Source organism: Carettochelys insculpta, chromosome 2, assembly GCF_033958435.1.
Source record: "Carettochelys insculpta isolate YL-2023 chromosome 2, ASM3395843v1, whole genome shotgun sequence".
In the NCBI taxonomy this organism is placed as follows: Eukaryota; Metazoa; Chordata; order Testudines; family Carettochelyidae; genus Carettochelys; species Carettochelys insculpta.
The window spans coordinates 125,325,591-125,397,679 of NC_134138.1; the positions used below are offsets into that span (position 1 = coordinate 125,325,591).

Below are 72,089 nucleotides of genomic sequence, written 5' to 3' on the forward strand. Positions count from 1 at the left end.
CTTCTTCCAGTCATCCAGTATCTCCCCTGATCTCTAAGAGTCTTCAAAGATAATGGCCACAGGTTCAGCAATGACCTCAGCCAATTCCCTCAGTACCCTAGGGTGCATTAAATCCAGACCCATAGATTTGTGTACATCTAGTTTTTCTAGATAGCTCAGAACTTGTTCCTTCCCCACAGATGGCTGCCCTCCACCTTCGCATACTGTATTGTCTAGGACTGTGATGTGGAAGTTTGTCCGTGAAGATTGAGGCAAAAAAAAGCATTGAGTACTTCAGCTTTTCCTGCACAGTTGCACAAAGGGCTGTACAAATACTTAATAAGAGATGATCTCTGTGCCAATAAGTTCACTGTCCAAGTCTCTGATACTGCAATTATTTGTTCCTGGGTGGACTACTGTGTCCATAAGGAGCCTCTCAGACCTCAGTCAGTGAAGACCTACATAGCTCATACTTTCATGCACAAACTGTTGCAGAATTAGGGCCTAAACAGATAAGTCATAGAACGATAAAATTATCTACTTCATTTTACAGATAAGGAATGGCAAAGCAGAGGTGACTTGCCCAAAATCACACAGAGTCTGTGGAAAAGCCAGTGATTAAACCAAGATCTCCTGAATTATTGTCTGCCATCCTAAAGACAAGATCATCCTACCTTTCCAGTCATTGCCATTAGGCTAAATCAAGTTTCCTGGAGACCTCTCATTAAAACATCTCTGAGGATATATTATATATAAATGATTGTAGAATATGTTGAAATACTGTTTTAATTTGTAAATAAAAACACCACTTCTTATCCTGAAGGACTTTAGTTGTAAAATGCCCTCAGTATAATACAATGTCAGTTTCTGGAGTAGAGAGAAACAGGTCAAACACAAATAGGACACTGAAGCACTTGGGAGGTGATATGTGCAATATCATGTGCGCAACCACTTAGTTAAAGTTAAAACCGTGAACTCCAAGTGGGGCATAGGTCATCCACAAGACTCCTCTATCTGGTTCTATCTTGGGCAATGGCTTCAATCTGGCCCCATGAATATCCCAGTTCTTGTGCTTCCATGACTGTAGATCTCCTCCATGTTATTTGGGGTCTTCCTCGGCTGCATTTCCCCTGAGGATTCCATTTTAGGGCATGTCGAACAATGCTGGATGGGGATTTCCTCAAAGTATGTCCCAGCCATCCCCATTTTCTCCTTTTTATTTGGATTCCCACTGGCTCTTGGCCTGTTCGTGTCCACAGATGTTCATTCGTGACTTTGTCTTGCCATCTTATTTGTAATATGTACCTCAGGCATCTATTCAAAAATGTCTGCAGTTTGTGTGTTGAGGACTTTGTGGTGCACCATGATTCACAGGCACACAGCAGGACGGACTTTACATTTGAATTGAAGATTCTCAGCTTTGTTTCAACAGAGATGTTGTGTGATCTCCATACTGGCCACAGGGTTTGAAATGCTGCTGTGGCTTTGCCAATCCTGGATTTGATGTCTAGGTCAGTACCACCATTTTTATTCACAACACTACCGAGATAAGCAAATTGTTCGACGTCTTCGAGGGTCTCTCCCCGTAAAGTGATGTTGTCTTGTTTAGTGTGGTTGACCCTCATAGTTCTAGTTTTACATCTACTGATTTTCACGCCTGCCTTTCAGGCAGCGCTATCCAGTGCTGCAACTTTGCTGTCCATATGCTCATGCCGATGTGCCAGGAGAGCAATGTCATCAGCAAAATCAATATCCTCTAATTGACGAGAGAAGGTCCACTGAATACCTCTTTGGTGTTCGCTTGTTGTTTTTAGCATAATCCAATCCATAACTATAAGGAAAAGGAACGGTGAGAGTAGACATCCCTGTCTCACACCTGTTCGGACAGTGAAAGATTCCATCAGAAGTGCCATTATGTACAACCTGGCAAGTGGAAGGTTCGTAATTGGCTCGAATGAGATTAATGATCTTCTGGGGAATGCCATGATACTGCAACAGTCTCCACAGTGTATTTCTGTCTACACTATCAAAGGCCTGTTCAAGGTCTATGAAAGTTATATATATTCAAACTTCCTTTCTTAGTTGTACAAAACTCAGTTGTACAAAATCCATCATGAGTTCTCCAGTGTCTCCACACATTCAATTTAGCTCAAACTGTTAAAGCCCAGTCTGATAATTCCACACAAAAAGACCCAGGGATCTGAGTATCAGAGGGGTAGCCGAGTTAGTCGGTATCTTCAAAAACAACAAGAAGTCCTGTGGCACCTTATGGACTAACATATTTTGGAGCATAAGTTTTCGTGGGCAAAGGCTCACTTCATCAGATGTATGACAAAGGATCCCAGCTGATCTTTCAGGAGGATAGAGGGATGAGCCGACCTTACATAGTTTTTAACCTGTGGCACGTAGAAGAGTATTTTTCAGACATGCCTTGGCAATCTCTCACAGCTGAGGCTGAAAGTGCCAATAGTATTATTCTTTTCTTGTTGTCTTTCAAAATCAGCAATTCTCTCTTCCTTGTCTTGCTGTCTTCCCCATCCCAACTCCCTTTCCTCTACTTGCGTGTTCTGAGAACCACACCATTTTGACCTCTGAGGAAAGCAACAATTCTAGGCTACAACCAGAAAGGGTTCACTTCCCCTCATTCTAGTGGTGCTCACTGCTGTTCCACACTGTAGAGGGTATTCAATAACTGTTCACACATCCAGCCTTTTCTTTTCAAAGCACTTTGCTAATAATCTTCACAGGTGCTCAGCAAGTTATGTAAGTAAAATAATAATACACGTGAACCTCTTCAGTCCAGCAGCCCTGGGAAACAGGTTGTGACAGATGAAGGAATTTTTCAGACCACGGAGGAAGTGAAGGTACGTGGGGGGAGTGAGGGTGGGGCACTTACCTGGTGTCTCACTCCTGGGGGCACATGTGGCTCAACACCCCCTGCCCAATACTCCAATCACCACCCTCCAACACTATGAGAGTGGTGGGGAGAAGCCTACAGATAAGCGCATCACTGCACTGCCATTTCCCAAGCTGGGAGAAGAGTGGGAGCAAGAGGGCACAGAGCCACATCCCCCACCCCCTGCCAATGACCCTACCATGGATGTTCCTGAGTGAGGGTCACCCAAAGAACTGAGGTTCAAGTGTACCTTCATTTCAACTTGGAGGCTAAGTGACTTGCTCAACCTCATACAGGCTATAAATATCCAGCCCAAGACACAAACCGACAGCCCAATGACTAGCCCACTACAGGTTGAACCTCTCCAATCCAGGATCTAATGCAGGAACCCCCATGGCTGGGTTCAGGGATGGCCAGGGGTCCAGTTGTGGGGGAGGGTGAGGGCCAGGGCAGGAACATAGTCAGGCTGGAGGCAGAAGGACCAGCAACAGGAAGCCCAGCTGGGGCCAGAAGCAGAGTCAGCAGCCAGAAGGGGAGGCTGACTCTGGGAGAGGCCCTGGGAGAGCCTGTTGGCCAGCAGCAGATGAGCCAGCATTGACTTCTACTGGTCTGGCAAACTCCCTAGTTTGGCTCCTGAGGATGCCAGACCAGGAAGGTCCAACCTGTTCTACCTCCAAGGAAAGAAATCATTTTACCCATATTTCAGTTTTCTTGCCTATAATACGGACTTCAGAATATTTCACACTCTTCTATCAATAGATCTCAATGCTATTGACAAAAGTGGAAATAAACGAGGAGCCCCACATTTCATGAGAAATAACAAGTTGCACAGATATGCAATGACATAAGAAGTTACCCTCTAACGTGAAATTGTGAAGATGCTATTTTCAACCCAGGATAACTACATGGCTACATCTGCCCTACAGAGATTCTTCAAAAGAAGTTCTTCCAGAAGATCTCTTCTGAAAAAGTTTCTTTTGAAAAAGTGCATCCACACACAAAAAGAGCAGATCCAAAAAAATCAATCTGCTCTTTCAATAGAGAACATCCACAGAGCCCCCACTCTTTCAAAAGAATGGGCCAGGAATCAAAACGTCTGGTGCCATGAGGACTGCTCTTTCATAAAAAGGGTTCCCAGGGTGTCTGTGCATGGTTTTTTCTGAAAGAATCTTTAAGAGAAAGGTGCTCTTCCTCACCTGGGACACAAAGAGGACTGCCAGAAAAAACGTTGCATTTTTCTGATTTAATATCGAAAGAACGCATTTTATGTGTAGACACTCCATGGACTTTTTCGAAACAGCCCCAGCTTCTTTGAAAAAAAACTCACTAGTGTAGACTTAGCCCATGAGTATTACTTTATCGTTATTTAGATATGTGCTGATCCTTTAAGTATACATGTATCCTCAGCATCAGCAAGCCCCTGAGCCCCAGTCAAAAGATGTGGGAAAACACGACTGTGCTAACAATAGCTGTTTAGAAACCCATCACAGTCTCTAGGCTTCAGAGCACAAGTTGCATCCTGAATCACTATATCTACCTAGCTATATTTTGGACTATAGCATGAACCACAACCCATTGAGCTCTGCTTGGAGACTTACTGCTTCAGGCTGTTTTGGCAAACCCTTAAAGTCTGCCTATCACAGCATTGTTCAACAGCTGTCCACATCCTCAGAGTTAGCAGGCTGGTAGTTCCCATATCCTTAGCTGATAATTTGATAATTAGGATGTTGTCTAAGAACCCACAACATGAGATTTACATGTGAAATACAGAATAAATGAAACTGCCTGAACACATAAACCAGGTGATACATATCAAGATTCAGCGCTTCTCAACTTCCTTTACATGAAATAACTCTTAGTTTCAACACATTTTTAACCCTTCTTTGTCTTCCTCTCTCCCTGACCTTCAGGTTATAAAGAGCTGCATTCTTCTTTCTATTGCTAATAATTATGTAGCATAGCTCACTTTGTCTAACCTATCATTCTACAATATCCTTAAGAAATAGATCACTATTGCACCTAAACACCTTGTCTGGAAAGTAACAGAGAGGGAGCTGTGCTAGTTATACACTCTCAAAACAAAAAGCAGTCAAGCAGCACTTTACAGACGAGCAAATAGTTTATTAGGTGAGTTTTCGTGGGACAGACCCACTTCTTCAGACCACTTCTTCTTCAGTGGTCTGAAGAAGTGGGTCTGTCGCACGAAAGCTCACCTAATAAACTATTTTGCTAGTCTTTAAAGTGCTGCTTGACTGCTTTTTGTTTTGTCTGGAAAGTGAGTGAGTAGTCACTTGTCCAGTGCTTCCCGAAGTAGTTTCTTAAAAGAGATACCCTGCCATGCAGGATCTCCACTCATAGGTCTACTATTCAGAAGGTGCTGAAGTGCATTTGTGTATTTAAGGCCTAAACACTGAAGAACATATTAGGACTAACATTTAAGGATTTTGAATTCATGTCTCTTTCTGTGTCTCTGTTATTGAGACTCAGAGAAGTGAATTGTTATCAGGGATTTACAAAGAAATAAAATACTAACCGTATATATAGATGTGTCCAAACTGACCTGTTACTGATAATATGCAATTAAGGACACAAAGCAGGGGCTAACAAAAGGTAAGCTCAGGCATTCGTCTAGCCCCTAGTAGATTCCTAAATAATCAGAGAAACCTAGCCAATTGTCTTCTCCACATTATCTGTACAGCAACCCCATTAAAGGACTGGGCTAGCCTCACTGAAACTTCTTTTACTCAATCAATGACCTTGTTGCCATGGCAGACTAACACGAGGTGCCACTGATGATGACTTGATTTCCTTTCGCATCTGAAGTGGAAAAGGAGAAGACAGACTAAATGAAATCCCATCCATCTTAATGAAATACAATTATATTCTCCTTATTAATCATTTAAAAATCAATACATCTCTTCTTGGCGAACCTGGCCAGAATTTGTCATGCTGTGCCAGGTCTCAATACGTCTCGTCCTGTAGTGATTTTTATAAGTTCAGTCACCTGTGTCCCAGGGTAAATAACTATGTTTCTTTGTGCTGCCATGAGAGGACAAGGAATGGGAATGTCAAGGGAGATCAACAGAGATGGCATATGAATTTTAACCAGTCAAAGGGAATATTTCCTTCTTCCATATCATTTGAAAATTCACTGTATCTAAGAAGTAGCACTGTGAAAAATGGATTAGAGACAGCAATATAGATCACTGTACAATATGAAGTACACTATCATCTGGGGTGTTATTTATTAACCCATTTCCAGCAATAGTACTGTACAGTAGAGATATATATATATCTTTAAAAAGTAGTCATATAACTAATCTGCCAAGGCAATGAATAGAAATTGTCAACACACTCAGTCTTGAAAATTCAAGGCTCAAAACGGAAGCACAAGGTAGAATTTTTCTACCTCAGTTCTGGTCCCCTTTCACATGCACCACTTCTCACACCATTTACAAAGGCACCTGCAAAGAGATAGAATCCGAAATGTTAGGGTGGAGGGAACTGAAGTATATAATAGAGCTGAAAGAAAAATTTCTAATTCCAAAATGTTAACAGAGACAATCTTTTAACAAAAATGTTCATAAAAAATTATCCCATTTTTAAACCAGCTGTGGTCTTACACCTAACAGTGCTTAAAAGTTATTCACGCAGATGCTGAATGAGCGAGCCATTAGAAATTGCCTTCTTTGTGGGGAAAAGAATGAATCTATCACAAGTAGGGAAACCTCAAGCCTACTGAAGATAATAACAAACCTTCCCTCAGCTTCACTAGCTAGAAGAAGGTCTGTCCCATGAAAGCTCACCTAATAAATTGTTTTGTTAGTCTTTAAAGTGCTACTTTACTGCTTTTTTGTTTTGATAGCTAGGATGTTGTGTAACAAAGAAAAAGGGAACTAGGAGTAAGTCTATCATGCTAATAAAGCTTGGGAGAAAATACCTCATGAGCAAGTTGATTTGCCAAAAAAAGGGAGGGAAAAAGCTTGTCCTTTCAAGGTTCATCATACTACAAAAAGTTTAACTTGTCTAACATCAAAATATGTGCTGCCATTATCCCATGCAAAGCTAAACTAAACATACAGCAATGTAATGTATCACTTTCACAGCTGATTTAGTTTTTCTCTCCTTTCTCCTTCAAGCCCTTCTTTTCGGCTACTTGTACACTAGCATTCTTCTTTCAAAAGAGGAGTGCAAATGAGGGAAAATCAAAATGCAAAGGAGGTGCAGATTTACATATCAGGCACCTCATTTGCATACTCTTCTTTCGAAATAGCTTCTTTCAGAAGAAGAAAAGCAGTGTAGATGCGGCTCTTTCAAAAGTAATGACTTTTTTTTAAAAGAAGGGTTCTTTCGAAGATGGGCATTACTTTCGAAAGAGCCCCGTCTATACTGTTTTTTTCTTTCAAAAGAAGATCTTTTGAAAGAAGAATTTGCAAATGAGAAGCCAGATATATAAATCTGCACCTCATTTGCATTTTCTGTTTCCCTCATTTGCACGCCTCTTTCAAAAGTGGAATGCTAGTCTAGACACAGTCTTCCTATTCTAAATCATATAAAGTAAGTTTAATTAAAAGCTTAGTATTCACTTTCCTGGACACCTAACAGAGCTTTACAGACTTATCGTATTCTGGACAAGAGGTCCCACATCACCTAGGCAAGGCACATACTAAATTTCTAAAACAGACCATTTTAGCAGAGGAACATAGTAATTGCCACACAGACTAGATCAGACCCAAGGGCCTTCTCGTCCATTTGTTCTCTCCCATGCTGGCCAGCACTAGGCACTTCGAAAGAAGGTGCAAGAGCCCTGAAGCAGCAGGTGAAGTTGGCCCAGTATTTGGAGTGGTTAACAACTGTGGGTGCCTACCTCAGGGCAGACTGCCAGAAAGCAGGATAGACAACCCAAGCAGACGATGTGTTCTATAATTACATTTCATCAAATCAGTGACAAAAGTGAACTCTTGAATCACTATACCAGTCTTATCATTGTGTCACAGAGAGCCCCTTTGGACTCTCCACCCAGTGGCATGGGGCTTTGTGAGAAAAGGTCACCTGCACTGAATAATCACACCAAATCAGCTTGTTCCCAGTCCCAACAAACTAGTCATTTAACCCAAATCAACTGGTACTTCAGATCTTACACCAAAGGACAATAAGCAATGATGTAACACAATACACTATCTGGGACTCTGCAAGTCCTCGTCTTTGTCAGCAAACTGAAGAAAAGAATTAAGACCATACCTCTGCTTCTGACAGTTACCTCCTCTTGGTATATTGCTAAAACACCCCCGGCAAAAATGACTTCTTCCTGTGAAACAAAGGCCATTTTCTGTATTTTGCTTTTGGAATAAACGAGCTGCAGCCAAATAGGGATCTTATAAATTTTCACCAATACCTCAAACCCTAAATCCAGCTTCAAACTAGACAGATTGAACACCCTTGGGTACTTACACTACATTTCATTTTCAGAAGCACAGTAATATTACTTCCAGCAAATGAATGAAGCACAGATTTGTCCAACAAGTCATATTGCAGGGGATGAGCAATAAGCAGCCTGTGGGCCAGGTGCAGTTCACCAGGATTAGCCCTGAGGGGGAGGGATGCTGGCACTTTATTTACCTGCGTGTCCACAGATACATCTACTTGCAGCTCCCATTGGCCACAGATTGCTGTTCCCGGAGAATAGGTGTGGCGGGAAGTGGCTTAGACTGGGACACCACTTCCTGCAGCTTCACTTGGCCTGGAATGGCAACCTGCAGCCAACAGAGGCTGCAAGCGGACGTATCTGTGGACACACAGGTAAATAAAGTGCTGGTAGACCATGAGGAGCTAACGCTGAAGAACCACATCTTGCTTATTGCCCACCCCTGTCATTCGGTTTCCTTAATTAATATGATTTGAGAAAGGAATTTTCTTTAAAATTGAAAGAAACAGATGGATGTCCTAATCCTTCTTGCTTCCGCATTGTAAGGCTATAAGCCTCTAGAATGTATGTTGTTTGTCTTAGGCTCAAAGATAAGATATGGGGTTAGATGAACTACTGGTCTGACCCAGTATGGCTGTTCTTTTGTTCTTAAGAAACAGACCGACAATATGCTTTCCAAATAATACATTACCAGCTGACACTTCACTTCAGTTGGCCTGCTGTAATATCCACTTCCCTACCATGTTCTGAATATTTCATAGTACTGAATATCACTCCTCACAACAAAGAACATTGTGACGTGCACACACACAAAATCAGATAGCCACCAATCCTGCAATTTATGCACACAACAGTGTTGCTAGCTCAAAGTTTTATCATGGGTCTCCAAATAATTGATATTTTTTCTTAAAGCCTGAGCTCCTTAAGTCATGTGATTATGGGAGAACCTCAGTTTTCTTTACATTTCTAGTTTTGATGGTAGCTGAGAAAAACTGGAAGATATGAACCCTTAAATGTTCAAAAAACAAACATCAAATAAAAATGATGTTTATTTTAAAAACTGATGATTTTTAATCAGTTCCATACACTTTCATTTTGATGCTTTGATGAGAGCATGTGAACAGACATATTGGATCAGATTTGTTTTCCAATCTATGCTTTGAATAGATTGGAATGTGAAGGGATTTCAACTTGTCTTCATCAACTTCACTTTTGTGTTTGTCACCCCTCCCACACATTGGGACAAACAGTCGGTATAACTGGCCATTCAGAAGATTGGCATATGCAAAATCGAGGTTCTACTCAGTTATAACTATGGATGCCCTAGATAAAACTTTTAAAAATACCTGAGGTAACTGAAATGAGTCCATAAAATGCCCAAATCAGCCTGTATCAAAGTTATGTGCAGAAGCGTATCTCATATGCTCCTGCTTTCCCTAATTTAGAGGACTTCATTGCTTTTCCTAAAGTCCAGTGTGCCAAAAGATGGAGCCAATTTGCCTTTGCAAAAATCCTTAATTCAAACTGTTTTACTAGCCTCTCTTCTCTTTTTGCCCCTTAATCCCATGCTCTAGCTCATCTGCAACAACCGCCTTCTTATTTTTCCTCCCTTCTTGTCCAAACTCCTGATTGGTGGAAAGAAAGCTAACATATTTGGGGTCAAAATTAAGACATTTTTCAAATGCCAAGAAAAAAGAGAGCAGCTTTAGTACACTTTGATGTTAATACCATGTTTTTTGTTGTTTTCTTGTTAGTTTGTTCTCATCTTTCCTCACTGTCACCAGTACACTGGCTTTTATAGGCAGTTTAACACAGAACAGATGCTGATTAAAAGCAATGTGGTTTTGAGTGCAACATTTAAAAAAATATCACTCACTCTTGTCTAAATGCTATACTCCTAATGAGTTTTATTTTTATTAACTGCTGCATGAGACTACAATGAGCATATATTTTAATTGGACCAGAAGGTTTTACAACTAACTTGATGGACTGTAACTAGGCAGTTACAATTGGCCAGAGTGCTTCTGCTGTCTGCCCTGAGGGTTGAAATCCATGGGTGAGCAAGCAGGGCATTCTCTGTCATGCCACCAGAGCAGGCTTAGTGTGACCATTAACTTACGCAAACACTCTTGTCTCTACTGTTCTCCAGGCCCTTTATCTCCCACATCCTTGGCCTATTTACCCACATGCTGCATAATGCCAAAATCCCACACTGTAAGTTCTACAGAGCAGAGACCACCTCCTTATTTGTAATTGATGGAACAGGATGCTTTATCCCTGATTGTGAGTCTTGGACACGATGGCTGGATCAACATTGTCCCCTCCTTTTTGAAAGGGGGATGCAAACATAGATAACCAAAATGCAAATGAGGCACTAATCTGCGTATGCAGTGCCTCATTTGCATAATGATGGCCACTCACCATTCCAGAGGAGGTGCTTTCAAAATGCAAAACAGCCTTGCAGATGGTGCTCCTACAAAAGGAAGCCCCGCTTTCGAAAGCACCCTTCTTCCTGAAAAAAATTAGGATTAGCATTTCAAAAGCAGATCCTCCAGAATGGTGAGTGGCCACCATCATGCAAATGAGGTGCTGAATATGCAGATTAGCACCTCATTTGCATTTTTGATCCACCGTGTTTGCATGCCCATTTTGAAAGGGAGGGGCCCATGCAGACATAGCCTCCTTCAGTAGAAATTAAAAATAAATAGTTATTAGTATTTATGTTTATCATAGTGGAAACTATAGACCCCACTCCACTGTACGCAGTAATGAATGGCCCCTGCCCCCAAGTTGTTTCCAATCTAAAGCAATAACAGAAAAAAGTAGGAGAAAGGGGTAGAATTTACAAAAGATATGACATATATGACATAACTAATAATAATAAAAACGCTAAAGCGTGGTGATTTACATGGCTCATCAAAAGATGTATTGGTTCACTCTGGCTTTGAATTAGGTCAGATCTTGGGCCAAGGAAGTACTTATTTCACCTGGGATTTAAGTGAAAGAGACCAAGGGAGATTTGATCTGACCTCAGCATTTCATGTTTTGGGCCTGTCAAGCCCCAATGACAGGCATGTTATTTAGTTCCAAAGTTTCAGACTTCAAAGTCACAGCTGAAAACAGGTGGCTACAGGCCAAATCCTGGTGCCCTGGAAATCAATGCAAAAACGACTGTCGAATTACGATGGACCAGGATTTACTCCTTCTGCTTTAGATCCTCTCAATGCGTTCATTTGTCCAAGTTTCTGAACTTTGGCATATTATTTTTTTCATTTCACAAGCATCTTACCCTGTACTTTATATTATAACTACTGGCAAAGATGGGTCATGTTTTAAAGTTGTCTGAGTCCAACATTTAATGTTGTCCAAAGTAAACTGAAGACACAAGTGATATAATTCAGGTGTTTAACTGCTAGATTTTATGAGCAAAAATCATTTAAGTAGCATTTGCCTTACATATTCATACATAGAAAATTGATTGTTTTACTTTTTGGAACACCACTGTGTGATGGATGGGCAGGGTAATAACCTTTACGGGACTCTTCAGCCATTCAGTTATGCACAGTCTTTTCACAGTGGTTAATGCTTGAGACCTAACCCTAACTGTCTTGTTTGTAAGGGTTAAAATCATAGGCAGCAGGTCCTAGAGAATCACCAAGAATGCTTGGAAAGCAAGAAGTGAGTTGGCAGGAAACCAGGAGAACCAAGGAAAAGAGAATGTGAGCTTTTGAATTGGAAGCAGTAGCCTTCTTGTTCCTGTTATTGTGCAGCCAGAAGTGAGCAGGACAAACATGAATTGAGCCAGGAAGACAAGCATGGAGAATCCAGAGACATCCATGCCAAGGGAAGGACTAAATTGTGAAACTACAGACATGTAAGTAAAACAGGGAATGTTTAATCAGATGGATGAGGTTATTCTCTTTGTTTTTAAATTTGTTGGACTTCTCTGGGTTGAGCACACAAAATCTCACCCACCGCTACACTGTCACTCTTCTAAACTGAATTCCAGGGAAACAATTTTCTGTGTTTACATCCTTTTCTAGTTGCTCTGTAACATCTAGCAACCAAGTAATGTTTCATCAAGTATATTTTCTTTGTTCTGTTAATAAAAAAAAAACATTTTTTAAGACCGTGATCTGATTCCTGTGTCCCAGAAGGCAGAAGGGTCTGTGTGAACATGCCTAAAACTGCAAAGCCAACCTATTAAAAGAAGTTACAGTTTTCAAGCTGCCTCCAGAAGGAGGAGTAAAAGATTGTAAGGATACCCCACAAGAAGGAATTCCTAATATGCCCTTCTGGGTTCTCAAAAGGGGTTTTTGCATTTTGGTGGTGGCAACAGTACCAATCCAAGGCCAGGGAATCTGTGACCTTGGGGAGCTTTAACAAACCTTTTAGTGGCAAGGGTTTTTTTTTAAAGATTTCTTGCATGCTCCCACCTTCTGTACTTTGAGTGCCAGAGTGGAGAAAAGCCTTGACACCAGGAAATAAGGTAATCCCCATACTAAATGACAGGGGAACAAAGACTCAGAAATTAAGTCATTTGACCAGTGTCACACTAACAGGCTGATTTGTACCCAGAATTTGAAACGAGCTCTCCTGATGCCTAGCCCAGTCTCTTTTAATTGTAAGACCATCCTTCTTGTAAGGATGGTGAGTGTGTGTGAGATTACAGGTGGGTTCTGTGTGCGAATGCACCCCTTCATGCACAGCTTGCATGTTATAATAATTTTGAAGCAAAATATGCTTTGTGAAATATCATTTGAAAACTCATAGGCTGCTGGTCAACGATATCATGGTGAAATGTGTGTAGCAACAATATATGGAAAGTTATGAACATAAACTGAAATTACGACTGAAATGTATCAAAAAGGGTAAACCTGTTCCTTAAAGACAAAGGGAAGAGAATCATGCTTCTAGCTGACTGTCCCTAAAGCTGATTGTCAATCACTGACTAAGTGGCCATTCTTTGGAAAGTGGGGAAGAACAACAGATTGATGCATTTAACAAGCTACAACATGGACTTTCTCTCACCAGGAGGACTCGTATTTCAGTCCACACAATGGTAAGGAACTTTATCTACAGGTATGAGTTTCAAAGGGTGGTTGGAGAGGAAAGCACCCCAGATACTCTGTCGTTCCTTCTCACCCTCTCTCTCTTCCTCTCACACATGTATGAAGATAAAGAAACCAATCTTTGGACTTTCAGAGAGGTTCTGACATGATCATTTGTTCAGCCCTGTTGCCAGAAACATGTACTAAGGATTTTACCTTGAGCCAAGCACAGTTAAGTCTTAGATACCAAAAAAAAAACCAAAAAAAAAACCCTCTGTGTCTCTTATAACCTTTTCTAACTTTAAAACCCTGTACTCCCTTAAAACCTCTCACTCTTTGTAAATAAGCTTCTTTTATTCTTTAATAAGAACTAATTTAATGTTGTATTTAAACTGAACTGTTTCAGTAATTGCAATTAAAGTAGCAATCTGCTGGATACTGACGCTTTATTGAGGCAATGAATCTATGATATCTGAACTGTCCAGGAGAGGGCACCGCACATTTGGATCAAAATTCAGGACTGGGCGAGTGTAGGGGTCCCCCTTCAAGTGGCAATTAAAGCTGGTGGAAGCCACAGTGTGGCCGGAGCATGGATGGCAGGCTGATGTTACACCCAAATGATCAGGGTACAACTTGCACAGTGCTTGGTGGTTTGCAAGGGCCCAGATTAGAAGCTACAAGTATCACAATGATACTGAAATATAGAGGCGAGCAAAACTATCAAGCAGACCTCCACAAAGGTGGAATGGTAAGTGAGAGAATCAGCTATCACCCAAAGATCTAGACCAGGAGAAGTGTCTACATGCCTCTGAAGAAGCTGGCAGAGAAAGAAGGCAACAGTGCCAAAAGGTTAGCGGTAAACTGGGAGACCAGGGCTGCTGGGACAGGAGAGATCCAGTAACTTTGGTGAGGTTTAGACTTGTGTGGGTGTGTATGTTTCACTCCCCCAGAATGCAAATTTCATAATTCCTCTGCAGTGCTCTTTCTTCTTAAGCAAACCCCCATGCCAGCTATTCTCGCTTTCATTTTGGAGAGAGGAGCAAAGAATTCTGGAACCTACAGCTTTTGATCCACAGATGACAGTGAAGGCTCAAACCAAGCCCTGGGCCTGGATCTTACCAGTTTTTCTCAGAATCCTCCTTTACCATCCTCCCACCTCACAACTCTCCAAACTTCAAATCCATCCAACACCATAATTTTTCATGTCCTTTTCATTGACTAGACCCACCTCACTCCCATTGATCAGCAATAAGAGGAGCAATAACATAGTGTTCCAGTCCTACCCCTGCACGTGGGATGGGCAGAATGACCTTCAGAAATGGATGATATTCAGATTTGGTGGTGTTGTCATTGGCAACACATTAACCTCCATCAATACAAATACCGATCAAATTTCATGTTAAGTATTCACGCTTCATTACCAACTACAACACATGTAGCATATGACTTGTGTGCACATGAAGCAACCAATGCATACAAAAGCTCAGCATGTGTTGATTTTCATTCTGTGTCACCTTACAGCATACACAGAGGTATTTCACAAGCAAAGTGACCTAAAGATAATACAAGAATCTGCAGACATAGATAGGCACAATTCTGAAGGACATTCAAGAGAAACACTCACCATATCAGGCCTTATGCAGTGGTGCATGACTTAGACTTGCAGCTGTATGTCAAAAAGAAAACAAAGAGTGAGTTACTATCCATGCATTGATGCTCAGCAAGCCTGTTCCATATCAGGATGTAATTCATATGAGTTTTGCTACTACTGACAATTTATGTTTAGCCTTCAGTAACCATCTCACCCTTGCCATGGTGCTAAATGGGGGAAGCATCCCAGTTACATGGAACGGGAGCCCAACGAGTGGAGGACCAGTGTGGGAAGGACTAAGAAGGTAAGAAAATGACAGGGGATCCTGTGTCTCCTGCAAACCCTTAATTAAAACATCACTGCCAATCACATTGTGTAAACTTCTCCTTATAACATCAAACATACCCTATATATTTGCAAAGGAGGGGTTCATTTGGATATAGTAACTATCCAGCCAAATGAATAACAATAGTCACATGGAGATACCTGAGCTTGTCCTTAGCTTGTGTGAATAATTAAACTTCTGTTGACTTCTATGAGGCTACATCAGCTTCCACCAGTTGAGGGTCTGGCCTATAAGGTACAAGGTACAGATACATGAGGCGATAATTACAGTGAAAGTACCAGTACAGAACAGTGATAAAATGTTGCAAGTCTGCATGCGCATAGCCAAGCTTGTCGAAAAAATGTATTATGTTTTTTCAGACTTTTTCAGAAAAATGTGATATTTCAAGTAAAATAAGAGGCCTGATTCAGATTACAATGGAGTTAGTTTAAAATGTAAAACTTTTTACATAAGTTAAAAACAGAGTAATGCACAGGTAGAATTAGGCTCTGTACCTTAAAAATATATGCACAAATGGGCAGAGTTACAGCTATATCTATAAACTTAAATTTGTTTCCTGCCTTTTGAACATTTAGATTCACAACTTACTAACTTATGAATAGTGTTAATTTTGTAACTTTCTATGGAATATTAGCTTTTTACTTATCAATAGAATTTGTCATTTTTTTTGACAGTTGATGTAATTAACATGTATACACAAACTGATTCCTTTTTGCAGGGTCTGCCTTCATTCAACATACTTATTATTCCTTTACCTGCTCTACAGAGCTTTCTGTTACCAGTAAAGAGAGTGCTGACTACCAAACTTTAGTGGAGGGGAGGAAAGGAAAGAGGGGTTCAGAATCCAAACCCATATCCAGATCCAAAATGGATGTGGTTTCTCTCTTTGTAACATACCAACCAAAAGCCATAGTCTTTGGGAACTTCTGTGCCAACAAAAAAAAAAAAAATCGAAAATGTTGCCACAATTCTGTGCCACAAAAAAATTGTCACAAAAATTAAAAATTCTGTGCACAGCACTTTAAAATTCTGCAAATTTCTGCACCTTTTATTTGTCAACATAACACAAGATAAACAGACCATTTTCAATTATTTTTGGTCAATTATTTCAAAATAATTATCAGCAAGTACGTCTGTAACAACACCAAAAACAAAAATATTCAGAAAATGTTTTTGACAGAGTCCATATTAATACTGAACTCTGAGTAATAATTCATCTCAACTATAATACAGACCCATATTTCCCATACCCCTTAGAAGAAGTGCAAAGGCTTGGGAGAGTGGCAGTAATGGAGGAGCTGAAGGATAGGAAATTAATTGCTGGAAATGAGCCTGGATGTGAACTTAGTACGGGAGGGAAAAGTATGGAACATGGGTGGGGTTTTATTTGGTGGTGGGAAGGAACTATTAAGGAGCTTCCCCCATGCAGACCCTGCCTGACTTCTAGCCTGTCACATTAGTAAGGCACATCTGCCTCTGTTCCCGTGTAGCTCTGTACACCAATATGCCCTTGCACCTCTTGTCCCACACCCTCTCAGACACACATTCCTCCTATCCCACATGATCCTGCACCTCCTTCTCCTGTCCCCATAGGCTACGTCTACACGTGAAGCCTACATCGAAGTAGCCTATTTCAATGTGGAGACATCGAAATAGGCTATTTCGATGAATAACGTCTACACGTCCTCCAGGGCTGGCAACGTCGATGTTCAACATCGACGTTGCGCAGCACCACATCGAAATAGGCGCAGCGAGGGAACGTCTACACGCCACAGTAGCACACATCGAAATAAGGGTGCCAGGCACAGCTGCAGACAGGGTCACACGGCGGACTCAACAGCCAGCTGCTCCCTTAAAGGGCCCCTCCCAGACACACTTGCACTAAACACCACAAGATCCACAGAGCCGACAACGAGTTGCAGACCCTGTGCATGCAGCATGAATCCCCCGCTGCAGCAGCAGCAGCCAGAAGCCCTGGGCTAAGGGCTGCTGCACACGGTGACCATAGAGCCCCACACGGGCTGGAGAGACAGCGTCTCTCAACCCCCCAGCTGATGGCTGCCATGGAGGACCCCACAATTTCGATGTTGCGGGACGCGGATCGTCTACACGGTCCCTACTTCGACGTTGAACGTCGAAGTAGGGCGCTATTCCGATCCCCTCATGAGGTTAGCGACTTCGACGTCTCGCCGCCTAACGTCGAAGTTAACTTCGAAATAGCGCCCGACGCGTGTAGCCGCGACGGGCGCTATTTCGAAGTTAGTGCCGCTACTGCGAAGTAGCATGCACGTGTAGACACAGCTATAGTGTCTCTGTGTCCCCTACTCAGTCCACCCCCTCCATCTGGTAGCTCTGAACCCCCTCCCACTCTGCCCGTGTGGCCCTGCACTTCCCTACATCCTGTAGTCCTGCACCTCCACTCCCATTCAACCCCTGCCCCAGTCAGTCATCCCCCATAACCCTGAGGTGTCCCTTTCTGACCTGCCAGCTGCCCCAGCCATCTGTCTCCCTATTCCCAGTTCCCTGAGCTGGTCTAACCAGTTCAGCGAAGAAGGCTCTGCAGGCTACCTCTAGCTGGCTGGGCGTGGCTGTAGTGTACCAGTACTACAGTGCCCTCTAGTGAGAAGGTGCAGCAATATTCCAACAGCTTTTTTTCTGTGCAAAAAATTAAGAATGTGCACAGTTCATTAATTATGTGCAGAAGTAGTGGTGCAGACTTCACCCTGGAATAAAGGCTGGATCTAAACAAATTCAAACTTCTTGTTGTTTTAAACCTAGATACAAAATTTATGGAACAGGCATCTCTATTATAACAAAAGCAGCCATTATGTGACTGGGTTTAGATTTTGTTACAAACCTAAAATGCATCTGTTCATCCAGAGCTGGAACAATATTCAGCAACGGTAGTCCAGAGCTTTTTTGTATTAACATAGGCTGAATTTCAAGTGAGCACATACCAGCTGCATTTACACTAGCAATTTCTTTTCAAAGATTTTTCAGAAGAAGGGGGCTCTTTCGAAAGAGCCCATGGAGCGTCTATATACAAAAAGGCTGTTTCTAAACAGGATGCAACTTCCCTGTGCCTCATTAGCATAATGTCATGTGATTTGGAGTCCAGAAGACCGTTCTTCCGGACTCCAAAATGCCATGTAGAAGCGTGGCCCCGGGATGAGGGCTTCCGGAAGGAAGTCCTTCTTCCAGAGGCCCCATCCTCCCGAAAATTCTTCTACACAGCGTTCTGGAGTCTGGAAGAACAGTCTTCCAGACTCCAAATCACGTGATGTTATGCTAATAAGTCACGGAGAATTTGCATCCAGGATTCATTAGCATCTTCTGCTCTGTGAATTAGCAATGCCACTTCCAAAGGAAGTGGCCTGTGTAGAAACAGCCAAAGTGTTCTTTTGAAAGTAAATTGAAAGAATATGGATCTCCTTTCGAAATCACTCTTCCTTTCCTATTTCAGGATGCGTGCCCCTTTTGAAAGCTTCTTTGAAAAGAAAACGTGTAGACGCTCCGCAGCACCCTTCTTTTGAAAGAACGGTCTTCATTTTTTATCTCTGGCCCATTCTTTTGAAAGAGCTGGGGCTGTGTAGATGCTCTCTTTCAAAAGACAGATCACTCTTTTGATCCACTTTTTTGTGTGTGGAAGCACCCTTTCGAAAGAAGAGGTCTTCCAGAAGAGCTTCTTTTGAAAGATCTCTGAGGGTAGATGCAGCCATCAATATTTGGATGAGCCATTTTCACTCTCCAGGTTTCAGGAACAGATTTGAGAATTTATTTCTAACCTACTTAGCCTGTATGCTCTCTGGGGGCAGAGCTCATTTTTGTTATATTCCTATAGAGCCTTGTGCAATGAGGTCCTGGTCCATGTCTCAGCCCTCAGAGGTTGCAATGCAAATAATCTGAAAGTCACAGAAAAGAACTGTATAATATGATTTTGATGCTAAGATATGGGTTGAATTTCATTTAATCCCCAAACTCAAAAGGAAAATGTATATTAAATGAACAAAATTCAAATAAAACAAAAACCAATGACGGTAAATCTGTCAGGAACTGGATTTTTCCCCCCAGATTAACCACTAAATTTTCTGAGATATGTATAAAACATTGAAACCAAGAAATGTACCAAAATTAGATATATAGTGATTTCTACAAGGAGACGGAGAGGCATGGTATTTTTTCATTAAATATGGCAAATGTCTGGCAATGCACACAGGACATATCAGGGTGGAACAGAGCTCCAAGAATATAATCAGCTATCTTCAGCATTGATCTTATTGTGCTTCTCTTTGCTTCCTTCTATTGCATTGCATCGCCTTGCGTTAATTTTTTCCTCAGTCATGGATTATCACTATCAAGGCAATACAAAAGCTCTAACACCAAGCCAGTTTATTGTTTCCAATATTTTCATTTAAGCACTTCAATCAATATCTGCCAAGACAATTAAAGCGCTCAAACAGTTTGCCAGAGGACTTTTCCTTCAGAGTCTTTGTTTATTTTGTATTTATTCTACTATTTACTTTTTAACTGAAAAAAAAAAGTTAACACAATTTCCCCAAATTCATACACTATTCTGATTCTTGTTTTATAAAGGAAATGAAATTTGTCATGCTGCCATACATCATTTACACTGCAGTACAATGTCCCATCTGTGTGTCAAGTACAAAACAAAAGCATTTTGTGAAAAATTGCTAAAGTAGTAATGATTTTTGTCCTCAACTCTTTGTTTTGCCTTTCAATAAAGAAGGCGACATGTGCCACAAATGATATATTATTGTTTAAGTACAACCCTAGTAACAGTGCATAACCAAAACCATGTTTCACAGCAGAGAAACTATGGTTTACTGCCCCTATGGCTCTGATGAGAATATAATGTTCCACAGTTTATAAATGCTTTGAGGTCAATACATGATTTACTTCAGCTTGTTCATCCAATGAGCAGGAGGTCCAAAAATATATCAAGCTGTTAGACAGCCTATTGGTAGCGTGGCTGAGGCTGCTAGTGATGGAAAGCATTCCATGGAACCCTCTCTGTCAAGTAGAGATGAGATAATTAGATCCAGGTAATACATTGAAGCCCCATCAGGGAACAGGACAGCAAACATGTCATCTTTATGAGTCTTTCTTGTCCTTCCCAGCAACACTGGACTGAGATAGTAAAAATTGTGAAGGATTCTTTAGTGCCCTGAAACAAACACAGCAGCAGGATATTCAACCTATCATCCCTCCATCATGCTCATTATCTAGAGACCTGATGTTCCTTTGTAAACAACCAACCATCCAAAAAACAGACTAAGGAGTTGGATCAGTTAGGCTATGGCCACACAGCAAATTTATTTAGAGATAACAGCCATTATTTCGAAATAACTTTGCTAGCATTCACACTATGCACACGATATTTCAAAATAAAAGTGAAATAGTGGGTGCGTTATGTTGAAATTGATAACCATCATTGTAGGAGGAATAAGGTCTATTTCAAAACAACTATTTCAAAATAGGTGCTGTTAGGACATGGAATAGCACTATTTTGAAATAAATCATAATGGTGTCCAATGGCACTATTTTGAAATAGGCTCTGTGTGTCAGGACATGCTATTTCAAAATGCATTCTTGTGTGTAGCTGTGCAATTTTAAAATGAGCTATTTTGGAATAGCTACTATGGAATAGATTATTTCCGAATAACACGGATGTGTGGAAGGAGCATTAATTATAGCTTTGCTTTTTAGTTTTAGTGTAATATGAGACAAAACAGATGAACTTGAATCTTGTCATGTCTGCAGCAGCTTCAGAATCAGTATATCAGTCTTAAAAATGACTCAGACTTTCTATTAACTTTCTACTAGAAGGAAAACAAAGCAGGGGTAAGGTATGGTGCCCAGCCTTTTGTCGAAGGCGGGAGATGAATGGCAGGAGACAAATCGCTTGATCATTGGCTTCGGTTCACCTCCTCTGGGGCACCTGGCACTGGCTACTGTCATTAGACAGGATACTGGGCTAGATGGACCTTTGGTCAGACCCAGTATGGCCGTTCTTATGTTCTTAACCCTGAATCCAAAAAACGCTACACTGTCAACATTCTACATCCATCTCTGATGTAAACAATTCAGAATTGAATTTTGCCCACCTTTCCACGTGCACACACTGGATGATGTGAGGATTGGAAGCTGTAACGTGGAACCAGAATTTGAATTTGTGGCTCACTTCTCTATGCCTGGGTGCGTCTACACTTGCATTCCTCTTTCGAAAGAGGTATGCAAATGAGGTAAATTGAAGATGCAAATGAGTTATAAATTTGCATATTTGGCACCTCAATTGCATATTCTAATTTTGAAAGAGCTTCTTTCGAAAGAAGAAAGCCAGTGTAGATGCTGCTCTTGCAAAAGTAAACCCCATCTTCAAAAGAATCCTTCTTCCCCCAGTTTTACTCAATGAAAAATATCATCACCTTAATTTCTCTGGGAATGACCTCTGATGTTGCAATAGCAGCAATAATCCCATTAAAAACCCTTCGCAGTCTAACTGATAAAAGGTATAAGGTGTCTCTTTCCTGTTCTGTACCAGGTATTTGTGCCATGAAGTCAGGGTGGTGTTGAGAACAGCTTATGCAGGACCACTACGTCTATATGAATAGTCAGGGAGTGGGAGGAATATTGAATTCGCCTCTATCAACGTATTGGAAGCAACATCAAGGAAAAAATAATCTGTATTAGGTAGAGGGCTCACACTGTATCTCTCAACTGAAGGAAATGGACACAAATAACCATACTGTGCCTCTCAGCTGAAGTATAAACCCATATCTGAATCTGGGGCAATACAAGTATGTCCTGACATATACATAAGCTTCATGGAAAAGACGCAAATGAGACCTTTGATTGTAAAAATCAAAATTCAAGTTCTGCAAAAAATATTCATGGACCAAATGTCTCTCAAGAAATCTCATCAAACGGTTTGCTGGACAGACCTTTGGATATTGGACAAGCTATGGAAATGGCAGATTTAGAGTTGCCCAAGAATGGAAACAGCCTACATCCTGTGGGTATGCTAAAGTCAGACACAAGGTAATAGCCCCTAATAGGCCAAGTGTCAAGAATTTAAATTGGTTTTCAAAATATTTGCAAATGTCTTGGCCTTTATCTCCACCAAGGAGAATACTCAGTTTAACCAGCAATACAGAAAATGTGTTTTCTTTTCCCTAGTTATGACTTTGTGGCATAATGACTATCTAAGGTGGCAGATTCAAACACAATTCAGGACAAAGGAAATCCATTTATATGGACAAGGCAGGTGTACAAACAAAATGCAAGAAATTCCAAAGCTGGCCAGGGAGATGAAGTTGAAGCACAGTTTCATGATTCAGTGACAATTTATTACTTGTCACAACTGCATTGCCTGGAAAGCAGGACTTGAAGTAAGAGAGAGATATCTAAAGCTTCACCGGCAGCACTATATCAAGTATGTGCCAACTTTTCCCGCATGTGAAACAAAAATGCTACGAAGAAACTGTGAGACAAAGTGAAGAAACTGGACGATTGCAACAAAGAGAAGCAAGACTTCAGGCAATTGCAGACTACAGAGGAAGTGACTGAAAAAAAAACCTCCAGAAGGTAAAGAAAGAAATACATAGATTTATAAGAAGGGTATAAATGCTTTAATATATGTTGACTCAAAATGCAGGTGGAATTCTGATGTCAAAGAATATGTTCTGATGAAAATTAAGAGTGCACGTTGGATGGACATTGACAGTACCCCAGAGAAAAGGCAGCAATAAGAAGACAAGTGCATCCTGCCATATGTTCTGGGTCATTGTGATGCACCAGAAAGGAAATCAGGCAAGCTCTTCCTGAATAAAAGCTCCCCAGAATAATCAGAAACAGTCTGCAGCTTCATGCCCAGAAGCTTTCAAATGCTGTCTAGTAACTAGTTTCTGCTGGATCTCCTACTAGAAGCCAGGGAATTCACTACTACTTCAATTTCTATGATGAGTAAGGAAACAGATCTGTGAGGTCACACCACTTTACTGGAATCTGTCCTACATATGGGGTTCAATAACACTACACTGCACAAATTGTTGTAGGTTCATAGATTGTTGAGTGCTCAATTCTCTGATGTCCTGTGAGCTCCCACTTAAGAGAGCCAGAGGCATTCAGCATCTACACAAGTGGATACATGATGACTATAAGCCTAAATATTGTGTCTTAACCATTAGAAAGAAGAAAGACACCTCCTGAATTATAAGTTCTGCCTCCTGCAACACTTATTGTCTCTTTGGAGGTCTCCCAGCCCAGCCCAGCCCAAAAATGTTTTGATCTTATAAGATCCCAGTGCAATGTTCCAGCTACATGTACACAGCTGTGTGCAACCATACATTTTATTATATTTTTACTAAACTATAATGAGTAAGTCTTTAACATGCGACAGTTTAGAGTCATCTGCAGCCATCTGAAAACACGTAAAGCTCAGACTTTCAAAAAAAACTGACAAATTTCAGTCAAACATATTGCTAAAGATCAGAACATTTTAGCTCTGCTTCTTACTTGCGTGTCATCCTGTATGAAGCGATCTCAAGTAAATATGACAAAGTGTAGCGTGCGTTGGGGGGTTCAGGAACAAAAAAGAGACACACCAGTGAGATGATGCAATGTAAACAAAAAATGCATTGTCACCCTTCTTTGGCGAAGTGCTGTATAAAAGAATCCACTTCATATAAAAAAAAAACACTTAGAAATTAGAATGTTGTAAGATATACTGCCCATAAATACAGCCAGAAAGTATGAAGTGGTACTACATTATCCATCAGTACTATGAGGTAGCTTAACAAAGGTATATAGTAATATCATAAAAACGCTACCTGCTGTTGGGTGTATCTGATCCTGTCATAAATAAAATATATCATTAAATGACAATAAAAATTCTAAATCCTTGTGTTCAGAATTACATCTTGTTTTTAAAGAAGGGCTGGATTTCAATATACTACAAAAATGTGATGCTGATGATCCACTTGTACCTATTATTCTGGAAAAAACTGAAAGGTCAGGGTTAAAAAAAACGTCATTCAAACTTATTGCTGAAGATCAGAGCATGTTAACACTACTTCTTAGTTGTACATCATCCTGTATGAAGGTATCTCAACTAAATATGACGAAGTATAAATGATTTTTAAATGATTAATCTAATATTAAGATTAATTGCCCAATAACCTAGTATAAAACAAATTTGAATTAAATTATAATTTCTCAAACTCAAAGAGAAAATGTTATTGTTTGTTCTGTTAGCGTAGACTAATGAATATACATTTTCCTATGTGAGATCCTGAAAGCAGAGTATTGAGTAAAGGTTATTAAGATGGCACAAATAATTTACTCTGAAGATATTTATTTCCTCTGTGCGGTAAAACAATGAAGTGTAATGATAAGTGCAGTGTTATACTATCATCTAGCAATCAGGAGGCCAAATCAGCTGAATAAAGATGGTTGACTAAAACAGGAGTTTGCACTCATGTTATAAATTTCACATTGTAAATATTTCATATGTGAAAATGTAAAGAAATAGTCCAGAACAGCATAAAGATTTACCATGAAAGAAAGCATCAGAAAACTGGAGAAGCTAAAGGAGTTCAAATATCTGAGTGCAATAAATAAAATATAAATCTGAAAAAGTACAAAGCTTAATATTTCTGCACTTGTTCAGGAGACTACAACCAGGGAATGTACAATGGTCTCATATGAAGTGCCTTTTAAACAAATGGTTTTTGTCAAAATATGTAAGAACAATTACAAAATAGTTATTATGGTTTTGGACTATGTGAGAAATGCTCACCGTAAAATGCAAAGTAGACATCTGATTAGTTTTCTGTAATTCTCTGAATAAACTCCAAAAATCTAAGAACAACTTATAGATTGGCATACACTTTGTGATATGGCTGAAAGGGGATCATAAATAATTAGGCAAAATGAAAATTATGGCAAAGGTAAAACCAATGCACTGACTTCTGCCACTTACTTGCACGTGCACATTGGGCATCTCCAATGAACAGAATGGACTGCTTACCCTAGTGTTCTTTCAGCTTCCTCTGCAGAATTTGGTACAGGCCATTGTCAAAGAAAGGACACTGGGTTAGCTGCGGTTCTCAGGTATGATCCACGATGTCAATTCCAATTGTCCTATGTACTACATCTACATCTGGCAGATTGATTCTATTACTCTTTAGTGGCTGTCCTAAAAAGATGCTGCTGCATCTCTTTTTCCTAGCAAAGTTTCTCAACTTATACAATGACCTTTTGTATGGCTTTGTACCTAAAGATTCTGAGCCACAGACTTCTATCTGTGTGCCTTTCATCAAAATTCAACAGTGTGGTATATAGGTAATAACACAATTACCAATATAGTTTAAAATTTAAAATTAAAGAAAATAACCTGATCCATCTGATTAAACATTTCCTATTTTACTTATATGTCTGTAGTTTCAAGATTTAGCCCTTCCCTTGGCAAGGATGTCTCTGGATTCTCCACGCTCGGTTTCCTGGCTTAATTCAAGTCTGTCCTGCTCACTTGTGGTTGCACAATAACAAGAAAAAGAGGGCCACTGCTTCCAATTCAAAAGCTCACACTCTCTTTCCTCTGGTTCTCCTGGTCTCCTGCCACCTCACTTCTTGCTTTCCAAGCAGTCTGCACACTTACCTCACAATACGCATCTGAGATAAGGCATTAAACACGCTATTTTGTATGTGGGAAAATTGAAGAATAAAAGGAAAGTGATTTGTCTAAAGCCAGCAAAAGATGGGGTCAGTTTCTGAGCAAGTGGGTAGAGATCACAAGTTTATATTTTCTAACCTCTGCTTGGAGAAACTGATCGTGTCTATCATTGTTGAACTAAGTTTTATGCAACATTATATACATGGTTAGCAAATGACTGTAAATATACAGCAATCACTTTAAAGTATGTAGACACCTACAGCAAGAGGAAATAAACATTCTAGGGATGTCACAGTCAGTCCAAAAGACAATCTTGCATCCTGTTAGCAGTGTGATGCATTGCCATGACAAATGATGGTTGGCCAGGGTTCCTGAAACTTGATATTGGATCACAACCCCATTTGGACAACAGATATTATAACGTAACTCCTAGTCTGAGGCTGCCCAAGCCCCACTGCTCCAGGTGAGGGGGTCAAAGTCAAAAGCTCTGCACAGGAGGCCTGTAGTTTGCACTCTGCCACACAGGGATGTGATGAAGCCTGAGTCCCAGGTGGCAGGGTTCAGGCTTCGGTCTTAGTGGAGCTAGGATTTTGGCTTTGGCTCCCAAGTCTTGGCCAAACATGGTGGCCCCCATTATAATGGACTCCTGACCCACAATTTGAGAACTGCTGTGGTAGGCTATACTGAACTTCCTTGCATCAACATCAAAGTTACTTTCCAGACATATACCCTCCGTAGCATACGCCACTTACGTCCCTCATCAATTGTGCCTTGACCACCTTTCCACTGATCAAACAGTCAATCATAAATGCACCAAAAACTTGCCATCTAATGCTATATGCAGCAGTATGCTGAGTCCTAGCATGCTCTAAGCTACCTTATTTCAAGCTATGAAAGCCTTTCCCCCCCGCCCCCAGCAGCACATATCTTCTAGCATGCTGGTCTGAAAGTTAGGCCATAGGTGCATGAAAGTTTGTCCTTAAAGGACAAAGTACACAGTTGTTCATCATCATCATTGTCCTTTACACCTCATGGTGTGTAGGGCAGCAACCAAGGCCCTCTACATCCTTCTGTCACTGACCAGCCTCTCAATAGTGCCCAAGCATGATTCATGCTCTTCATTTGTACTTCAACAGTCTGGTGCCATGTTGTCTTGGGTCATCCTCATTGCTGCTCATTTTCAGGAGTCCAGTGCATAGCAGTGTTTGTGATGGAGCTTCCATCTTTCCTAAGCACATGCCCAATCCATCTCCAGCATCTTCCTAATGATGGTGGCCATGTCATCTTGCTTGCACCATGGAAGCAGCTTCTGATTTGAAATTATTCTTAGCCAAAAAATATGGAGGATCCTCCAAAGGGTTCTGGTATGAAAGGTCAACAATTTATCGAGGTCATACTCTGTCATCCACCAGCATTCTGATCCATATAATAATGCTAATAAGACACAGCTCTGGTAAAACTTCAGTTTCGTATGGATGCTGTGCCGTGATGACTACCATACAGCATTCAGACTCATGGAGACATTTCTGGCTTTACTGAGTCTGCTCTGAATATCACTTCTGACACCTCTGTCTTGTCTGATGATACTACCCAAATATGTAAAGCTCTCTGTGACAAGTAGGTCATGCCCATTGTTCTTGACTGATGCTGGTGCCTCAGTATTTAAGGTCATGACTTCTGTCTTCTTCTAGCTAACTCTTAGTCTGACCTGTTTTCCAACAGTGCAGGGTCAACTTGTTTTCTTTTGCATATGAAGACATGTATGGGAGAGCAACATGAGGTCATCAGCAAAATCAAGGTCCTCTAGTGTGGAGAAGATGGATCATGTGATGCCTCTTCTCTCATCTCTTGTTGTATGCCACATAACCCAGGCTATGACTAAGTTAAAGATCATTGGAGATTTGATGAATCCCTGCCTTACTCTAGTCTTAACTTTGAAGAGCAGATCATTGCTTCCCACACTGCATGTGAAATGGTTATAAAGACTCTTGATGAGCTGTACGACTTGTTGTGGTATTCCATATGCTCTCAAAATATGCCAAAGACTACCCCTATGAATGCTGTCGAAGGCTTTTTCAAAATCAATAAAGTTGATGAACAAAGGCTTCTGCCATTCAATGCGTTGCTCAATGATGTTACTCAGTACAAAAATTTGATCTACACACCCCTTCCTTTGTGAAAGCCAGCTTGTTCTTTCCTCAGTGATTTGTCAGTAGCATGTGAAATCTGCTGAATAGTGACCTTAGCAAGGATCTTGCTTGGCACTGAGAGGAGAGTGATGCTGCGCCAGTTGTTACAGTCATTAAGAGCTCCCTTCTTGGGTATCTTAACAATAATTCCATTTGTCCAGTCCTCTGGTGCCTGCTGCCCTGCCCATATTGCAGCTGGAGAATAGTGGTTGCAAGTTCTAAGTCTGCCTTGAACAATTCAGCATTGAGGTGGTCGTGCTCGGGAGCTTTCCCATTCTTTAAGGATCTTATTGCCATGTTAATTTCTTCCATTTTTGGTGGAGCGGTATGTATGTTGTGGTTTGTTGCCACTTCTAGAATATCTGGTAACACAGTTGTTACTGAACTAAAAATAATCTTTGAAGTCAATTGGAGTTTTTCTTGAAGGAGAACTTCTGTATTTTGCTCCACTGTGTACCCAGATTGCTTAAGAGAAGTGCTTCATTAAAGAAAAGTTATTCAAGGATTGTGATTTCATGACATAATACCAGGAAACAATTCCATCATTCGTCCATGGAGCAGTCAGCATCCAGCTCAATGACATCTGCTCTTCTTTCCTCTATTATTTATTAATTGTAATGCAGTACTTCTTAGTGGCCCCCAACAGCTTGGAGACCCTTGTGTTATATGCAACAGATGTCAATCCCTGCCCCAGGAAGCTCATAAAATAGGATTATGGCAGATGAAGAAAGAATCAGAGGCAGACTAAATGAGGGGTTGCGAGGATAAGATGTTCTATCAGGCAATCTGTACTCTAGAGGGTTTTGTCAACAAAACCCATGTCCAGATTCCCCATGCATTCTGTCGACAGACTGCAGCACTTTTGTTGACAGTCTTCTCCCACTCCCCATATGGAATAATGCCTCTGTTGACAGAAATCGGTCAACAGAAAGCCAGTCTGGATGTCCAGGGGCCCTTCTGTCAACAGAAAAGGCCTCCAAGGAATTGCTCAGGTGCCCTGGGGGACACCCCGTCCACAGCAATCAGTGATCTATGGTGCCTGCCTCCAGCCCTTCTTAAAGGCACAGGGAGCCTGGGATACCCTGTGGCAGGAAGCTGAAAGCATGGAAGCAGCAGAGCTACAGACTGCAGGCCTCCACACCCCCGCAGCCACTCTCTGAGATTGAGCCTTCCAAGATGGCTGACAGCCAGGACCCCGGAGGCCTCAAGGGAGCAACTTGAGGGGGTCACAGGACCCATGCTGGGGCTCCACATGCCAGGCCCAGTCCTGGACAGTGCCCAAGGTGCCTCCTTGACCCTATGGCTAAGCAGCACAATGCCTACGTCTCTACACCCAACACATGGAGTAGGTATGGGCAAAAGTTAAGGAGCTCCAGCATGGCTATGCCCAAGCCTGTGACACCAGGCAACGCCCCGGGACAGGACCAAGCACTTGCCCCTGCTACAGGGAGCTGCACCGGAAACTGGGGGCAGGGGGTGACACATCACCTCTGCTGAGCCCCATCAAGACGACACCAAAGGCCCCCACTCCACCCCCCGCAGCCAGAGGCCCCAGAGGAGGAGAACCAGCAGCACTCTATGACCCAACCCCTGCCAGAGACAGAGATGGAGCAGCAGCACCCACCAGTGAGGCCACGTCCAGGGTGTCCTCAGAGCTGCGGGGCGGGTCCCTCCAGTAAGTAGCCCACGTGTCATGCACCACAGAGCACGGAAGGCACAGGCACAGTTCTGCAAGCACCGCCTGGCCAGCTCGGGCGGGACCCCAAGGTGTGGGCCCGGCCCGAGGAACCATGTGCAAGGAAGCGTGTGCCACCTGGATTCAGCAGGCAGCCTGCTGGCATGGGCGCCATCCTGCTGCCAACCTCAAAGGAGGCCAGACAAGCCTGAGACACCAGGGCGGGGCCCTCTTAGCACCTGCCACAGCTGGAAGGAGGCTAGCCACAAGGGCGATGGCCAGACCTCAGACAAATGGAGGAGCGAGGTTCCTGGCACATGGGCATGCCCACAGGCGAGAGGCAGCACCCATTCCCGCGGACAGTACTGTGAGCTGCAGGGTGTGTGGGGGCCCTGGGGAGGGCCAGGCTGCTGCCAGCTCACCTGCCACCCATGAGGGGAGCCCACTGTGGCCAGACACCCTCCCTTGGCCTCTGTCCTATTCCCCAGGGGAGGGGCAGGCAGCAGGCAGCACAGTCCTAGAGGCACCAAAGTCCCCATGTGGCAGGGCCCATTGTGCAGACCACACATGGCTTTGCTCCTGGAACATTCCAGTTCCGTGGCTCAGGGGGTATTGGTTGCTGCTCACGGTGGGGAGCAGGGCCTCAGGGCTCGTGTTGCATGAATGACTCACCATCTCTCCTCCTTGTCTTCCTTACAGCTGGACCTGCATCATGTGCCCGGCCCAACCATCCAACATAAACGTCTATGAAGTGTCCACAGAGGTCGATCAAGGCCTGCAACACCAAGAATAAGTACCCTGTTAATATACTTGGCTGCATTGTGGCCTGGGACTGGGATGTCGGTCTCACTGATAGCCCTGAAGCAGTTCAGGAGCCCCAGGGCAATGAATCAGGCCACGACTGTGCCCATGTCTGCCAGGTGGTTGACCCTCTGCAGCAGGATGGTGTTGGTGGCCATCATCTTCAAAGTGATGGAGCCAAACACACACGTCAGGGACTGAAGGAGGGAGTTCCTGGGCGCTCAGGGGGGTCCCCATCCCCTTCCCTCCTCCTGAGCTTTCTAGAACCACTGCTCCCATGAGGCCACCTCTCCCCATCAGCAGGGCTGCGTGACGGAGGCAAAGCATGGTCCCCTTAGAAAGGGGCTTCCCCCCCAATTACTCCCCTCGCACCCCTACCCCGCTTCCCGAGTTTTCCCCTTTCATGGGACATATCCCCCCAATGCAGGGCCTGCAGCCCTGGAGTGCCCTACCTCTCTGAGGAGGGCCCCGATGGTGGACTTCCCCACACCAAACTGGTTTCCCACAGAGCAGTAGCTGTCGGGGGTAGCGAGCCTCCAGAGGATGACTGTGACCAGCTTCTCCACTGGGATGGTGAGCCACAGCTGGGTGTCCTGTCTCCAGAGGGTGGGGACAAGCCAGGCACAGAGCTCCAGGAAGGTGGCCTTCCACATGCAGAAGTTCTGGAGACACTGCTTGTTGTCCCACTGCCCCATGATGATCCGTCGCACCAGTCAGAACTGGTGCGGTGCCTCCAGATCTGCCTGTGCCCTGGGGTGGGGCAAGCACAAGTGGCACCATGCAGCAGTGAGTTCCTCAAAGCTGGTATCTGGCCCGCTCTCCCAGAGGAAGAGGTGGACAGCTCTCAGGAGGTATAGCTGGTGCTGAAGCACCTCTGGATGGGACCAGTGCAAGCCTGGGGGCTGTTCTGGCACCATGGCTAGCTGGGGGAAAGTGCTGTGTCTCTCATCAAGCACTGAAGCCCTGCTCTAACAATTGTACTGTTTCTCATAGAGGTAGGCATGCCTCGGCCTGGGCAGGGAACAGACCTCTGGGGAGGGGACCTTTAAGAGCTCATCTTACTGGGGCTCCTGGAAGGGATTGCTGGCCATGTGACCCTGTCTGACGGTGTTCCAGGTGGCCATTCCGTCAAGAGAGCAGTCGGGCTGGCTGGCCACTCTCTGTCAACACATCAGCTCAGAAAAGCAATCTGCTTTGCCGTCTAGCCACGATCTGTCGACAGAAGTTTTGTTGGAAGATATTTTCTGACAAAAACTTCTGCTGACTGACTGCTCTAATCTAGACCTGGCCACACTGTCATTGGCTTCACTTTTACATAGGCATTACTGTAGTGTTAAGTTTCCAATGTATAGGAGTATAAAAAAAGTCAAACTAATTCCAATGGAGTCAGCTAAATATAGATTAATTTCTTGATATTGTAACACATGGTACAATGTATTTATTCCTTGTATTTGATGCCTTCAGACTGTTCATGGATAGCACCATTAGAGAATAATTACTGAGCTAGTCCTTCACCAACAACAATAGGAGTATGTATGATGTTCAGCACTTTACAAGATCGGGTCTGGAGAGCCTAATCCTGCAATGTGCAGAGTGGCAACAGCTCCCATTGACAGTAAGGTTAAAAAACTTCTCTAGAAATATAGGTCCAAATTTGCCCTGACCTATACCCATCCAACTTCACTGAAGTCAGTGGCAGTCTCAGAGGTTGAAAGTTCAGATGCACCTTCTGTATTAACTTTACATATGCATGGTCATATGTGTACCATACCAAAAAAGATTTAAAATTAAATATTAAATTTTTATTACACAATAACAATACAGTGAATATCTATTTTCTAAAGATGGAGTTAGATCTTTCCACTAAGGGCTGTAAGATACTTATCTCTGGTGCATATACACATTCCAATTTTCAGGCTCTAGACCCCTGGACTGTGGAATAACAAAAATAAGCAAGGTTGGTTTTACTAATCATATAATGGTAAAATATGAAGTGTCACTTACAGTGGGCACCATTCAGAAGCCATCACTCTTCTGGAGATACCACAAGAATAACTGGAAAAATTGTAACTTTTAGAAGGAAAACCCACCACATTAAGGTCATTAACATTTTTCAAATCCTTGCTTTTCATTAGAATCCATATAATCGAAATTTTCTGAATCAAGACTGCAGGGTTCGCCTCAAAATGGGAAGTCTGAATTTCATGTATAGCTGGGGGATAAGTTTCAGATAAAAGAAGCATGAACTTACAACCAAATTAAGAGAAACATATAATTATGTGTGTGCAAAATAATCTGAATATTTTTAAAGTGACACATAGCTTGGAGGCAATCATAGTTTGGTGGATACAGCTGCTTATGTTAAAGCTCAACCACTTTGCTGAACAGGAGAAAGGGGTGGGGGTGGAATTTTAACTATATTCTTTAAATTAAATATTTGATTTTAAAGGGGCATTAAAGAATGCAGAATATATGAATGTGACTTTGCATTTCTCATTACAGCCATAGTTATGGGTCTGTTAGGTTTTCCATTGCGAGCATTATTTTTCAATGTTTTATAACCAGCCATAAAATTTCACTCTAGGATGGAAATTGACAATATAAGGTCTCAGCCTGGAAGCAAAATAGAGTTTTGTTGTTTGCTTGTTTTTAATTTGAAATGGTTCAAAAATAAGTTAGGCCATGAATAAGCAAGAGGACAAAAATTAAAAGTTTATCTGTTCCATATGCATGTTGCTGCTGTGTAACTAATAAAGACTATATGGGTCTGAATTTCCTCTCACTTCACACCAATTTTCTGTTGGAGAAAGTCCAGTGACTTCAGCAGAGTTGCTCCTTACTTTTACCAATGTGACAGGAGAGTCAAGACCTGTTTTTTACAAAATAAAATACTGTGCTAACTAAAATTCTTATACAACATACGGTGCTATCTTAGAAGCTAACTTAACAATCCCTCTCTTGCTAGCTGTGGAACAGAAGTTAACTAACAAACACCAGGCTGAAATGTTTCATTTTCCTGACAATAGTGAGAAACACTTGTATTCTGATATGAAACCAGCAAAACAAATAAAACATCTCAAGCCACATTGACACACATTGATGATGTATTGATTTTTCAGGAATGAGGTGAAGGCAGAAGAGTCCTATTTTGCAAAAGAATAGGAAAACAAAGTAAAAGAGAAAAATTACCAAGATTCTAAGAATAACAAAATAACCTAAACACTCATAAGTGTCTTGTTAAAACAAAAGAAGCCAGAAAACTCTGGTAAGGCTCAGTGAGGTTATCATTAATAGATTTAAAGTTCGGCCCAAACCAATTGTTGCCAAAGCATTCCTTCTCTTTAGCAAAAGCAATGTTGTGAAATCCTCTCATTATGTTAAAGTACAGGAAAATACAAAACTGTGAAGGTTTTAATTCTCATTGCATTTCATCAGAGGTATCTGAGGTAACCGCAGAGATCTCAGTGCAGTATGTTATTAGGTACGTCGTTCTTGCTGTATATGACTAGGCTTACTAAGGTTATTTGCACGCTTCAAGTTAAGCATGCACATAAGCCTTTTCAGGAAGGATATAGTTATTCCAAACATACATTTGTGTAAAACTCCATTAGAACTCCATCAATGCTAAGATATCAGAAAATCTGACTTATTTTATGTATACTGCTTCATAGACACAAATGAACACTTGTTCTTCACACAACCTGCATTCTCTCCTGCATGTGTTGAGTGCAGGCAGTAAAAATTAAATTTAAGACTTCTGCTCCTTGAAGCTTCAAAGAACAGTGCTGCTGTGATATCAGGAGGTACTGTAGGTACTGGTCAGAATAAAGCGGACACATGTTTTGGGGGAAAGCCATTATCCTTTCACATCTCTGCCACTCACACACAAACTGAATTCACGAACAAATAAAGGCTATCAAGTATTTCCGGACTCTAAATCTAGGATAAAACTGTAGCTAGATCAAAGCTAAATTACTACATCTATGTTTGCTGGTCACACTTCCCATTGCAGTACAGTCATACCTTACAATATGCTGAAACTCAATAAAGGCTGGGTTGGTTGTTTTATTTTATTTTTGTAAACAGCATGAAAACTCTACCTTGTTTCACTCATTCATGTTGTGGTCAAAACTGCTCAGCCTTTTTACAAGTTAACAGAGCACTCTGTCACAGTATTTGCCAACAGGCAGGAAATGGTTTGGATACTGTCCCCAACCATTCTATTCTTAATTTTATGAGACCTAGAGAAAAAAATCTCAAGCAATGCCCCATTGGCATAGTTAATTGTGAAACAGTACAGAACCAGTGATATGTATACAGAACCCGTACTTTCCATCTGCCTACCAAGATTAAGATTTGAAGATTCTAAATACTCATCATATGAAAGTCATGGAATAAAGCTGACAATGCTAAAAGCATAAATCCCAAGCATACATAAGAACTGTACATTATTGTGACTCTAACCAACCAGAGAAGTATTGGTAGTTTTATCTTCAGAACAAATCTTGAAGTGCTGTATGTCAAACAAAGAAAGCCAGTAATGGAGATCTGGAAATCTAGCCAGTTAAAAGATGTCAAATTGATAAAACCAAAATACTTTTCTTATGCACTCACAAGCCAGTGATGTATGATCACAACAATGGATTTTACCTGAAAGTCTCAGATAATTACACCCACAACCCACAAGTTACTTCACTGAGGGTTTCAGAAGAGGGACATCTTTAGGATTATATTTTCAAACCAGACTTTACATTTGAATGTCAAAATTTATGGACAAGTTTTAAGCTCCTGGCCAAACTTGAATTTACACAAAAAAGTTGGATAGATCAGCACAAACCTGGACATAAACATTAAGTGCAAAAAAAATCAGAGCTGTGGATGTGAAGAGTACTAGGTGCCCAAAAGTGTGCCACAGGTAAACTTGTCACATCAATTTAGATATCCGTGTTACAACTTTTGAAAGTGGTCGAAATGAGGTACAATTATCTTTCTGAAGTTCACCCTACTTTTATAGAGGTAGCTCTTATTGTCTATCTTAGCTGTGTAAACATGGCAAACTAACATTCCTGAACATTTTTTCCATATAAAACATTATAAAATTTCTTTTATTGGCATTTACAGCCCTTTTAATATGCTTCCTACTAAGATTTTCATATGAGCGATTCTCACATGTAAGAATGCTCACAAAAATGAAAGTGTTGAATATTCATGCCAAGATGTTGACTCAAAAGATGCCCATCTTAAATGGGTTTGTAAAAGTCTCCATAGCCAATCAGAAGAAAGCAGCAATAACCAGTGTCAGTCACAAGCCACAAACAACACACACGGTGCTGACGACACGTCAAAACAGTTTGAAAACAAATTATAGGCTTGTATATGTTTCCATAAGGTATTCTGAACAATTTTAAATCAAGATTAAAGACAAAAAAGGGATACATTTGCTGAATGCATTATTCATTCCATTTATGTCACCCTGTTGTCAAATAATACCTTTTTTCTTCAATTACTATCAAAAAGTTCAGAAGGAGAACATCTGAGATTTTCTGACAATACTTTTTCTGTTCCCTAAATAGAAAACATACAAAGTTGACATATTTAGCTCTTGCCAGTTCATTTCGTGTTTGATAATTTTCAGCCTTTTACTATATGTGTGTTACCATATATGTCTCAATATGTATAAAAAAAAAAAAGAAAGGGAGAAAAAAATCATTCTGTTTCAAATAATGAGCATGTGCACCTTTTTGCCTCAGGCCTTCATACACAATTTAGCCAGAAAGCCAGGGCAGATCATGATTTAGCTTTTGACATCTCTTGCCTTCAGGCCAGGAGAGACTAATACAGATTTCTGACTCTGAGCACACCATGGAAAAAAAAAAAGTGAGAAAGAGAGGCCGTTTATTGACTAAATGATAAAGAGGTTTGTAATGATAAATAACAGTCATTTTATTGTGGAATTCCCCAGAAAAGATGCATTCGGCAGTGTCTGAAGAAGCCTAAAAAGCCAAAGCTGGTTCCCCATGGATCCGAACCTGTTAAGTGCCAGTGCTCCTGGGCAGAAATAGAGGTCGCAAATTGCATAGGACCCACACTATTAAAACTACATAAGCATGATACATAATCATTGCTGCACCAAGCCTAGTTAGCACTAAGAGGATTAGCTGAAGGCTGCTTTCAGGTTTCTCTTTCCCCCATGTCTGCACGCCTGTGTCTGACACACTCATGGAGTAGACTCAGATTGCAGGAGAATTCTCTGCCAGCTTTGATCGATAGTTTAATTGTAAACTTTGGGAGTAATAATGGGTAATTCAGCTTGAACTGTCCAGTATGAGCCCTGTTGTCATGGACTGAGCCTTCAAAATTAAACAACAGTTAGGTAATATTATTACATTTGTACAGCTCACCTACAGTTAAATTCCATTTATAAATACTGTCTTGACAATGTATAGAATTCAATAAACATAGGCCCAGGTGGACTGAGTAGGGAATAAAGCAAGAAAAGAAGAAAGAATCTTTAACCATTTGCCAACTCTTCTGAAAAGGTTTTTATCTTAACTGAAAGGGCTACCACAAATGAAAGCTGGGTGTGAATACAAAATAGATCCATCTAGCAGTGATGGGGTAATACCGAGTTAAGGAAAATTAACACTAATTATCCACCATATTTTCCTAGTGGGATAAGTCCCTCTAAAAATGCTGAAATTATGTTAAAATTGGATTGGATTCAGTACTAGAGAAAATAGTGTAAGCCCTAATCCTACATAGAAAGAGGAATGTACAAAGACCTAGGTCTTTTCTGTCTAATTTTTATGGCTGGTGAATTTTCTTCTCCCTCAGTATAATTGCCTTTCTGGTCTGAAAGCTGATTCTGTAAAAAATGACATGGGCACTGATCCTGCAAACACTTACATCCAGGCTTAACTTTATGTACTGGGAGCAGTGCCCTTGACTTGAACAGCATTACATGACCAGAGCTATAACGAGTTCTATGTTTCTATTGTATCACATTGATTTCTACATTAAATTGGTGCCATTTATACACCAGTTGAAAAGATTACTTTTGTCCCCCACCCCCAACAGCCAGCCTTGAAAAGTGAAGCTGAGTTTATGTCTATTTACACATTGCAATAGTAAACCCACCCCTACACTGAATAACTTCAGTATACTTCAGGCTAGTAGATTTGGTCTAGGTTTTACTTGGGCACGTAGCATGTGAGAGGGAGAGGTGCCAGGAAGACCCTGATAATTGTCCAGCTCCATCAAGGGCCATCAACCTACATAAAGCCCTACATCCTTATCCCTAGTCTTTTAGGGATATAGGACTAGGATTCACATCCTGCACAGTAGGATTGGGGCAAGGGACATTTTGGTCTTGTTGCTTTCTCTCATTTTGGAAGACTTGGTGGGGTTTTTTTATGTCTGATTTGTATAAATCTACAAAAATTGTATTCTTTTTTAGGATTTTTTTCACCACAGAGCAAGAACACTGGTCAGAAGGTATCAGAGAGATAGCCGTGTTAGTCTGTATCTTCAGAAACAACAAGAAGTCCTGTGGCACTTTATAGATTAACAGATATTTTGGAGCATACACTTTCATAGGCAAAGGCCCACTTTGTCTGACAAAGCGGGTTTTTGCCCATGAAAGCTTATGCTCCAAAATATCTGTTAGTCTATAAGGTGCCACAAGTCAGAAAGTAGTCATGAGGTCCCCCTGTGATCTCAAAAAGAAGCAGAGAAGGAAGGGAAAAGTGAAGGGGAATTTTTCTAAATGAACCAAAAACATTTTCAGAAATTAAACAGTTTGAAAAAACATCAAGTTGTATAGGTGTGACTTGCAGGACTAGAATTTGCTGCATGTAGAAGATAAAGCCAGAGGATACTAACTTTCCCAGTGGCAGAGTATATATTTTCATTACAGATAAACTGCTGTTGCACAATTTCTGTAACGTTACGAGTCTCAGTTCATTGATGACAGATATGCAAGTTTTCATAAAATACCACCTCTTTTATCATCAAAAATATATTTGTGATGAGTAGGAAAATGTCAGCCCTACACTCGGGATGGGAATTGTCTTACTTCCTTACAGCACCTTCAGGCTGCATTCCTATAAAGAATTTTGTGCTCCTTCTCCAATTACTTCTCTGTGGAATGCTATGGGTGTCTGTTTTACCTATGTTAGTATCATAAAGGTACAGGCTGAGGTTTCATGGGCTTTATGCTACATATTTCTCTTTTGGGGATGAAGCAAGTGAAGATCGACCAATTGTGCATCCCTGTGACTCATTTCCCCTTTGTTTACAGATGGGGAATATAGCCATGCTATATCTCATAGGGGAGTCATGAAGACACATGAATTAAACTTTTAATCAGTTTACAGCTTGCTATAAGTCTGAGTACCCAAATCAAACTATTCTTATTTAAATCCCTCCAAAACCAATTTCTCCCTTCCTTCTCTCATCACAAGTTTCCTTTGGGATTCATCTCTCACAAAGAAACAATAAATAAATGGATTTAGTAAGTAAATAAAGTTCCAGGATAGAGTTGCTCTTATTTAAAATAAAATTGGCAATCTTTGCATTGTGAATAACAAATATTTCTGCCAAACTTTTAACCTAATCAGATAAACTGGCAGAGGAATATGAAGCATGTTCACTTCTTCCTGAGTAGAGCAAAGAGGCCAGTATGCATTTTAAAAAAAATGGGACAGTGGGAGGCAGGTAAGCTAAAAATCCATCCATGGCAAGATGTAACTACTTTGCAAGATTTTTATGCAATGTATTTTATTAGAAATGCATGGAAAAATTGGAATGGTCCAACTTATTTTACCATGACAACAAATTAAGGTAGAATTATCCACATAAAAATAAGGTGGAACTTCCACTTGGCCTAGTTACCGTGGTGACTGACATATAGTTCAATCCATTAAATTATGTCTTGTGGTCATAAGGCATCAACCTGTGGTCATCAAACCAGGAAAAGTGGCTAACATCCCCTTAGAATCCAGGCAATGAAATCCCATTTAATGATTTAACAAATGCTGCAGATTTTCCCCTCCTGTTCTTGAGAAATAGCTTAACAAAAATGTATAGTGTTTGAAAAAGTGAGCTATATAAATAAGCAAGACCTTTTCATTCAAGTGATCATCAGTTTTGTTTGTTCATTTCAATTCATTTTGCCTTGCATTAAACTGATAGATCTAAATAATCATAAGCAGACTGAATGATCCCAATTCACTTTAATGTCTCTTCTTTCCCTGGTTCCTGAGGAAAGCCATCATCATTTGAAGGACTGACCTCCTGTCTCCTTTCCCGCGATGTGCCAAATCCCTGAAATTCACTTCTATCACAAAGCTCAATGTAGCTGTAATGCAAAAACATGCAGAACCAATCTGCAAAGGACAAGCAAGTCTGAATATACAGTGGGTATATGCACATTCCATACACAGGGCAGGGAAATTCTCATCCAAAGCTCTGCATTACTTCCTGTAACCTGACTGTATCAGGCTATTGCTCTGATCTTTCAGAGAATTCATTTACCTCTTGCTTGACATGCTGTAGACGTCTTCACCCCAGTGATAGATGCAATCAGAGATCTGAGGGTTTGGGAAATTTTATGGGGACAATTGGGCTGCTCTCTCTGTGTGAGCCTCACCTACATCTGAAATGTACTAACTCAGATTTTTAACGGCAGATACTCTCCCCACTCCCTTAATTCTCCTTGGCTCCCAATCATGTTTTTGCACAAGGCTAATTTCATCTTGGTAAATCAGATACAAGAATAAAAATACACATTTCTGGGAGAGATATAATGTTCATGTGGGCATCCAGCCATCCATTTCCAAAAAGGGGAAAAAAGATTCCACACGCTTTTTAGATTTCCGTTTGTAGAAAAACTTCTTGGCAGATGCTAGTTAATTGATATGCACATTTCCAAGGTCACATTTTATAGTGTAATAAATGTTACTTTCTGTTCCATTTTTCAATCCTTCTGTTTCCCTGATGCTGATATCTATGCTACCAGGCTAGTGTTTGAAGCTTGGGGAAAAGAATTAACTTCTTTTCTCAAGTGTTCGCCTTCTTTGTCATGGGGCTTGCCCCCTCACAAGGAGGATGTTATGACAGCCCATAGAGTAACTTCTGAGGCCAGGCAGATGACGTGAGGATGCTGGGCTGAAAGGAAGCATGCATGCAGCATTTCCAGAAGGTAAAGTGGCAAGAAAAGCATGCGGCAAGTTCATGAGCAGAGATGCCCCAATTAAACAAAACACAAAAAGATACCTGGCTTGCAGATTCATTCTGTCCTAGGCTCCTTGGATTTAAAATGGCACCTTTTGCAACAGCAATCATCATTGACTTAACTCCAGTCCCATTATAGCCAGTGGCAAAATTCCTAATGACTTCAGTGAGGGGAAAGTTAGACCAGTTGAAAATTCCTCCCCAAAATTTCCTTATGTTCAGGCAAGAAGCAAACAGATAACCAGCCCATCCAGTGGGTCTAATCCCTCTGACAGTCTTCATGGCTCAGACAGGCCCAAGATTTGTAAGAACCACTATCTAGCAGGGAGCCCCCTTGGTCTGGTGCTCAGCTCCAGACACCCCCACTCATGGTCTCAGAACACCTCCTACTTCCTCTCACTAGCTGGTTCTATCGCAACAGCACAGAGCTCCCCAGTCTGATTATTAAGAGGAACTTCTTGCTCATTTATTTTGAAGTGGGGGAAATGTTCCTTCCTGAGTTTGCTTTAGTTAGTAACAACAAGCAAAGGGTGGAACTAGGAACACCTGGTCAACTGTTCTGCTCACAGGCCAGCACACCTAACTGAAAGGAATTTAACATTCTTATGTTGTTGTTCTTTCACAGCCACCCCAGGGTCACAATGTCACATGCCAGGTTATTCGCCTGCATGCCCAACCTATTCAATCCCCAACAAGCAGTTTTTTACAAGTAAAATGATGATGAAACATAAGGTTCCAAGCTGTGTGGTAGTGTGGTTCACTGTCCCATTTAGGGGCACCTAGACCACTCACATAGAACAAGAATGAACTTCCTCTGCAGCCCTAGCTGACAGGCAGCTGGCTTTTAACTCAAACTATAGACACTCATGTACTAAGCTCCAGAGGTCCCAGGTTTGAGTCTGCCTTTTGGCAATTACATAACACCTAGAGGTCCCTCCTTACCACATTGTTCCAGCTGTGAGACATACAAGAGAGTCCCTACCCCCAAGATCTTCCAATACAAGTATAAGAAACTACAACCCACTGAAGGGATGCAGAGAACACAACTAAATGAACACATCATACCAGACAAGCACTGTAGTAATTTACAAAGAAGTGTGGTGTCAAGATTAAAAAATCAGGTGAGGAAAAAGGGGGAAAGGAAAGTCGTCTCTACAGACCCCAGTTCAGGAAAACATCCTTATTAAAGGAAATAGGTAAGCACAGGAATAACTACAAAGACCTACCAAGCAGCCTGATGCAGCCAGGGGACAGGTCCCATAAGTTATCCCCATCTCTAGTGGCAGTTTGTAGGGTATTAGCCATAAATACACTCAGCACTGAAAGGCCCCAACAGGGAGACAATGAGGAAAGGCTTTAACAGCAATTTTCTCCCTCCCCAACAATCCTCTCTGTGGCAGACAAAGGCCCCAGCAACTCCTCACTTCTGGAGCTGCCAGAGTCTCATCAGCAGGACACTTACCCTGTTGAAAACTGCAGTCTAGATGAAGGAGGCACGGAGATTCCTGCAGGGTACGTACCAAAGGCTTTGGCATGTCTTTATGTGCTTAAGCACGACCTCACTGACCACTTGCTTTATATGCATGCTAGGGAAGATGTGCCATGTATGTAATCTGTACATCACAGTGAGGGAGTGTATAATATAGAAGTGTACTAAACATTCTTCTGAATTAGAGTCACACTGAATTTCATGATCTATAATATTCAGCATTTCACTGAAACCCTCAATGGTTCCTGCTGTCCCTTTATAGAAAAAAGACCTATTGAATTTCATAAAAAAACAACTCTTCTCTATGTTTTTTAGGAAAAAATATTTCTAGATTTGAATATACAATTATATTCCCTCCTCTGTAATTATACTGAGTGATTCAAAAACATGCACAAAGGTTGTGCTCTATTCAGTGCTCCAGGTTTGTAGACTAAATCTATAGAAAACAGCTTAATCCGTATGATGTTTTATAGCCATTCTCTATTAGGCAGGTTTGTAGACTCCAAGAAAGTAATGTACTACATAGGTGACAGTCAGATGCTGTGCTAAATCTCAACTGAAAAAACTAACAACGCTCATTGTAATTTCCCCTCCTTGAAATTTCCTGTCTTTTTTCACCAGACCAAAATGATGAAGTTGCTCTTCAGGAAGCTAAGTGGACTGTTCTGCTAACAACAAAGTATTATCTTGCCTGATGAATACTTAAAACTATGTATTCGCATGCATTTTTATTATAAGGCTAGTTTCCCTGGCATCATATTTTCACAAAGATCAATGGATGAAAGAGAGCAAAACATTGTACTAAACTTTGGCAACAGCTAGTTCAAAACTCTTTAACAAGGAGCCACTCACAAAAGAGTAGACAATAATTCCCTAATGCTGACACCCGCTTCCAGTTCCTGCTGCAATGGCAATTCACCTTTCCAATGTTAAACACGTTTCCATCTACAGGCTGCCAAAACCAGCATTTATTTTAGAACAGAAATGAACTGACTTCAGAGTACAGTGGAATTGCTTTTCCATTTCTATGTGAGTGTTTCTTTACTTGAAAGAAAGCTACTGTATAAAAGACAAGGAAAGCATCTTTGATGTGCATGTGGCATTTTTAAATAAAGGCTTTCTCTAACATATTCTGAATTTTACCGAGAAGTAGCAATTAAAGGATTATCAGTTACTTCAAACAAGAATTCTTTGAATGCTGCTCTTGCCTTGCTTTGTTAAGTTAATAATTATGTTTTAAGCTGCCTATTTTCAGAAAAAAAACCCACAAATTGTACTTCAGTATTAAGTTTGTGATGTGCACTCAAAGAATTGCTTACAAAAAGCAAAGTTCTGCTGTCTGTCCTATAAGACAAGTTACAGCAGCTGACTGAATAATATGGGAGAGAAAAAAAAATTGTTCCAGGAAGCTTTTAAAGTCAGAAAGAAGGCAGGCATCAGTAATCAATCTCTGAAAAAGGGGTTTTTTGGGGGGGGGTTGGATTTTGTTTGTTTGTTTTTATTAAAAAGGCAAGACAAAGTAAATATGGTTGTTCTACAACAGCGAGCACTGAATTAGGAAAAGAAATATTTCAAGACACAAAAATATAATGTAAGCATAGAATATTCTTTATCAGCTACATACAATCTAAACCATTGTCTTTATTAAACCATCTTCTTCAATAGAATAGGTAGAAGTGAACTGTTACAATTATCAGGAATAAGATTGTCAGCCTCACTCCCTTTTTGCCACACAAAAGGGCAGAAGCTAACAAGGACCTACCAAGCAGCCTGATCCAGCCAGGGCCAGGTCCCGTAATTTATCCAGGTCTCCATGTCTGTCTCAGTTATGCCAGGGAGCTCTCCAGGCCTTGGGGCAGCCAGAATCAGGAGGCCACAAAGACACCATAAATTTTAAAATAATCTCCTCCAGGCATACAAACTCCATATAGAGAATTCTCTTACAGCATTTCACCCTACATATACTTACGAATATGTATTAAGTATGCATATTGCACATCTAGTCATAGTGTTGGATTCACAGTGCTCATACAAATTGGTGACTATAGCCGTATCTACACGTGCACGCTACTTCGAAGTAGCGACACTAACTTCGAAATAGCGCCCATCACGGCTACACGCGCCGGGCGCTGTTTCGAAGTTAACTTCGACATTAGGCGGCGAGACGTCGAAGTCACTAACCCCATGAGGGGATAGGAATAGCGCCCTACTTCGACGTTCAACGTCGAAGTAGGGACCGTGTAGTCGTTGCGCGTCCCGCAACTTCGAAATAGCAGGGTCCGCCATGGCGACCATCAGCTGAGGGGTTGAGAGATGCTCTCTCTCCAGCCCCTGCGGGGCTCTATGGTCACCGTGGGCAGCAGCCCTTAGCCCAGGGCTTCTGGCTTCTGCTGCGGCAGCTGGGGATCCATGCTGCAGGCACAGGGTCTGCAACCAGTTGTCGGCTCTGTGGATCTTGTGTTGTTTAGTGCAACTGTGTCTGGGAGGGGCCCTTTAAGGGAGCGGCTTGTTGAGTCCGCCCTGTGACCCTGTCTGCAGCTGTGCCTGGCACCCTTATTTCGATGTGGGCTACTTTGGCGTGTAGACGTTCCCTCGCAGCGCCTATTTCGATGTGGTGCCGCGCAACGTCGAAGTTGAACATCGACGTTGCCAGCCCTGGAGGACGTGTAGATGTTACTCATCGAAATAGCCTGGCTATTTCGATGTTGGCTTCACGTGTAGACGTAGCCTATGTCTGCTTCTCTCACAGACAACTTCCCACCTTCTAACAGACTTCTCATTAACTCATGGAAAACATTCTCCCAAAATGATCTGCAAGACTTCTGCTACCTTCCCGTTCTTCAATCCCCTCCTCAAACCCAACTGTTTTTTGGGAGTGGGGCCTACAAGACACTGGCAAATGGTCATCAATGGCCTATGCTGCAAGATGTAGGAGTGGAAGAGGCTTGCTTTGGTGCTGCTACAAGAAAGGCTAGAGCTATTCCTTCTTTCTTCCTCTTCCCAGTCCTTCCCATGATATACTTTGAGTAATCGTCTCCCCCACTTGTCTCTGCCAAAAAAGGGTAATGTGTACACACATGCAAAAAATTATAAGAAATAATTAAAAAGATAACTGTCTCCATTTTCCAACATGTTCAATCATTTAATGTACATATGCTCCACTCTTCTCTGAGGTAAAGAAATCAGATTAGTCCCATTTTCAGATGGGGGGAGCTGAGGCAAAGAGCGGCTAAATTACTTGTCCAAGATCACACAAGATGCGAGTGTAAGAGTAAAAATCCTTCTCTCCATCTTCTAGCTATTAGAACATTACTGGATGAACCTTCAGAAAATTATATCTCCTGTAACTATGCTGGCCATAGTTCTCTCCCTGCACACAAAAATGAAATAAATTAAGAATGTAAAGAATTTATCATCAAATTATCTTGCTGACATCACTCCACTGATTTTTTCAACTGTCTGGGTGTTAAGTACACACCTTGGCATCTATACACCTGTATCTCTAGATATATAGTGCACTGTGAGTGAGATAACACCATAACAATAAAAATCAGTAGGTAAGGGTACTTTGACACTACCATAGTGGGCTCCTTTCACCAAGGCTTCAGTTCTTCCAGATGAGTTTTCCATTTGTTCTTTCTCAAATGAATGTTCCACTTTGCACTTCCTATTTGAGATACAAACCACCAACAGCAAAGAAAATATAAGTGCCAGACAAATATAGCTCAGCAGTTCTAGCCAGCAGACCACTTGTTTTGAAACCTGTTTTGCCTGATCCTTTGTGTACACTGGGTAGAGTATCAGTGCATAGTTTTCTCTTGTAGCCAACTGCCCCCTGCATGTCAAGTCTCTGGGCTAGAGGAACACTTCAAGGATGCTGCCAGCTGGATGTGTCAGAGCTTTTTTATTCTCAATCTTTAGAAGTCAGCAGTCCTGTTGTTGGCAGCTAGAGAAACAGTTAGACTTTCGTGCTAACCAGTTTTTTCTCACTGTTATCTTATGCTGCTCCATCTGTTATATCCACCTATTGTCTTTTAGGCTGTGTCTACACTGGGCCAAAATTTCAAATGGGCCATGCTAATGACCAAATCAGAGAATATTAATGAAGTTCTGAAATGAACATTCAGCACCTCATTAGCATGCTGCCAGCTGCAGCACTTCGAAATTGCCGCGTTTTGATCGCATGCGGCTCTTTTCAAAAGGACCCAGCCAATGTTGAAATCCCTTATAGGGATCCCGTACAGCTGATAGGAATAAGGGGATTTTGATGTTTGCTGGGTCCTTTCGAAAAGGGCCCTATGTAAATGAGCCACATATGATCAAAACGTGGCACTTTTGAAGTGTCATGGCCAGCAGCATGCTAATGAGGCACTGAATATTCATTTCAGCACCTCATTAGTATTCTCTGATTTGGCCATTAGCATGGCCCTTTTGAAATTTTGGCCGAGTGTAGACACAGCCTTAGAGTGTAAGCTCATTAGGCCAGGAAACATCTTTGGTGATTTGATAGCAGTCTTCAACTTCCTGAAAGGGGGCTCTAAACAGGATGGAGAGAGAAAGACTGTTCTCAGTGGTGACAGATGGTAGAACAAGGAGCAATGGCCTGAAGCTGCAGAGGGAGAGGTGTAGGTTCAATATTAGGAAAAACTGTTTCACCAGGAGGGTGGCAAAGCACTGGAATGCGTTACCAAAAGAGGTGGTGGAATCTCCATTCCTGGAGGTTAAGTCCCTTCTTGACATAGTCATGGCCGGGGTGATTTAGTTGGTGTTGATCCTGCTTTAGGCAGGGGGGTGGACTAGATGACCTCCTGAGATCCTTTCCAGTGCTAGAATTCTATGATTCTATGATCTTTTTGTTCTGTGCTTGTATAGAGCCTAGCACAATGGAGTTCTGATCCACAACTGGGGCTTCTAGGTGTTACCACAATACAGGATAACTGCACAAATATGATCCAAATCTAAAATTGAGGAGATCCTTTTTTCTTATACAAAATACATGCCACAATCACTGGAGACAACAGCCAACCCAGGCCCTGGGAGAAGATGAGAGGGGCCCCAGCTCTGTGTCCTTGGAAGAGATAGGACTCAAGGAAGAAGGGGTGAAGGGGTGGGGCCTAGAGCGTCAGCCCCAGTATCACTCATTAGCATCGCTGAGATCATAGCATTGGTGCTCCCACACACTCCGTCACAGCTGCACAGAGTGGCAGATCAGTGCTGCCACAGTAGTTCAAAGGAGACCGGCCTTTCAAAGGAGACAAAACAGTAGCAGTCGAAGCTCTGGGCCCCTTTGCAACTGTCCCCTTTGTAATCCCCTCTACCCTGTCAGCAGGCAGGACCTAGTGTCATCCCTGACTAATACTTTTTTTTTTACATTTTTCTCACCTGCTCCACAGCCTTGAAGGGCCCCCTCAAGGGCTGAACTCATAACCCTGGGTTTACAAGGCCACAGTGCTCTAACTACTGAGCTATCTGATTAAATGCAGCCTACAATGTTAAGGATCTGATTCAGGAAGTATCTGAGCCATTAGCTCATCTTCACTTCACTTCATCTTTGAAACGTCATGGAAGACTGGAGAGAGATTCCAGGAGACTGGAAAAGGTCAAATACAGTGCTCCTCAATTAAAAGGGAAATAGGAACAACCTAGGAAGTTAGAAACGAGTTAGCTTAAATTCTGTGTTAGGAAAAATAATGGATCAAAGAATTAAGAAATCAATTTGCAAACATCTAGAAAATAATAAGGTGATAAGTAACAGTCAGCATGGATTGGTAAGGAACAAACCATCTCAAGCATTTTCATTAATAGGATAACAAATCTTGCGTATAAGGGGTAAGCAGTAGATGTGGTATACTTAAATTTTAGTAAAACAATTGATACAGTCTTGCATTACCTCCTTACACATAAACTAGGGAGAGCCAATATAGATGGGGCTACAATCCGGTGGGTGCATAACTGGTTGTATAACTGTTCCCAGAGAGTAGTTATCAATTTCTTGACTGCTTCACAGTCAAGCTGAAAGAGTATAACAAGGAGTGAGGTTCCACAGCGATCAATTTTGGGATGAATTCCAGTCAATATCTTCAAGTATTTAAGTAATGACAGAGAGAGAATGTTTATAAATTTTGCAGATGATACCAAATTGGGGTCGGGGGGAAGAGTTGTGCGTGCTTTGGAGGATAGGATTATAGGACTTTAGTCCAATTCCCGTTGAATTGCTCAAGCGAAGGACTACCAAATAATAGTGAATGCTTTTCTTCAAGGATGTTCAAGAGTAAAACATCTGATTGTCCTTTTAGTTGAAGTTTCACCTGGAATATCAATTTTGGGACCAACTGTTCTCTGGTGTAAGTCTCCCAAACATGAAGGTTTCTTTCTGAGGAATTTGTGACAAAGTCTGGTGATAAGTAGATGCAGAAAACAGCAGCTCCATTTCAAGATGGACAGGAGATTGCAAACAGGAGGGAGTTTTGAGAAGGGTGCTCTCCAGGTGAAGGAGGAAGAGAACACAGGACCTTGGGGTAAGTGGCTGTCTGCAGTGTGTGTGTTTGTGCTTGCGGGTTACTTGTGACTGTGTACTGGGCTTGTTTGACTGTTTGCTGTGTGTGTTTGGAGATCCATGTGCTGAGCTTTTTGTTTGTTTGAAAGACCATGTGCTGAGGCTGCCAGTTAGGGTTTGAAATCTAGAACTCTCTGCTCAGTGGTTGAGCCATACCCAGGGGGCAGGGCTACCAATCAGGAAGGCCAGAGCCTATAAAGCCTGCTAATAAGTGATCAGGGAGCTTGAAAACAGATGATTGCAAACAGGAGGGAGTTTAGAGCAGGAGGTGAGAGGAGAGCTAGTTCTGTTTTTGCATTGTCTAGAACTTTTACAGAAAAAAAGCTGTATCCCAAACTACCACATTAAGTTTGCCTGATTGTTTACATTTTCATTTCTGATAGCAGGTGATTTCAGTTTCAGTTACCATGGCAGTTGGGATTGTGTGTCGGGGAGTGGGGGGAATCTTTTTGATCCCTTGATTGCCTTTGGCCAGCCTCAGAATCAGCCTTCTCCTGTGTGACTAACAACGGGGAGGCCTGACTGAGGTTTGCGGGCTTTAAAAGCCAGAGCCAGGGTGATCAGGGGAGCGAAGCAGGCAGGGGCCTGCAGACATGTCTGTTTCAAGAGGCAGTTTGACAGTGGGGTTCCACTATGGTTAGGATGACCCATAACGTGTGCCAGCACTGCTCCTGTCTCCTCCACCTACATGCGGAATCAGACAGGCCTCCTGACCATGGATGCCTCTACCCAGACCCTGGTGTGGTTTTGCAGGGACTGTGACTTGCAATTCCCACTTGCAAGTCCAAGCTGGGGAGACCATCCACAGTGTATGGTGTCTTCTGGTAGAATCTCTCAGGAAGCAGGTGGCAGAGCTACAGGAAGAGGTAGGTAGGCTTAGGAGTATTAGACCTCACGAGCAATTCCTGGACACTATTCATGTGGAGATAGCTGACATTAAGGTAGCTGTACCACCACAAAAGAGTACAGATACACCATCAGTGGAGGTGGAGATGGCTCAGGGTGGACACTGGCAGCTGCCAAGAGCCCGTATCCAAGATGTTACGGAAGTGTTGTCGAGGATTATCCAGCCTACTGACTACTACCCCATGCTACTCATCCATGTGGGCACGAATGATACTGCAAGGGGCAGCCTTGAGCAGATCAAGCATGACTACAGGGCTCTGGGAGTACAGGTGAAGGAGCTGGGACTGCAGGTGGTGTTCTCCTCGATTCTTCCTGTCCAGGGTAGGGGCCCAAGCAGAGACAGGTGCATTCTGCAGGTGAAAGCCTGGCTGCAAGGCTGGTGTCACCAGGAGCACTTTGGCTTCCTTGTTCACAGGATGCTGTTCCATGAAAGACTGCTAAGCAGGGATGGAATTCACCTTTTGAGAAATAGGAAAGATATATTTGGAGCGAATCTGGCTAACCTAGTGAGGAGGGCTTTAAACTAGGTTCAATGGGGACAGGTGACCAAAAGCCCACAGGTAAGTACAAAACCTGGAGACCTGGGAGTTGGGTTGGAAATGGGAGGGATCATGGGCTATAATAGCAGGGAAAAAAGAGGGACTAGGCAGAAGTCGGGGTCAAAAGCAGGTCAGTATCTTAGATGCCTATATGCAAATGCAAGAAGCATGGGTAACAAGCAGGAAGAACTTGAAATCCTAATAAACACAATTATGATGTAATTGGTATCACAGAAACTTGGTGGGATAACATGCATGATTGGAATATTGGTATAGAAGTGTACAACTTACTCAGGAAGGTTAGGCAGGGTAAACAGGGAGGAGGTGTTATATATCAAAAATGTGCACACCAGGACTGAGGTGGAGATGGATGCAAGAGACAGACATGTTGAGAGTCTCTGGGATAAGCGAAAAGGAGTAAAATAAAAAAAGGTGACGTTGTGATAGGGGTCTACTACAGACCACCTAGCCAGGGAGAAGAGGTGGATGAGACTTTCTCTAAACAATTAACAAAATTATCCAAAACACAGGACTTGATGTTGATGGGGGACTTCAACTATCCAGACATATATTGGGAAACTAACACAGTGAGACACAGAATATCCAGAAAGTTTTTGGACTGCCTGGATGACAATTTTTTTTATTTCAGAATGTGTAAAAAGCTATTGGGGGGAAGCAGTTTTAGATTTGATTTTAACAAATAGGAAGGATCTTGTTGAGAATTTGAAAGTGGAAAGTAGCTTGGGAAAAAGTGACCATAACATTATCGAGTTCATGATTCCGAGCAATAGTGAAAGGGAGAACAGCAAAATAGAGACAGTGGATTTCAGGAAAGCAAATTCTGGTAAACTCAGAGAGCTGGGAGGTGAGGTCCCTTGGGAAGCAAGATTAAGAGAAAAAACAACTGAGAAGAGTTGGCCATTTTTCAAAGGGACGTAATTAAGGACCCAAAAGCAAACTAAACCACTGGATAGGAAACCTAGAAAGTATGGTAAAAGACTGACTTTGCTTAGCCAGGAGATCTTGCATGATCTCAAAATCAAAAAGGTGTTGTATAAAAAGAGGAAAGTAGGAAAAATTACAAAAGGTGTATAAAAGCAAACAAAGTGTGTATGCAGGGGCAAGATTAGAAAGGCCAAGGCACAGAACAAGCTCAAATTAGCTAGAGACATAAGGGTTAACAAGAATCAGAGGGGTAGCCGTGTTAGTCTGGATCTGCAAAAGCAATGAGGGGTCCTGTGGCACCTTATAGACTAACTGAAATGCATGAGTATAAGCTTTCGTGAGCAAAGATCCACTTCGTCAGATGCAGGTGACAAGAAGTAATTCTATATTAGAAGTAAAAGGAAGACCAAGGACAGCGTAGGCCCACTACTTAATGAGGAGGGAGAAACAATATCAGGAAACTTGGAAATGGCAGAGGTGCTTAATGACTTCTTTGTTTCAGTCTTCACCAAGAAGTCCAATGCAGAAATGCCTAACATAATGCATGGTAGTGGGAAGGGGGTAGGTCTAGAGGATAAAATATATAAAGAACACGTTAAAAATTACTTAGAAAAATTAGATGTCTCCAAGTCACCAGGGCCTGATTAAATGCATCCTAGAATACTTAAGGAGCTAATAGTGGAGGTTTCTGACCCTTTAGCTATCATCTTTGAAAAGTCCTGGAAGTCATGAGAGATTCCAAAAGATTGGAAAAGGGCAAACATAGTGCCCATCTATAAAAAGGGAAAAAAAGAACAACCCAGGAAACTACAGACACTCAGTTTAACTTCTGTGCCTGGAAAGACAATGGAGCAAATAATTAAGGAATTCATCTGCAAACATCTGGAAGAAGAAAATAAGGTGATAGGTGTCAGACAGCATGGATCCATAAAGAATAAATCATGCTAGACCAAGCTAATACCTTTTTTTGACAGGATAACAAGTCTTGTGGATAAGGGAAAGGCGGTGGATGTGTTATACCTAGACTTTAGTAAGGCATTTGACAAGGTCTCGTGTGATCTTCTTATTCATAAACTAAGCAAATACAACTTAGATGGAGCCACTATAAGGTGGGTGCATAACTGGCTGGATAACCATTCTCAGAGAGTAGTTATTAATTGTTCTCTGTCACACTGGAAGGGCATAAAAAGTGAGGTTCTGCAGGAATCTGTTTTGGGACAGTTCTATTCAGTATCTTCATCAATGATTTTGATACAGGCATAGAGAGTACGCTTATTAAGTTTGCAGATGATACCAAGCTGGAAGGGGTTGCAACTGCTTTGAAGAATAGGGTCATAATTCAAAATAATCTGGACAAACTGGAGAAATGGTCTGAGGTAAACAAGATGAAGTTTAATAAGGACAAATGCAAAGTACTCCATTTAGGAATAAACAATCAGCTTCATACATATAGAATGGGGAGTGATGGTCTGGGAAGGAGCACTGTGGAAAGGGGCTTAGAGGTCATTGTGGACAAAAAGATAAATATGAGTCAACAGTGTGATACTGTCACCAAAAAAGCAAACATAGTTCTGGGATGTATTAAAAAGAGTATTGTGAGCAAGACACAAGAAGTCATTCTTCTGCTGTACTCAGCACTCATGAGGCCTCAACTGGAGTATTATGTCCAGTTCTGGGCACAACATTTCAAAAGAGATGTGGAGAAATTGGAAAAGGTCCAGAGAAGAGCAACAAGAATGATTAAAGGTCCAGAGAACATGAGCTGTGAGGGAAGACTGAAAGAACTGAGCTTGTTTAGTGTAGAAAAGAGAAGACTTAGAAGGGACATGATAGTGGTTTTCAAGTACCTCAAAGAGGGTTACAAGGAGAAGGGAGAAAAATTGTTCTCCGTGGCCTCTGAGGATAGGATAAGGAGCAATGGGCTTAAACTGCAGCAAGAGAGGTTTAGATTAGACATTAGGAAAAACTTCCTAACTGTCAGGGTGGTTAAACACTGGAATAAGTTACCTAGGGAGGTTGTGGAATCTCCAGTGCTGGAGAGATTTAAGAGCACGTTAGACAGACACCTATCGGAGATGATCTAGATGGTGTTTGGTCCTGCCAAGAGGGCAGAGAACTGGACTCAATGACTACTTGAGGTCCCTTCCTGTTCTAGCGCTCTATGAGTCTGTGATTCTAAAATCCATTCTTGTACACATTGACAATGTTCTGAGAATGAATGTACGGCACAAACAAACTGTGTTCCTGACTCTCCACTTTGCTGTCTCTGATGAAACTACCACTGTTCTGTGATGAGTGCTGGAGTAGCAGAAACATGTTTCTGCATTGCTGCACTAATTGCTGTTCCAGGCATAGTTGGAAACCACAGTCATGCAGCAGTCTGTACTCCTTTGGACCGATCACTATCAGCAAGGCTGAAACTTGTCCATCCAGAAAGAGGTTGCAGGTTAAAATTGCTCAAGATGTTTGAGGTGCACCACTCATGGTTACCAGAGGACATTGACTCACCAACACTGGTTACAAAAAGTGCCATTTCTTTGTTCTCCTGGTAGACTTCATGCCTCCTGCAAGCTGTCTGTTCCACGGGCCAGAGGGCAGGGCTTAACTATGCACTATCTGTGTTTGATCACCCTCTGCCGGATGTGCACTTCACACATTGCTTTGGCTGCACCTGGACTCCCTCTACTGGCTATAGATCCTCAGTGCAGAGTAAGCTGTTTCTCTGTGTCTCTGCTTTCACATGCTTTCACAGTCAGTATGGCTGCCTATTTACACTCACTGCTTCTTTGTTTATACACCCTGGCTATGTCCACACTAGAAGCATCTGTCGACAGAAGTTACTGTGGACAGGGAAATCGCGACCGCACTGTGTCGACAGATTGCATCTACCCACAGCTTGCTCTGTTGACAGAGAACTGCCAGACTGCACTGCCCTCTGCTGCCGGAAAGCAGAATGGCAGCCCTGCAAAGAGGGCTGCCCAGCAACCAGAAGCCATCTCTGTGGACAGAAGTGTCTACACTGCACTACTGTCGACAGCATTCTGTTGACAAAACTCTCTAGTGTAGACACAGCCTTTCTGTACCTAGAGGTCTATCTTTGTCCCGCTAGACTGTTCTTTCTTTGTCCCACTCACTAGCTGTCTGCTTTCCAGAACAGAACCCACAGTTGGTCTGTCACTGTGTGCCACTCAACAAACTCTTGTCCCCTTTTCAGAGTATTATTTGTTTACTGCTTCTTCTTCTCATCCTGGCAATGGGAGCACTGGACATTTGTGAGACAGAAGGCTCTTGCCATCCATGTTATATTTCTGGAGCCAGCAGACAAGGAAATGGGTAGGTGCAGAAAAGGTGATGGAAACATAGTTGTCTGCTGTGCTTATTTTATTGTTCCGACTGCAAAAATGAAGCTAAAGCAAAACTAAGACTTTGCACTAAGAAGATGGGAAAAATACACACCTCCTGACCATTTTAATGGACAGGACATCAAAGAAAGTAAGCTGATAGCACTAGCTAGTGCCAGATGCAGTGTGAGCTTGGTGCTGTGTGCATTTCCCTGTACATTTTTCAACCCTTTTTGCCCACCTTTTAGGTGTACGTTGTAATTCAATCCTGAGGCAAACTACTCCCCATGACATCCCAGTTATAGGCCTGTTTTGCGCAGGGCCTGTACCAAAAGTAGGGCTAATTGAGACCAGAGAACTCTCTCCTCAAGGCCTTAGAGGGCAGATTTGAAAAAATAAAAAGGTTACCATCCACTATATCATTTTTAAAAATCTCTTCTATGTTAGAGCCTAGAGGCATCAACCAAGATCAAGACTTCATTGTGGTAGGCACTGCATTTATACAGAGCAAGAGGCTAACTCATCCCCACAGAATTAACACTAAATAGACATGGTGAACACACAATGGGTGACAGGAAGTCTTATCATCCATTTCTGACAGACAAGGAATGGAGACACTGAGAGACAAAAGCTGTGTCTCACTTTGAGAGAAATTCAAATTTAACAGAGTTAGCTCAACGTTACCAGTGACTGTCTTCACTGAAAACACCATTAGCTCAATTTGGGGTGCACTAATCTCGAAATTACAACACTGCAGTTACCTGATGGGTTATAGCATTAACTTCGAACTGAGAAGTTCATTAAAGGCCAGTGTGGAAGTGCCACGTTCTAATATCAAATTTATTTGCCTTCACAGGTGTCCCCTATCTATCCCACAAAGCTACACTTGTTGCACCTGGCTTTCAGCTCCCTGCTACTAGCAGGAGCTGGGAAACTGACCAGGCTGCTTCACTCCTGTGGCAGGGGCCAGGCACCCTGCTGCTGGCCAGCTTGAGCTGTGAGTGGGGCCAGGCACCACGCTACCGAGCAGCTCAAGCCGTACACAGGGCCAGGCACCCCATCGCCGAGCTGCTGGAGCCACACATGGGGCCAGGCACCCCGCTGCTGGGCTACTTGAGCCGGCACAGGGCCGGGTGCCCCTGGGCAGGCACCCAACCTATAGGTTCCAACAGCTTTTCCACCAGATCCAGTGAGTGGCTGGGGTTTGGGATTTTTTAAGAGGGTTTTTGGGCGGGCAGTGTTCCAGGGGGGTTGTTTTCAAGAGGATTTTTGGGGGGAAGTTGGGATGGAACTGGGGTTGGGGGAGTCTGAGGGGAGGAGGAGTAAACCCTAACATTTCAGGGGCTATGGGGAAGAATGGACAGCCCTATTAGTCCATTAAATGGAGAGTTTACTGTACTAGCGGGAACCAGGAATTTGACCAGGGCTGTTGCATTGTCAGTTTCCTGGGTCTCCCAAGCTGTTGGACCTGGGAAACTGACAGCGCTGTTGCTCCTGGCTCAGAACACAGAGCTGAGGGAACTGTGGGATAGGTTCCCACAATGCACTGCTGCAACAGTCGATATTTGGTGATTCCAGTGTGGAAGCAATATGTCAAATTTGTTGGGAGCCTGTGGGAAGTGAGGATACTCAAAATTGAATTTAGAAAAAACGGCATTATAAAATCGATTTTAATATATTCAAATTTATCTCGTAGTGTAGCCATAGCCATAGTTACTTGCCCAAAGTCACACAGCAAGTTTGTTGTAAAGTCAGGAGCCCAAGCCATCTCTTCCAAGTCCCAAGGCAATGCCTTACTCATCTGACCATCTTTCCTGTCCTCTCCTACTCACCCCAATCTCAATATTCCATAAGAATATGAGGACTGGAACCTTTAACACCTCACTTATTTCCAGGAAGGTTCCCTTTCCTACACAAGTAGTCTCACCAAAATGAATGGGATTACTCATGTCAGCAAGGGCTGTGGGTCAGGGCTATGATAATGAGTAAGGCTGAAATGTCAACAGCTGCTCAATCTAGGATTTCCAAAAAACTTTTTTTAAAAAAATGTATCTTATTCTGAATGAACTATAGAGCCATGGCATTTAGGAACAGTGTCATTTGCTACTGTCAGATCACTTGCCCAGAAAGGGCAGACATTGCAGTTTCAGTTTTCCCATGAAGTGATCCTCACACTCCTTCATTAGTTTTGCTTCACTGACTCTGTTTTTGAATGAGTCAGACAAAGGACAACATAGGAATGTTTGAAAAAAATAAAAAGGCACATTTTTGACAAACCAAGCACATGCGGAAGGTTTTGGGGCCTAGGCAAAAATCAGAGGAATTCTACAGCTGGATGGTTAAGGTAACTAGCCAGGACATGGGAAACCCAGGCTCAGGCACCCTCGCTGCCTCATTTAGACTGAAAAACAGCTGTCCTGATGCGTACATGTGTATTTTTTGCAAAACATTCAAAAGAAGAATTATAAAAACACAACATTTCTGTAGAGGGTGATGACGGCTCTCGGATGCATTGAATTACTTGAGGGAGTCACAATAACAGCAAATAAAATATAAGATCCCAAATATATAATCTATTTGAACCACCAAAACACTATGATCAAGTCCTTCACAAGAGGTTCAGAAAATAGTATTCATAGATTAGAGGTAATGCTCCATGATTTATAAACTAGTTTATGAATAAGAGTAAATGGTCAAATTTTAACCTGAAAGAAGACAAGCAGTTTGTTGTCACAAGAATTGATTTAGTGAGTTTGTTTTTTAATATATTTATTGTGTGAAAAAGGAAAGGAGCAGTGAGATGTTAAGATCTGTGAACAACTCTTAATTACATGAGTTAGTCAAGACTAGAGAAGATGGTAAAGAATTTCAGAAGGACTTAAAGTTGGGCAATGTAGCTATGTCTACATAGCAGTGTTATTTTGCAATAAGCTGTACCAGAAGAAATTTTCCAGAATAACTTATTTCAAAGTAGAGCATCCGGACACAAAAATAGCCTATTTCAGACAAGAGCCCTTGGACACAAATAGCCCGTGTTCCCTCCCTACACAGTCCCTATTCTGATATAATAGGCACTATTTCTCGTAGAATGAGGTTTATCAAATTCAAAATAAGCTGTCCACTATTTCAAAATTATTTCAAAATTGTGGTTGCATTGTGTAGATGGTCACAAAGTTATTTCAGAATAGCAGCTGTTATGGATGTGATGTGATATACGTAGATGTGATATACCTTGACTTCAGCAACATTTTTGATACAGTGTCCCACAACATTCTTGCCTATAAGTTAAAGAAGTATGGATGGGATACATGGACAATAAGATGGATAGAAAGATGGCTTGATGGTCGGGCCCAATGGGTAGTGGTCAACAGCTCAATATCTGGATGGTAGGCGGTTTCAAGTGGAATGCCCCAAGACTCAGTTCTGGAGCTTGTGGTGTTTGATTTCTTTATTAACAACTGGCTGAGGGACTGGATTGGACCCTAAGCAAGTTTGCAGATGACACTAATCTAGGGGGAGAGGTAGATATGTTGGAGGGTAGAAATAGGATACAGAATGACCTAGGTAAATTGGAGGATTGGGCCAAAAGAAATCTGATATGGTTCAACAAGGAGAGCTATAGAGACCTGCACTTGGGATGGAAGAATCCCAAGCATTGTTAGAGGCTGGGGACCAACTGGCTAAGCATCAGTACAGTGAAAAAGGACCTAGGGGTTATGGTGAATGAAAGGATGGATATGAGTAAACAGTGTGCCCTTGTAGCCAAGAAGCATAACAGCACACTGAGGGGCATTGGGAGGAGTATTTCAAGCAGATCTAGAGAAGTTGTTGTTCCCCTCTATTTGGCACTGGTGAGGCTGCATCTGGAATATTGTGTCCAGTTTTGGGTCCCCCCAGTATAGAAGGGACGTGGATTTGCTGGAGCAAGTTCAGTGGAGGGCAACAAAAATGATTAAGGGGCTGTGGCATTTGACCTATAAGAATAGGCTGAGGGATTTGGGCTTATTTAGTTTACAGAAGAGAAGACTCAGGGGTGATTTAATAGCAGCTTTCAGCTTCCTGAAGGGGAGCTCTAAAAAGTATGGAGAGAAACTGTTTTCAGTGGTGACAGACAGCAGAACAAGGAGCAACAGTCTGAAGTTACAGAAGGAGAGGTGTAGGTTGTCTATTAGGAAAAACTACTTCACCAGGAGGGTGGTGCAGCACTGGAATGCATTGCCTAGAGAGATGGTAGACTCTCCATCCCTAGAGGTTTTTAAGTACTGGCTTGACAAATCCTGGCTGGGATGACTTAGTTGGGGCTGATCCTGCTTGAAGCAGGGGGCTGAACTAGATGATGTCTTGAGGTACCTTCCAGCGCTATGATTCTTTGATTCTATGTGCAACAGAAGAGGAAACTGTAACAGCAGAGGAAATTCAAACACAGACACAGACACATTAGAATGAAAATCTGAACTACTCATACATATAAAGAAGTTTAAATTGGCTTGCTCCATTCAGGAAAAAAGACAGAATGCTGCAACCCCTGAAGGAAGAAAAAGAGCTGTGGATAGGTCAGTGAAAACATACTGTTTATGAGCAGCTGTGGTCAAAAAGGCAAACACAATGCCAGGGTCTAATAAGAGAGAGAGTGAATAATACTGAAAATAAGTGATAATACAGTTAGACATCTTGGCCGTTTCTACACAGGCCACTTCCATAGGAAGTGGCATGCTAATACATGGAGCAAAAGATGCTAATGAGGCATGGATGCAAATTCCCCGTGCCTCATTAGCATAACATCACATGATTTGGAGTCCAGAAGACCATTCTTCCGGACTCCAAAACACCGTGTAGAAGCGTGGCCCCTGGGGTGGCTTCCAGAAGGAAGTCTTTCTTCCGGAGGCCCTTCTCCCCGAAAATTTTTGGGAAGAAGAGGCCTCCAGAAGGAGGACTTCCTTCTGGAAGCCCTTCCCCCCGGAGCCTCGCTTCCACACAGCGTTTTGGAGTCCAGAAGAGCTGTCTTCCGGATTCCAAATCATGTGACGTTATGCTAATGAGGTGCGGGGAATTTGCATCCATGCCTCATTAGCATCTTTCACTCCATGTATTAGCATGCCACTTCCTTTGGCCCTTGATGGCGCATCTGCAGAAGAACACAGCAGAAACAGAAAGATCCAGAGAAGGGGAAAAGAAATTATTAGAGGCATGGAGAAATGTCCGTAATAGCAACTGAAAAGGTTTGGACTCTTTAAGTATAGAGATTAAATGAACACAAGGTACCAAAACAGACCTATACAAAATAACAAATCATATAGAGAACCATTAGTTGTACAGGCCCAAGTTATATCTTATCCTTCAGCTTCATTGGCAATGGTATCTCCTCCATGGCCATTTGAATTTTAGGGATCTCAATCTCTCCTATCAGCAAGCGATTGTGCCTTCTCTGTGGAAGACCCTTGGGTGTGAAGCTTGTAGGTTCCTAAAAATCCATCTTGATTCATCTCCACCACTTCAACAAATACCAAAAGAAAAAAAACCTCTAGATGTTTTCAGTTCAAAAGTGTGGAGATTTATGACCATCGGTAGCCCAATTTTATTGTTTTTGAAATGGAATCACTTATTTGTTTTCATTTTGGTGATTTTCAGACCATTATTTAAAAAAACATATTTCTTATATTTTAATTTGTATTATGTTGTACAATGCCCTGGGCACCCAAGTATGTAAAAAATAACTTTATAAATAAATATATTTTATTATTATGGTTAGAGCCACATCCTCAAGTCATCTCTCTGTTCTCATTCAGACAAACCTCCATCAAGTCTTGCTTAAGCAAACACAGTATAAAGATTTCATGAGTAGACCCACAAAAATTATTACAGAATAAATACTGGCCCTCATTTTCAGATCAAGCCTCCATTTTTGCAGGGACAATTCTGAGCCTTCAATTTATTGCCAAGAAAAGACATGTGAGTTGTGGGCACATAACTGGAAGAACAATTCATTGCAGCCACATTATTGAAAATTATGGAGGCCTGATTTGCTGGGGAAGGGAGAACTAATCAGGACCACACATAAGAATTACCTTGTAATACTAATAAGTAAGCTCCTCACCTCTATATACATGGTACAAATAATCATAATTTCAAAGGCTGTCATTTCATAGTACTCTGTAAGGTTTAGTAAGGTGATTTTTTAAAAGCCATTTGCATGGGTCACTGAATCAAATAAAATCAGTTTGCTGGACTGACCTAGGGAAAAACCCTTCTTTGCTTCTTTTTTCCATTACTCTATAAATTATTACAGGCTGTTCACAAAACACAAATTACATGCCTTATTATTATGATCTGTGGCAACCTCAAAAACCACAAGTGTTTACATGTGCTGCACACATACACTTTGGGGTTTTAATAGCTAGTTGACAAGAGATTAAAGGCAGAAATATGGCATTTTATTAAAGCAAACATATCAGTATGCCTACCATGATAAAATGATCTAGTTTTCTTCAGACACAAAAGTTTCTGTTGAGTGATACCTTTGAAATTCCTTGAGGGCACCCTATTATTCACTTTCCTCAGCAGAGAGCAGCTGCAAATGGTCTCCAATTTTCAAAGAGTATTGCCTGGTCATTCTTTACTGTCAAAATGAAGAAGAGCATAAAAGTTAAGTCAATAAAGTAATATGAAATGCTTAATATAAAAATTCAAGAATGAATGATTAACCATTAAAAACTTACAGTAGCTATTTCAGTCAGGAAAAAAAATTAACATTTCCCCTGAAACCTATTAACACTCCTTGTAAACAATATTCTTTCTTGAAATATATGACCTTTCCTAATGCTTTCCATACACGTGGCATTTTTCTTATATCCACTTTATCTCCACTGATATGCTGTTGAATTCCTCCGAAGACCGTGTTCAGAGCCCTTTCCTCTGATCCACTGAAAAACAGGTTATTTTATTGCATTCTTCCTCATAAATACCCCTTATTTCTGCTGTAGATTTTGAAACCCTTTCCAGTGTGACAGTCACACAACCTGTTGGACCAGCTGATATGCCACCCTCACTACGGCACTTGTCAAGTGGTAAACACAGAATGATTTCACTCCAGTTAGACATACTTGTATTTGTGTACACTGGGAGGAACACCATGCTGTCCTTCTGTAATCAACAGGGCAGTAATTTTAAATCAAATGATTATCTGGTCTCCTTCATTTAATAAAAAAAATGCACTTTCGATTGCATACTCTGAATTTAGCATAAAGGTTCAGAGGATCTGCAAGACAGAGACTGATCTCTGATCTTCCAGAGAAAAGCCATTCTTAGAGGTCAGGATTCACTCTGATCAGTTATTTTTTTTCAGTGTTAAATACATAAAGGAGGCTCCAATAAGTCACCTATTGGCTAATGAAATATGATTCCTAGATAACAGGAAAAAGCACATGGAAAATATCTAAGGATATGGCACAATGACACTTCTTAGACTGCCAAATGTTTTGGCCTAACTGGTAGGAGAAGCTGTTATAAGGTAATGATACCAATTAGCCACATATATGGGGTCATTATTGGGATGCTTGCAAAGCTTCTGTGCTGTATCTGTAGGCCTAAATAAAACCTCTAATATTACCAACGATCAGCAGCTTGCTTGGAGGAACTACATTAAAAAAAAAACAAAAGAGTCAAGAAAAGAAATAAGTCAAACAATCACATAGGCTCTATCTACTCTGTAGAGTTTTGTTGACAAAACTGGGGTTTTGTCGGCAAAACTCACGGAGCACGTACACACAAAATGCATTTTGTCAATGGAAACTGTTGACAAAAAAGCCATGTAGACACTCCGGGGGCCCTTTTGTCAACAGAGCAAGTGAAAAGATCAATCTGCTTTTATGTATAGGTGCAATCTGTCCACAGTTTTGTCAGAACATCTCTTCCGACAGTAACTTTTGTAGACAGATGCTTCTAGTGTCGAAGTAGCTATACAGAAATAAAAGGTGCAGCACCACAGATGAGCACGTGACAGTGCAAATCACGGCACTAGCCCTGAAGGGAGATAGAAAGCAAAGGAAGACAAAGACAAGTGCAATAGAGAGGAATCACTTTCCACTGTACTGGGATGCATCTCTCTTTCCAGCAGTCCAAACAATTAGGTTCAGTTTCTACTTAACGATCCTATTTCTATAACTAAACAGATGAAATGAAAATTAGTGGAGCCTGATGGATGCAATTTACAAAAGAGAACTGAGGGGGAAAACACTAAATACTACATTTAAAATTACATTTGAGCTAAGTAGCATGAAATGCACATGCTCACAAGATGAATCTCTTATTCTAACTGAGTGCACATTTACTTTAATAATATTGTAAATCTAAGGTTTGCAACTCTGATTTAAAATAGAAAAAGCTATATTGCTGAAGCTTGTTGTTCGGTGGTTGGCAATCTGTGGCCTGCAGGCTGCATGCAGCCCATGAAGGCTCCACTTCCAGCCAAGGGACCCCTGCTGTGCCCCCCTCCCCAACACACCTACCTTGCACTGGAGCTCCTCACTTCCTACTCCTCCCACTCCATCCCAGCGCTTTTGAAGCCCCACAAATCCCCTGATTTCTGCTCATCCCAGCTCCTGCCTCTCCCTTCCAGAGCTGTTCAAGTTCTGTGTGGGATGGGGATGAGTAGGATGGAGCCTGAATCAGGTCATTCATGCAGCCCAGTCACTAGCCTTGGTTGCCCATCACTGCTGTAGTTACCCCTGAGATTAAAAGCCAATTTTAACCTTTCGACAGAACAAAACAAACAAGATAAACTCTATTCTCATCACGTTCACTCAACACTAACAGCACTGCCCCCTGGCCAATCAGGAGATTAGTTTCTTCCAGGCCCAAGGCCCCATTCTGCTGCTCACTGCTTGCCCTACAGCAACTCTGGCAGCTCCTTCCTGACTTGGATCCATGTTTCTCCCTTCTGGGGTATTTAAGTCATTCCTCACTAGCTGTCTCTGTCAATCATCCCATTCACTGCCCCATTTTGTGCCCTCATTCCATGTTCTAGCTCAGGGGCAAACAAGGCCTGCACCCTTCTGAACATTGCTAATTTTACCCTAAGCCAGCACGGAGTGGTGGAACTGCATCACTATGTGAGATGAAGACCAGTGGCAACAGAACTTTAGGATGTATAAATCAAGCTTCCTGGAGCTGTGTGCTGAGCTGGCCTCCAAACTGCAGTTCAAGGACACTGGAATGATAGCTGTCCTCTTGGTGGAGAAGCATGTGGCAATTGTTGTGTAGAAGCTGGTGACTCCTGATTGCTACTAGTCAGTTGTAAATCAGTTCAGAGGTAGGGAAGTCTACTGTTGGAGCTGCACTGTTGCGGGTGTGCTGAGCAACACATCAGATTCTGCTATGGAGGACTGCGATTCTGGAAAATGTGCAGGATGCAGCGGGTGGCTTTGTGGACACTGGATTTCCCAGCTGGGGTAGCCGGGGTGTGTAAATGACACACGTTTTCTTATTTTAGCACTGGTCCACCGTACCACTGAGTACATCAACAGAACGACATACTTCTGGTTGGTGCTGAAGGTGCTTGTGGATCACCAGGCACATTTCACAGACATCAACATGGACCACTGGCAAGTTCATGTACCACTGAGTACATCAACAGAACGACATACTTCTGGTTGGTGCTGAAGGTGCCTGTGCCTATGAACCAAAGAAACTGCAGGTGGGATTAGAAATTTCCTCTGCGGGAGCATAATTCTAATTATGTCACACTTCTCCACGAGCAGGTAACATCATGGCAGACATCTCCCTGCTCAAGGTGGCCTGAGCAACACATCAGATTCTGCTATGGAGGACTGCGATTCTGGAAAATGTGCAGGATGCAGCGGGTGGCTTTGTGGACATTGGATATATAGCCCATATAAAAAGCCATTAGTTTGGAGAAACTGTGCCCTGATTTCCTTGCTTACCTTGAGCAGCTGGGAAACACTGGGTGGCCTGGAAAGGTGCATGATGCATGCAGCTTCATGAATCCTGGCCCATATAAAAAGCCTCATAATGGCTTTCTTCCTGCTCGGCCCACCTATCTTCTGCTTTGGTTCCTGCCCAACTGCATAATGGATGGTGCAAGCTAGTACCCTGCAATAGGGGGAGGGGACAGAGCTGCGCTCCTTTGTAACCTGTGGCAGAAAATTTACACGTACTTCATGAAAAGTTACAATAGCCTCTCTCCACAGGATTCCACTGAGATCACAGCAAGCATCAATAACCTGCTCAGCCATATTGATTAACACAGGGCTACATGCAGCTCACAGAAACACGGCCAGCCTCTCGCTGTTTTCTGTGCCTTCAGCCCCGCACTCCACAAGGCACAGCTACTTATCCTGTGTCTCATCCCCTGCTTCCTGGTCCCCAGCAAGTGGTTGCTCAGACTGGTTATGTCCCTCAGGAGTGGAGAACAGTTCCTGGTTGACAGACTCATTCAGCTGCCCCAAGGGGAGCCCCTGGTCCTTGTCTACCTCAACTTCTTCATCTACTGTTTCATCCTCCATGTTAGGTCCTCCCATCTACTTCCTCCATGGCCTCCAAAGTATCCAGGGGCTTCTTGGTGGTTGAGGTGGGGTCACCACTGTGGAGAGCGTCCAGCTTCTTATAGAAACAGCAGGTTTTTGGTGAAGCACTGAAGCTTTGATTCTTTATAGCGCTTATATCTATTATATATATATAGGTAGTCCATCGTGTCCAACGATGACGTCTTGAGCTTGCACAAGCTCATCGGTTGTGGACTCGCATGTGGCTGGGGAATCCAAGCTTTGAACGGCATGGGCATTCACAGTGGGGGCAAGGGAACTGTCCTGGCTCTGTTGGTGTGGCTGCTGCTGTTGCTTTCATCCTCTCACGAGTATCAATGAGGCGTACGCGTCACTGCTCTTCAAAGTTGTCATATGCGTGTTGTACGAGAGCACGCCAGCCTGTTCGATCTTTTGCATGCTGCTCTAGCTGATCTGGTTTTAAACCAGCATGAGCAATGTTGGCCTTCACGCAGTCTTTATACCTCTTGTGAGGCCTACCTTGATTCCTTTTGCCCTGGGAGAGTTCACCATAGAGGAGTTGCTTAGGGATTCTTGACTCCTCCTTTCGTATGGTGTGCCCTGTCCAGTGAAGCTGGGCTTTCAGAATCATGGCTTCAATGCTTGTGGTTCCTGCTCTGTCCAGGACTTCCAGGGTCATAACTCTGTCCTGACATTGAATGTGCAGTATTGACCTCAGGCTGTCTGTGTGGAAGCGCTCCAGCAGTTTTACATGTTTTCTGTACAAGGTCCAGGTTTCAGAGCCATACAGGAGACTGGTCAGGACTACGCCTTGTACACTTTCAGTTTAGTGGACTGTCAGATATTGTGCTGATTCAATACCCTCACTCTCAGACGTCCTAGTGCCCGGCTGGCCTGGCAGATTCCGGCATTGATTTCTTTGTCAAGGGAGCCATCATTGGCTATCACACTGCCAAGGTACTTGAACTTCTCTACTGTTTTTAACTCTGTTCCTTCAATAAAGATTGAAGCGGGGAGAACAGCAGATGCTGGGGCAGGCTGAAACAGTACCTCGGTCTTTCCTACGTTGATGGTCAAACCAAACAGGTGAGTGGCATCAGCACACTTGTTGACTATGAGCTGGAGATCAGATTCCTTTTGTGCCATCAGTGCACGGTCTTCAGCAAAAAGGGCTTCAAGGATGACTCTCTCAAGCATCTTTATAGTGGTTATATATATTATATTATTGTATATTATATAATCATTATAGCCCTTATAATCAGCTTGTCTGAATTCTTTAATCTTGGCTCTCCACTGCAGCATGTCCCGCTAATAGCCCTTTTCATACAAGAATCAAGAGATGTGCCTGTAAAGGTCCCAGTACCTACAGGTCACTGGCAGCTGGGACTGAACAGATTCTTCTCCCCATACACTGATCAGATCCCATAGCTCTGTGGTGGCCAAGTCGGGGCGGGGGGGAGCATTTGGTGTGTTGGCCAGGCACCCGGGGAGACACTGTGAGACCATTGAATGCTGAGCCAGCCCATGAGAGTGAGAAGTTCAGGAGCTCAGGCTGCATAGGGGTATTGCAGTTTGTAAGGATTGCATTGTATCAAATGTCTCAGCCACCAAGTGGATGAAACCAGACTCATCCATTTTGAAAAAACCGCAGGGCAATGATGAGCAAAATTGTATGACTGTCATGTGTGAACATCTGAGTAATTTAACATTACATTCTATGCTTTGGTGTTCTGTAAAGTAATTTACATGAAAATCCAGGATTATAACTGGAATGCAAGTACACAATGGAATACAAATACCAAGCATTTGTAACTTAACTTTTATGTGATTAGTAAATGCTGAACAATTATTGTGATTTTTTTCCTGTATCATAGTTTAAATAAATTATGAAACATAAGTGAAACTGGTGTGATTTTGATAAATAAAATATGCAGAATTTTTGCGGAAAAGTGAATAGGTTAATTGGCCCACCTGATATTTATTAACACCTTCTAGGCAAGTGCGAGGTGAAGACATCATCACATGTGCATACAATAAAAGGCCAGAAAAACGACCTGATGTGTTTTTTTACAAAACTATTTTAAGCAAAATAATCCTGATCTATTGGGAAGAAAAGTCAGAGCTTCAAGACTGGTCACAAAGACCACAATCCTGCAAAGGCTTACACATCTCTTTAACATAATGTACTGTGAGAAATCAACGGCACTTCTCAGTGTGCAAAATTAAGTGCATGCATAAATATTTGCAGACCTGAGTCCAAACAGAAGAGATTTATTTACTATGGGTCATTCAAGTCAATAAGATTACTCGCTCAAGTAAAGCAAGCTGGATTTGCTTCACATGCAGAATACAGAGCAACAGAAGAAGATAGTCTTCACCTCTGATTTGCAAAACTTAGCAATGCTTTAAAACAGGAGGATTTTCTAAAACAGTGGGAAGGTAGATGTTTCCTGTATGTTTCACTCCACACTCCACAAAAATTGTACAAAGGAAGCACACAAATGCAATGGGGTCCAAATTATGCTGTTTACTAATTATACACAACATGCAAGACCAAAACACCTCTATATACTGCTGCAGCAGCAGAGCTTTAGTAGCTTCTCAAAGAGAGAAGACAATGAAGGCTACTAGAGAGACCCCAACTATACACAATAAACACCTCCTAATTTAATGGGAAAAGATTTTTTTTTTAAAGTTTACAAATAGATTAGTACCATGGAAGATACAACATGCTACAAACTAAGTCAGAGATGTGCACTGCAGCTTCTCTCTGGATCATCACAAAGGATCTCCATATCTGCATTTCTGGTGTAACTATGTCATCACCCAGCTCTGTAGTGATAAGATCACTTGTAGGAGAATCAGAGACTAAGGGCTAACTGGTGCAATCTCAAGTCGCTCTCTGCAGCTACACTGTAGGTTCAGTGGTCTCAGTAGGGAGACCATCACATGGAAACTGTGCTCAAAGCTGATTTACCTGTTTTTCCCATGATATGTTCTTTGCCACTTTTGTCCAGTAAGACAGAAAGAACCAGGCTGTGATGTATTCCCACCATTTTTCTGTGAATTTTCTCAGTTATTTCTTAACCTTATTTTCTCACATGAAAAACACGTGTGACTATTTGACCATGCTTTAAGATGACAAGACCTTACATTACATCCTGTAAACAGCATTGCTGGTATTTGATTTGCTATAGCATATAGTGCATTGCAAGAAGCCAACACAAAATTCACAATCTTGTATTATAAGCTATATTTATCCAGAGACATAGCACAGATCACTTGCTTAAACATTTGGATAAACCTTTCCACTAATCCATTTGCGGCAGGATGGCAAGGGGCTGATCTAACACCTTTTTTTTTTTATGACAAATGGTTTAAATGCTTTGCACTTGAATTTAGTTCCATGGTCACTCACAATCTTTTCAAGAACTCACATCAGGGTAAACAAGAGAGTTATCATTTCCACTGTCTGTGTTGCCGTACTGAATTCATACAGACTACTTCAGGGCATCCAGAATGGGGATCTATTGCAATAAAAAACATACACCCTACAAATGGTCCAGTGTATTGGATTTGGATTTGTTGCCACAGAGTAGTTGGCCTTTACCAAAAGGAGCATGTTTAGACTTGCATTGCCTTGCTGACAATCTTGATGTTCTTTTGCTATTTGGTTTTGCAGTAGTTGCTGTCTTTCTTAAAGCCTCAGGTCCTGGAGTTATTTAATTAGAATCTTAGCTTTCACTATGACAAACCAGAAGTAAGTTTCTAGCCCTTGTTATTATAAAGCAAAACTTGAAAATCTGAGCCTTCAAGACTGAAAAAACAAAAGTTTAACAGACCGCTCCCCCCCTCTATTATTTCTTAAAGTCTTATGATTTTTAAGCCAAACCCTTGATTTCAAGAGGTCCTGAGTTCTGATTTTTAAAATCTGGTGGTGATTGGCTGATTACCACATAGCTGCTGATACTAAATATTCATAGGGTGCAGGCCTGAAATAAGAACTTATTCTCAGGTTTATCCTCCAGGATAAGGGGAAAATGTTATGTTACCAGTTTAAAAGATATGGAAGTTAGTTTATGTTATTTTTGTGCCCTAAAAACGAGAGAAGAAACACACATGGTGAAGGGTTTGGAGCCAGACACAGGATAATGTCAAGTTGTTCAGGCTCCCATTGCAGGCAGGCAGAGTGAAACAACATACAGCCATAGACTGAAAACTACTACATAAGCAATGTACAGTCTATGCAGAATTAGGGTGTGTGGCTCTTCTGTTTCACACTTTTTTTTTCCATCAGACCCATGAAGTATAGAGGAAACTGTTTCTCACCATGAACGTTCATTTCATAGTGATTTATTAACAAAAAAAAAGTCATCTAGAGCAGTACTTACACAGAGTGACACCTTGATCACACATTGACACATTACATTGCATCCCATCATCTGAAATCATAAATGAAAAGAGTGGCCACACTCGGCACTCTCTGAATTCTTTCAAGACAGCTCAGCAATCTCCAAATGAAAGGTAGGATAAATTATTACAGGAGACTTCCCAGCGTGCCTGTTCTAAATCAAATGCTGTCAAACAATTTTTGAGTTTCTTTGATCAGCACTCAATCTCTGTGTTACTTTGCTGACTTATAGCACAGACTCTCCTAGACTTCTACTCCTTTCTTTTTTTATTCTCTGCACATAAACTTTTATTTTCCCTTTTTATCATGCACGTATTGGAATATAAAACAATAACTACATCTGATGGTTTGGTAGCTTTTATTTCATATAAGTACAAAAAAAAAGTAAGTATGTTAGGAACTTAGAAAGAAATGAGAAAAAGACAGGAAGTTAAATATTCTTGCAAGAAACAAAAATATGATGTTCTGGGCTGAGTAAGTATTCTCCCTCAGGTGGCTTATGGTTTATAAGAGACACATCACACAAACTCTGTGTCTGATGGCTTCTTACAATATCTTTTAAAGGAGTAATGACTATAATTTAAAAAGCTGGGAAGAGAAGAGACTTGAACGGGGAAGGAGAAAAGAGCAGAAACCTTAATGAAGATAAATACACAAGAGAAAGGAGAGAAGGCAGAGCAGAGGAGCAAAACAGAAAGAGAAGAGGGTAGAAGAACATACTGTCGACAAATAAAACCATCCACAGTAAGTGGCAAGAGATTAATTATCCTTGCTATTGTGGTAACGCTTAAGGATGACAAACGAGGGTCAACTTACGATTGTACTAGGCACTGTATAAACAAATAGCAGACAGTCCCTGGCCCAGAGAGATCCCAAGTTAAGACTTTAACAATATGTAGCTGGTAAATAAATAAACAAATGTAGTTAAAGGCAGGGAAGACAAGGTAACCATAAATACAGGTGTTTTTATTTTTTACTGTATCCTCGGTAGTCACAGACAGCCGTCAACTTAGCCAATGCCAGATTTCCATATAACTTTAAGGAAAAATGCTGAGATTATTTAAATCCCATGGCATGCAAAGAGAAAATATGCTTTTCTCATCACTTCCCAAAACAATTTCTTGTACAGATATGTTCTTAATTACTTGCTCCCTGGTAGAAGATCAAGGTCTATGTAAGCAGGCAATATGATCGACAGGGCAGATCGTCCACTGACATCAATGGAGCTCTGACAATTTATACCAGATGGGGATCTGCACCAATATTCCTCCAGTTATTGGTAAGCTAAATATTAAACCTGAAATCTTGCTCAAATGTCTCTTCTGTTTTTGGAATAGTGGAAAATCTATTAAGAGGTCTCTTTGCAACTGGGATCTGCCAACTTTCCATATAAATACTATAAACAAACTACAAAATGGGCCACAACCAAGAATAGTCAGAAAAGAGGCATTTAAATATATGATCAGGAGTATCAAATGATTCACTAGCTGGCATCCCTTTGCAAGGAGAGAGTGAGCTACATTTTAAATGTAAAATCACATTGTCTTAGTTTTGAAAAGTCAAAGGCTGAGTAAACTGAAGAGTGCTAATGTTAACAAAGAAACCAGTTTTTAGTAAAAAAAACATTGGAAGGTAAGCATATAAATCTGGTTTCTGAGGCCAACCTCTCAGAGCAGAGCTGGGTCGGTTCTAATGCACAACTTAGTTTATGATAAAGGTTTTATACTTGTCCCTGGGCTGAATCTCTCATGAAGGAATTTAGTCATTTCTTTGGAAATCTAAGGGTATGTCTATACTTACCAGAACATCCACCTGATCAGGGTCGATCTTCCAGGGTTCAATATCATGTACATAGTAGGGGCATGCTAAATCAAATCAACAGTCAACTCTGGTACTCATTGTTCTTGTGAGAGTTTCTCCCGTTGACCTCCCTCCCTCTGTGTGGATGGTCTGATAAATTGATGTTAGATATATCAGTTCCAGCTATGCCATTTTCATAGTTAGAATTGCGTATCTAAGATTGGCTTTCAGGTCTAGAGTAGATCCACCTAAAGTAACCTATAGGTTGCTTTAGATAACTGTGTCACTAGAGGGCATCTAAGAAAGTCAAAGGCATACAATGATCTCAAAGTAACTCTTTCACCTGAGTAGCCATCCTTTACCCTACTTTCCTCTTCTATGTAATTTTCTTCTGTAGTTTCTGTTGATTGCAGTATTCTTCACTTCTCTCCCACCCTAGCATTTTGTGTAAAGCTGCTCTGTGATAGTTAAAAGCACTGTTCCACTTGATTCTCAGGTGGCTGCCCTTCAGCAGTGATGAGATCCCTGCACGCAAACTTCCATTTGTAGGTAAACTTCAATGGCTCTGCAGTGGTGCCAATTGCGACCCACAAAGAATTGTTTGTAAGACTGTGCCCTTAGTTTCAGTACCAGTTTGGGATCCTTCAGGACACAAGGTAGTACATCAATATATGGGATTATTCTTAGATATCATACACAGAGC

General features: G+C 41.8%; 1 long non-coding RNA gene across 1 annotated transcript; it reads right to left on the bottom strand.

Moving 5' to 3' along the window:
- Window positions 1–6,303: 6,303 nt before the first annotated feature.
- Window positions 6,304–15,020, bottom strand: LOC142008979 (uncharacterized). Its single transcript, XR_012644287.1, has 3 exons — window positions 14,976–15,020; window positions 8,117–8,183; window positions 6,304–6,339 (listed from the first exon to the last, which is right to left on the bottom strand). It is a non-coding gene; the product is annotated as an uncharacterized LOC142008979 (long non-coding RNA).
- Window positions 15,021–72,089: the final 57,069 nt, after the last annotated feature.